Here is a 72,089-nt window from a genome sequence, read left to right on the forward strand (position 1 = left end):
CGAGCAAATTTTGGGAAGTAGAGGTATAACCAAAATATAAGTACGCAGTTTTGCAGCCATACGCGTCTTAATATCGATTTCAAATGTCTGACAACTCTAATTTTGTGCTTTATACGGTTTTCGGGGGGTTAAATAACTTAAGTTTTCCACTTAATGTGAATGGGCTAGATTTATACTTTTTGAAATTATAAATATACAAGCTGGTGCTTTATTATTTTTCCTAAATCTAGACACCCCAATCTTGAGGATGTGACCAATAGAACTCAAGATATAAGCCGTTGATGCGATTATGTTTTAGAGGCTTTTTTGTTTAGATTTTGTTTGTTTATTTGAATTGAAAAGCGTGATATGGTTAGTTAAAAAAGCTTATATCGTGAGTTCTATTAACCCGATCGCAGAGATTGAGGTGTCCAGATTTAGGAAAAATGATAGAGCATCAGCTTTTATATTTATAATTGGAAATAGTATAAATTTAGCCCATTCACATTAAGTGGAAAATTTAAGTTATTTAACCCCCCGAAAACCGTATAAAGCACAAAATTAGAGTTGTCAGACATTTGAAATCGATATTAAGACGCGTATGGCTGCAAAACTGCGTACTTATATTTTGGTTATACCTCTACTTCCCAAAATTTGCTCGGCCTACTACCAAAAAACTAGCTTTTTTCTCACTTTTGACTAGTACATGGAGAGTTTCGGAGTTAGATTACTTCTACAATATGATGGTTACAATAACGATTGTGGTCTCATTTTATAGATAATTATTAATACTATAATTCATTTTTGAAGAATTATCCAAACAAATCAAAAGTTCGTCAGATATATGAACAAATGTCATTTTGCCCCAACCTTGCGATACAAACACGCACTTTGACCAACTATAAAATTTTATTTAATCAACTCACGGAATTGTTTTGCATATGATTTTTTAGATAATTTTATTGTTAATAAGTCTTACCTTTGTCAGTTTTTGTTAAAATGAATAACAATGGAGCTATTCAATAAAAACGATACCAATCTCTTTTCCAAGATGGCGGCTGTTCCCAACCTCCAATTATCCCAACAAATTGACTTTTATGATAAGGACAACCATCCGAACACATTCCATGAAAAAAAATTTGTCCCGCGAAAAATGCGATTTCATGCCCATATTTTGACTAATTTCCCTGAGCTATAAGTTTTTTTTACAATATTTTAATTTTAAATTTTTTTAAAAGTATAAATATCGATAGGAAATTTAATCATTTACAAGAAATTACTTAATAAAAATTATCAAATTCGGCTTGCTTCTCAAGTTATAGGCAAAAACTCAAAAAGTAACAGAAAAATTCGAAAATATTGATCGTTACAAAAATGGTCATATCTTTATAATTTGTCCATAGATTTTGAAGAAAATTATCTTTTTAAGTTTGCCAAAAAATGTACTAAACATGAAAAATTTAAAACTACGAGGATTCGAAAGATTATGATTTTTTGATTTTTTCTTTTAGTAATAAAGTTTTTTTTTGCAAAAATTTCCTTTGAAAAATCGATTTTTTTTAAATGTATTAATACATTGCACTTAAACATCTGGAGTGACCCAGAAAAGTTGTTGAAGTGTTTTTTGCTTATTTATTCAGCTTTGAGGCGCCGGGTTTTCTCTTCAGATTAATCGTTTATTACTGAAGATATAGCCCGAAAACTAAGTATGTTAGAAAAAAAAACAACCACAAAAACTTTGAAAAATTATATCTCGAAAACCTATCCATAAATATTTTTTTATATAATATTTTCGAGTTTTCTAAGCTCAATTCTATACGAAAAGTATAACGGCACTTGGTCCAAAAAACTTAATTTTTTGTAAACTAGTGTTATTATCTTATTATATACTGTATTTCATTGAGACATCTATCAGAATAAGAAAGTAAAGTACTTATTAAAAAAAAGATTGAAAACGGTCAAAAAAATTGAGGCAAAAGAAATAGTTTTTCCCGTTATAATTATTTTTACACTCATGTGAATCAGGAATGCCTATAAATTCTGTTTTAGTTTGAGATTGTTTTCGATCTTTTACAAAATTCTTAAAAAAGTGAGTGGTTTTTCAAAAAATCATATTTCGAAATCTAGGGCCTTAAAATAATCCGTAAGGCACCCAATTTATTTTTCATTATCTTTCCAGTGATATCTTTCAAGTTGTCGAAAAAATGTTTCCTACTTAAAATGACAACTTTGTAGAAAGTCTTTTCATTTTTCGTTGTAGGAAACCGTTCATAACTCGGTTTTGAAATTTTATTATATTTTTTATTGCCTACATCTTTCTTGTATCAAATTTATCTGTAGTTTTAAAATTTAAAAAATATTCATCAGTCTACAACCTATCGTTGTCTCATTTTACCCTTATTTACCCTTTAAATGATTAATTAAAGTATCCTTTATTAGGACTTTTTTGCTGATGCAGCAGCGGTTCATCAATTAATAGGTAAGACTATATAAGGTCAAAAAATTACAAATTCATTTCTTGTAGATTTTCGAAAAATGCCCTGGCATTTGGTGGGGATCCCGGATTACCGACCGCACCGTCTCGTTTGCCCCAAGGGAATGTACAAACTTGTGCAGGTTTATATAACTAACAAATTGACAAAAAAGGAAACGGTGTTTCAAAAAAACATCAACTACATTATTAATGATCTTCTGAACTAGAATTTCGAACGAAAAAGTATTTTTTAAGGTTAAACCGATTTTTGAAGGTAAATTCTTGAAATAAATTCCAACAAAAATATCGTCTTTCCGTGTCAAATTTAAACTGAAGTTATTTTATTGTAGAATTTAAAAGTAACTTTCAGCTGAAACAATTTTGACGTTAAACAATAAAAATTATAGGGCTTCACACTGAAAAAATGTTTAAATACAAGTTTTTCCGGAAAAGGTTAAAAACTTGAATATTTTTTTTTACCTTTATTCGTTCCTTAAGAAGTATTTTTTGGTCATAATAGAAAAAAAAAAAAAATTTTAATGCTGTAAACAATTTTTTCAAAATAAAAAAAAATATGTTTAAATATTTGACCAAAAATTGGATTTTTTAGAGCAACGGTTCTCAACCTTTGAGGGTGTGCGGACCCCTAACAAAAAAACTATCAGTTTGCGGACCCCTTTCAAGAATAAATTTAATTTATTATTATGTAAAAGGAACTTTAAATTAACATCGTTATACCCTGTTGCAGACTGTGAATCCTGCCCATTAGGAAAGAGCGACATTAGGTGTGTTTTTTATTACCACTGGTCTTAGCTGGACAAAAAAAACGCAATCGGGGCTAAGCAATTTACATGTTAAATGCAACAACACTTTAGCCCCTTGGGCTTAGTTGTTTAGCCCGGAGAATTCTCTGGGCTTAACTTTTTCAACAGATTTAAATCTGTGCTACCAAATTAACTTGTTCGTAAATTGTTTAGAATTTGTTCAAAATTGATGTTTGGAATGACAATTATTATTTTAAATATTTATTTAATGGTTATTTAAACTTTTTTTCTTCAAAAACACACAAGAAACCCCAAAAGCGAAAAATATGACAACTTTATATTTTTTGTGTCAGCTGATTTCGGAACATTTAGTATGCAGTGCTGCCAATTTTTCTCGCTAAGCCCCGAGGCGTTTGTTTTAACCAGTTAAGACCGGTGGTAATAAAAAACACATCTATTGTATGGGAAACAAATAAAATTGAAAAATATAAACATACTCTGGCAAAAGTTGCATTGGGTTCAAGAAAAGGATAAAAAGAACTTTTTTAATTTTTTTAAAATGAACGGTAGGGGTCGCGGTCGTGCATTGGAATTGAAAAAAAAAACAAGGAACAAAAATTTTCTCAAAAACAATTTTTTTTAATTAACTTATGCATTTATTCAGTTAATTTTATACGTCTATCTCAAAATTTGATCGTTTTAGACGATTTTTCATTTTTCAGACTTTCCATAAAAAAAAAAGAATTTGCTCTAAAATTTTTTTGAAGGGTGGACAAACGAAAATTTTTGGTGGACAAACACGGACAAACGGTGGACAAACGAATTAGACAAATTTGGTTCAAAAATTTTGAGGTCGCAGTTCTGGCTTCACGGAGCTCATTTATTCTTCTTTAAAAAGCAATTGAAACCTGAAAAATTGAGCCTAGAAAAACAATAGATCAGGGCTTACGGAGTTGGAACAATTTTTTAATGATTTTTCAGTTTAAAACTTTAGTTTTGTTTAGTTTTTTTTTAATTTAGTTTTTTAATATATTTTAGGTACATAACTATATAATCCTTTTTAGAAAAAAAATTAAAAACGAGGAAACATACATTTTTTACCCCTAGCGGTGGAAAAAAAATAAAAAAAAATCTTTAAATTAGTTTTAGGACTATATGCAACAATGCAATATGAAAATTAAATTTCGCTCAGGCCTACTGCCCATCTCATTACATAGAAAAGTACTTCGTTGCCCTTTTGTAATTTAAATTAAATTCATGAGATGAGTAAAAAATGCAATAAATTGGAGTGAGGGAATTAGTAAAAAAGATAAAAAGAACAAAGTTTGTTGAGCGTCACATTAGAATAATTTTAAATACGTATTTCTGATGCTTTATGGAAAAGCTGTCGCGGCCCCTTTGAAATTTTACGCGGACCCCCAGGTTGAGAACCGATGCTTTAGAGGATTAATTAACAAAAACTTCCGATAAATAAAGATCAATAAAAAACTTTCAAATCAACTTTCATTCGAATCAAGAGCGGAAAAACGATGTTTGTTGGAATTTATATTGATGAGGAAATAAATTTTTACTTATTTAGTACCAAAAAGATAGTTGCCCGAAGAAAATTAGACAAATCCTGTGAAAAACAGTATAATAGTAAATAGTATAAATTAATTTAAGGATAGTCAGCTATTTTCAAAATACGTGTTTATGATGAATATAACCTAGCGCACGATAATTAATTTTATTTTAAAATTCAGAAAACAGTGAACCTTAAAATGCAGTTAACATTTTAGGTATACAACATTTTTTCTCCATTAAAAACCAAATAAATAAGTACATTCTGTTATTGCATTTTTTGTTTAAGTTTTATTTTCGAAAATTCTCAGTGTACGTAAAAAAATGTCAACTATTTATACTGATTTTGCTACAGTACTGAAATACTGCTTTATTTTCTCACAAACATACATTCCTTTAAATTTAATACCACTGCAAATGAAACGATGCCAAAATAATGTATACATCTGTTGATGGAACCTATTTTTTCATTACATTTACACATACATGCGCGGATTAAATTCTTAAAAGCAAAAGTGTCCACCTTCTGTAGGAATTTATAGCTTTTGTTTTATTGATTGACATTCGATTAATTTCTTTTCGCGGCCTATATGAAAACCAAGGCATACAATAATTTAAGAATAACATTCACTCTGTTTTTTTTTTGTTTATTATACGTTAATCTTTTTACATACAATTAATTTTTCAAGTGTCATTTTTATGGGGTTTTTAGGGTTTTCAATGTGGTGTGATAATTTTTCAATATCTCAGAGCATTAAAGTGCAAGAAGAATTTATGTGAAAACAATTTCATATAATTCACTCTGGCGTATACGTACTTTTTTCATTTTCTCAAGATTACGTTTCAGGAGTACAACTTTTAAAAAACTATTGATTCATAAATAACACTCACAAATGTTTCCAATAATAATCCTAAAATACCTGAAGTCTTTGGAATACAACTGTTTGACATTGGCTTGTGATTGGGGTCGTGGAAGAAATGATAGAGTTCCTTTAAAAATTTAAGTTTCTAATTAAAAAGGGCAATATTGTCTGTAACCAAAATATTCTTCCTTAACAGTTTTCCATCAATCTAAAATTCTCTATCATTAAGTTTGTCACTCTTCTCAATAGAAAAGGTATCTCATTCCATTATTTAAAATTGATTTTCCCTACCGATTTTTGTCAGCAAACAATGACGCCTTCGCTTCTCTCAAAACATTGAAAGGAGGACTTACTTCAATATTCACTCACTAACCAATTTTAATATTTAAAGAAGAACATTTCAAAAATCTGTTACTCCTTTAATTAATCCTTTATTGCCTTATTACTATGCTTAAAGAAATAGAACAACAGAACGCAGAAGCCTATATACCTACCTACCATTCATTAAAATCCGGTCGAAGAAAAGGGGAAATAATTATTGTTTGGTATTATAAAATGGTGGGCTGCAACATAAACATCAAGACAACAAAAAAGAAAAAGAATCTATTGGTTGTGGCATTTTAAAGAGGATTCACACTTTCAACCAAAAAACAAAAGGACACTCTAACAAAGCTGAAAGACTTACGTAGAAAAAAAAAAGCAAAACAAGATTCTAACCAGTGAATAAGACGAATGCAAAGTCGCACTTCTTCGCCTTGAAGGCTCTTGCTATGCGATGTAGATGGACGACACGAAGAAACGGTCGTCCCTGTCAGTCGGTTGGTCGTCGTTGGAATTTAATGTTGATAGTGAGTATTAAAGTTACTTAGAGTTGTGTAAGGATTACAAAGGATTAAAAGTGTTTAAACAACTAACGTAACTGGAACAAAAAGAAAAGACAGTCTTATACAGTTACTTCATCCTTTTCCTTTGAAAAACAACTAAAAGGACGATATTATAAAAGGTAAAAGCGGAAGGAATTTAATTATGTTGGCTCTGAGGGCAAATCTCTAAGAGATATTTCCTGTCTTACCTTTTTTTTTTTGTTTTGTTGTTTTCATTTATGTAACCATTTCTTTGAAACATTTTTCTTTTTTGTTTGTTGTTGTTGTAAGAGACTTTGTTCAATGTTATTTAGTCTTTAAGAAGGTTTAAAATTAAGTTTTTTTTTTTTTGTTGGTAGGCATTAGGGATTGCTAAATAATTTGCTTTTGCTTAAGCTTGGGTGAAAAGTCAATTGAAAGAGTTTTTTTCATTATTTTTTTCTATAGAAATTTTAAGAGATTAGGTAAGGACAAGTAAAAGGGTATGACATAAACTGTTAAGGTTGTATGTCAAATTTCATCAAAATATTCTTAAATTTGTTGAAGTTATTGAAATGTATCGATATTTATTGGACTAAGACTTAAAGGAAGACTTTTTAAGAAGGGATCAGATATCACATTTTCAGTTTACATCACTGCGAAGCTCGAACTACTGAATAAAAACGTTTGATATGGACTCTTTATTTTGGCACAAATAGGTCTATATCGAATTGTAAATGCAATCGCTTCATTTTTGAGTCACTAAAAGATCCAGCTATCTCCCCAGGTGGAGTCAATGATCCACAAAACATTTCTTTTACTTAATATACGCATAGGAAATTGTAGGTTTTGAGAATTGGTAAGAGAACAAATTGCTTTTGTGCTGCCGTGCGTCGAGGGTAGAAGCCCGATGCAATTTCAACATTTTGTAATAGTACGGGTAAAACAGTACAAAAAATCAATAAATAAAAAAAATTGTCACCCTGATTATACTTGGCAAAAAGTTTGTTTTTGGAATAAGAACCAAGGATCAAAAGAGTCTATAAAAAAATTTGGTTGGAATGTTATTTTTTTTTTTTTTTGCAGAAAAGAGGGAGGGGGTGAAGTTCAACGAATCAGTGGAAATTTTGGAATATGATCATATATGACACAGTTTTTAGGTTAAACATATAAAAATACCATACGATCGCTTAACGAAAAGTTATTCCCGACTAAACGCAAGGGTGCTACACCAACATCAATTTAACATTTTTTAAATATCAAATTAACATTTTTTAAATATCAGCCCAAAATGCTCTATAATATGTGTTTTATGATATTTAAAATGTTAAAACAATATTTTTATTATCAGGATGATATTTAAATGACACATTTTGGAAATTTTGTTTGATATTTCATTATCATTTTTTCATATCATTTCTCATTCCAAATTATTGAAAAATATTTAATAAAAAATTCTTAATGTGTACTAATTTAAAGGCGTTTTGTGGTTTTTCGAAGTAAAATGTATGATTTACTGAGAAAATTTGATCGGCAATAAGATTTTACTTCACATAGTTTGGGAGAAAATAATAAAACAATTATATCACTTATAATAGAAAAAATAATACCACCACTATTTTGTAAAGAATATTCACTTTCAGTAATGTTTTGAAAAAAGAAAGAAAATACTTAAAATAATAAAAATAATAAAAAAGAAAAAGAAAGAAATAGGTTTCATTACAATAAACTGAAACGTAAAATCTAGTCAACATTGATATTTTAATTGTCAAAGTGAAATTTTCACTATCCACCTAAAATTAAAAACTGTCAAAATGATATGATAAAATATCAAAATTGATATTTTAATTATATTGGACGATTTTTGTCACTCAAAAATTTTATTTTGATAGCTGTTATTATCAATTTTTTTTCCGTGTAGTTTTTGGACTTCAGTGTAAAATATAACCGAAATGTGAAAAACATGATACACTGATGAAATTCCAGATGAAGGCTTGAAATAAAGCAGGAAGACAGAACCCATAAAGTTCTTATCAATATTTTTTGGTGAAAGGGTGTTTTTTTGAGAAGTTGAATTTTTTTGTGAGAAAGGTACACAGAGAAAAATATGACCCGCTAAAAACTAACAGATTGCCATATTGTTTTACCTTCCATGCATTTCAAAAGGAAATCTTATTAAAATCAACGATTAATAAGGTTTTTTTAAGGAGATTTCTTATTATTTTTATAGAGAAAATCTTATTAAAATTTGACTGAAAAGTTGATTTTTCTTGCAACTTAGCACTAGAACAAAAATTGCGATCAATATTTTCATGGCAGGTTGGTTCAGGTGGTAAGGTGGGCGACTAATGATTTGAAGTCTCCAGTTCGATTCCCAGCCTGGTCATCGTTTTTTTTATTTTTTTGCAGATTTTAAAACAATAAGGAAAACCCGATTGTTTTAATAAGGTTTCCTTCTTGGATGAAAACCATAGAGAAATCTTATTGTTTTTGTTCTATTTTATGTGGTCTATTTTTCTCTGTGTATCATAATAGACATAATTTTGTCAATTTTTTAAACCTTATGAAAACTTTTCTTTTATTATAAGACCTAAGAATCTGAAGAGTCTACAAAATAATTATCTTGAATGAAAGGGTGTTTTTTAATTAAAAAAAAAAAATGATGAAATTCAGAATTATTAACACAAACACTAGGACAAAAAGTAAAAGTATTGTATTTATAACAGAATCCAGGAGTCTTAGCAGTCTATACAAATATTTTATGTGAAAGGGTGTTTTTTTTTTTTTGTAAAATAGGGAAAACCCGCGATAAGTCCCATAAAATCAATGATATAAAAGGTACCCTTACGAGATTTATTGAAAATGTTTTTTTTGCCATGGGAATTACGAATAAAATCAGTTTATAAAATTTTTTCATTTAAAAAGGTGTTTTTTTAGGTGTAGAAAAAATGTGGGTACATTAGAAAAATTAAATAATAATTTGGGTACCCTATTGAAATTCTGCAATTATGTTACCTTTAAGATTGGAAACAAGAATATTACGTGTCTATAAGAAGATCATGTTTGAAAGGGTGTTTTTTTAGTGAAAAAAAATTGATTAGCCATCCTAGTGAAATTTGGTAAGAACGTTGCATTTGGAATAGAAAGCAAGAATAAAGAGTTTTCTTTAAAAACTTTTTGGTGAAAGGGTGTCTTTTTCGAAAACACAGTAAAATCTGTAATTGGTCCCAAAAAGCCAAAGATTCATTTATTTATTGCTCCGATGGGAAATTAAGTTCGCCTTTATAATTAAGAGCGCCTTTGTTTTTCAAAAGTAGGGTTAAAAATAAGTGCGTCTCTATGAAAGCCAAAATAAATAGAACAACGATTGGGATGCTTTCGTTTTTCATATTACGTACAAACTTCGGCCACCATCGCATCGGCGGCGCCCCTAGATGACGGCCCCTGCTGCCCAAATTCCTAATACCGGCTGGCCCTGGCAACTAGCAGTCCATAAAGGCTATGAGTTTTTTTCGTACTGATCGTGCTATAATATGTAATGATTTTGGGGTTAGGTACTATTTAGGTGAACAAAAAAAATACTTCCCATCTTCTTAGAAAATTGAACGTGAGAAAAGAGCTTAGCTCATATTGCTTTGTAATTATGGAGAGATAAACTTGTTTCATTCTGTCAAAAATGTTGTTATCTTCGAAATAGAACCTTTTCTCTGATTCGTTCAACTAAGAATCATTTTCCACGCTAACTGGTTAGACCCTTCTATAAGTTGAAAATTTTTTTTTTTTAAATATATGAAAAGTAAGCAAGGTGAAGTTTTCAAAAATACTGATGTTTTGTTACTCTAACACATCTATTCTCCATATTACTCCTAAAAAAAATGTAAGTCCTAAACAAGTTGCAAGTTCCAATTCTAAGGAATTGACCAGCTTCATGTAGCTTAAAGTATACTATTTAGAAAATCGAAGGCTGTTGGAACTGATTTTGTTTAACATATTAATAGCTTTATTACTACTTGTGCTAGCTTGGATGGAAAAGAGCAAGAATTATACCAGGCCCTAAGAAATCAAGGGGAAAGGGCTTCCAGCCCGTATTTATACCCCCGCTACTATCGAAGATCTTCCTAAAACAAGCGTTTTCTGTGATTAACCCATGTGAATCAGTTAAGCAAGAGGGTTTTGGTACCGTGTGAGACCATGGCTATTCTGAACAAAGAAGTGTTTGTAATGCAATGATTTTTCTATCAAATTGCATTGTTTCCCAAAAAAAAAACGAACAATATTTTTGCAATTAGCCAAAAGTGCTTAAATTTGATGCCATCATTATCATAGTTCAAGAACAAACACAAACCCAGCCTTAATTTAAATTACAAATTGAACTCTAACTTCTACAATTCGCAGCCTTTTGCTCTGAATGAAAGTTTTTTTTTTTGTTTCTTCTTCTGTTAAAAGTTTGAACTTTTTAATTTTTTTTTCTTCTTTTCTTATACATTTTTTTTTGGAAATATACAAGAATGTTGAAGGCGAAATAAAACAGAAAATGTTATTCTTTATTATGACAAAAGTATATTTTTGCAACGCTACGTCAGAAACTTTTTAACGAGTATAATTCTTTCGTCATCTTTATACAGGTATAAGAAGTTCTCTCTCATGACCAACCAAGCATTCAACTACTATACCTCTACCCTCTCGAATGTTTCAACTCCAATTTCCATCATGATGGTCTGCTCTTAGTTACTTAATGTAAAAAGGAAAGGAATATAAACTTTTGGCGGAGGTGCTTTGTGGGGTTGGTCGCGGAATGGTGTGGTGGTGATGGTTGATGGTCAGCGAAAGTTTAAGAAATAACTCAAGAAGCCAATGAGGAAAAGCCAATTGGAGTAGAAGGACAAAGTGGCAGAACTGAGTAACTGAGCAACACAAAAAAAAAATGAGGAATGTGGAAAAAAAATTATACTTTTGTAACAATCCATAATGAAAAATTTTCACTGTTTACTTTGTAAGAATAAAACTGAAACTTTCAGTCAAGAAAGAATTCTTAAAATAAAAAGAGAGAGAAAAAAATTAGGTAAGAAACTGAAAATGATTTTTTTACGAATAATTATTCAGAAACGGATATCAATTTCTTTTGTGTTCAGAAAACTGTGGTAAAATACAAAAAAAAAAAACAGTCACAAAAAAGCTTTACTTTTCAATTAAAAAAAATACTCCAGTTCCTTCAAACAAAGATTTTGTATGCACATTTTAACTATTTAATTGCTTTTTATTACTTTAAGGTAGTCAAGTAAAAAAAAAATGGTCACTTACATGTCTGAAAACGATTTTTTTTAAAGTGATTGCACAAGCATTTATGCTGCCAGATATCCTCAGACCTCAGTTGGTGTTCATAAGATAAAACATGAAGACGCTTTGGTTTTCTTCAAGTAACGAGTAACTAAAGAGGGCAAACGAAAATATTCAGCCTTATTGCGATTTGCAACTATCAATCGATATTTGATAAAAATTAAATTTCGTTATCTTATCACTTTATTAAGAAAAGTTTTGAAAGCAGAGAATGCTCTTAACCGTTATTAAATGAAATCTAATTACAAAATTCCATTAAAAAGCTGGCTAGTTTTCGTATAAATTAGGTTTAAAAATCCCAAATTTCAGTATTTATCAACTATAGATTGATAATTGTAAATCACAATAAGCCTGATTCACTTGAAAAAAATCTTCAACTGAATAACGACTATGAATTCTGCTCTAAGACTTGGGATTTCATGCCTTGTGGAACGAAAGTTTGCATTCAAAAATCTTTTCTTAATTTTTCATGGCACTTTATGTATCAAAACAGCACATAACGACTTCTTCTACCAGTAAACTCAACCTCCCTCTTATATCTCAATTTGTTAGAGATCATTGCTACTTACCTACTTCGGTCCTCAGACTTTCGTGGGTGATCCTTATGGAGAAGTATCTACATGGACTCAACTTTCCCGGGGCGCCCCATCGTGTACGGTTTCTGAAGATTTACTTTAGCTCTTTCCAGCTCTTCCCAAGCTGTACTGAGTCTTCATCGACTGTTCTCCGTCAAGGACAGTATGCAGCCTTGTCTTTTTCCACTTTGAACTTCAAATTCAGCTTACAATCTTTTACTATGTAAAATCTGGCATTTTAAACCATCATAATGTTACTTCTATAACATCAATGAGCTTATAGATAATGCCCCTTTTCCACAAAATAGGTCAAATTAAGTACCTCTATTCTCCTCTACGGAAGCAAGATATGTATGTGCTGTTGCACTGGGTCAAGAAAAGTACCGCAAACAAATTGCACCAGTACCTATTCTCAGAGCCAGTATTTGACCATTCTCCGACAAGAAGCACCAAGAAAATTTGTTATATTTCAATTTATATTTTTTTCAAATGACATTTTATAAATTAAAACAAACACAAATTTCCTGTTTAAGGCTTGGCCACACCGGAGGGTATGCGGTAGAGGTACGGGTAGCTGTAACGATATTTGTATGAAAAAAATTCCACATCTGAACGTTGATATGTCAGTTTGGAATTTTTTTCATACAAGTACGTTACCTCTACCCGTACCGCTACCGCATACCCTCCGATGTGGCCAAGCCTTTACTGCGATTCAAATATTAAAATTAAAGGCCGACCTGACAGATAGGTTTCCGTTTTTTGACAAACAAATTTTGACAACGTCCGAAAGATATTACCTTATTATGTGTACTGCGGGAGCTAGCCATCCTTTTAATGGCAGGAGTTATGCCAATTGAACTTCTGGCAGGGTACAAAAGTACGTGTACGAAAATAGAACGGAAATCGAAACGGATGCGGGAACCAAACAAGCAAAGAGTGCAACAGAGGTGCAAGAAAAATTCGAGTTTTAGAATAGAAGGCAGTTGACTGTGAGGCTTATTGGAAATATAGGTGAATGGAGTAAGCAAAAATACGGTAAAGTGAACTATTATGTCATCTAGTTCTTTACCAGTCACGGGTATTCAACGCTTTTCGCCAGGATTTGCATATAGAAACATATCGGTGAAATCAGGCAGGATAACATTATTCAGAAGATTGAGAACGCCAAGCAATGGAAGAGTACCTCATAAAGATTCTAAAAACGAAAACAAGAGAAGGACCCGTTCAAGAAATGATCGAACCAACCTAGACCGGGGCCCCTTCGAAGTAATTATACCAGCAGTCCCGAGGGTGGAAAGCTGCGAACCATTTTTGAAGGTAAGCCAATTTTTACACGGGCAGGTATGCATATGAATACCTACCTCGTTATGGTGCGCAACGTACAATAGCGGTCTAATTTCTTCTGAGGGGTGCTGTATGTAACTAGAAGTTGTTACTTTGAGCAGATCAGCAGGTAACGGTTGCATATTGTTATCAAAAACCTTCCAACTGGTTAATGATCCGATTATTTAATTGCTTCCATGAGATCAGTCATTGTTAGTTACCAGCAGTTCAACTGCACCTTCTCGAGAACGTACAATGTTGTCACTGAGTCTTAAAATGTGGGAGACGGACACAATCCCGAAATTTTGAATCCAGAAAACCCAGAATCCCGAAAAAACAGAATCCAGAAAACCCAAAATCCCGAAAATCCACAATTCAGAAAGGCCAAAATCTCTAAAATAAAACAGAAAAAGTAAAAAACTCTTCAAAATTGTGTTTCACTGAAATAACTGAAACATAAAATAAAAATTAATTAAATAGCAATTTAAACATTTAATTTATTATAAGTTAAATATTAAAACTCATTCTATTGATTTTAGTTCAACGATCTTTCCAACTTAACTCAATCACAACAAAACACAGCTGAAAGAACAATAAGAACTTGAAATCATGTAAAATAAAATGCACGACTGGGTCGCACGTACTTGCTCTCGTAGTTCAAAGTATCCCTATCTTAAATATCTATTGGAAATTTAATATTTTGTTTAGTGTCAAGAAAAAAAAAAAAATAAAATAAAAAAAATTTAATGTTAAAAAAATTATTATTAAAATTTTTTTTTTCAAAAACCTTAAATTTTTTTGTTCTTATGTTTGAATTGACTGAAGTTGGTATATGAACTTAAAAAATATGTCATTTTTTGAAAAACGGCAACGCCATATTTCCGTTCTCCGAATTTTTTGAGAAAAACTAAACACGCAGTTTTTTTTAGAATCAATAATAGTATTACGTACACGAAATTTAATCGAAATCATTAGTGCCGGTTTCGAGAAAATCGCAATACCTCGAAAACGTTATATGGGAGATATGCGTTAAATAGGAGATATTAAAAAAATAATCTGTACCAAGATTCAAGCAAATCCATCCATCCGTTTAGGCCCTAGCTCGATGTACAGATGGACGCCGGTCTGTGCGTCCATCTGTACATCGAGCTAGGACGGCACGGCATGACGAAAACCACGAAACCAATACTTGAGATATTAACAGAATCAGACACTTATATTGTTTTTTACGTGTTAACACCTTACATAATTTCACACTTAGGATTGTTTTCGAAATCGAAATCTTGAAAAATTTGCGCAAATTTTGCATTTTATATAATTTTTCGGGACTTAGGGATCCCATTCGGGATTTTAGGTTTTCTGGATTCTTAGTTTTCGGGATCTTGGATTTTCGGGATTTTGGGCTTGTGAGATTTGGGTTTTCGGAATTTTGGATTTTGGTATTTCTTGGTTTTCGAAATTTTGGATTGCGGAATTTCGGGATTTTGGGTTTACGTGATTTCGATTTCGGGATTTTGGATTTACGGGATTTCGGTTTTCGGGATTTTGACCCCAGCCCTTAAAATGTTCATCTTGATAAGCATAAAATCATTTTCATCAACGTGTATTTGTTCCTTATCCACTACGTAGTTTTGGTTTGTTTTGTGACTACAACTTTCGTTACTGGGCTGAACATTTAAGGCAATCAACAAATACCCAATCAGACACAACAAGCCCCCTTTTCTTTGTCTTCTCAAAACAATAATTAAACTAATTCATGCTAAAAGTTGATCCTCTTATTAGAGTTGACCAAGACCACAAAGCTCAAAACTAGCACACTTATGATGTGTACAACAAAATCTAATTTGATCTACTTTCGTAAAAAAAACCGCATTAATTTAGTTTTACTTGTGTTCTTAACGTTTTCCAATCTAACAAACAATAATTTACTATAACCTAAACCAAATTCTGATCACAATTTACAGGAAGCTCATAAATTTATTGTGTTTTTCTAATAAATCATGCCACCAAAACAATAGTCTTATTTGACCACTAGCCATTCTATATACACAAGGGTGTACCAGTCCAGTACCAGCAAAACATCTACTCTTCCTTGCCCCTCTATAAGAACTTCTATCTATTCATTCATATGCAGAAGAGGTGTAAGGATGGATGTGACCGTCCCGTCCAGTCTGGCTTATTGAGTACGCCCACCGTAGTATCAATCAACCTTATACAAAGAGAGCGAGAGGAGAGTGGAGATAGGTACAATAAAGTGAGCATGTGTAAAGAAAATTCCTTGTGGAAAAAAATTGCGCTCACATGTCCGAAGGATTTTCTTTTCAACCTTTTTTTTTCGTGTTTTTTTTTTTGTTAGTAAATTCTGTAATTTACGGCAAAGCACCATGCATTCCAAGTTCGCATGCAAAAGGTTCTTCTTCGTTTTTATCTGCTGTCATCCCTTCTATCGAGTCCTCTCGAAGGGTATCTCTACACAGGATCAATTGTTCCAAAAATCTGGTTATATTTTGTGCGATTGGAAATTGTGTCCCCATGAAACCATAAATCAATTTTCAACAAAAGAACCCAACAGGACCAATTTCGATTTTAATACAAAAAAAAGATGAAAAAAAAAAAAAAGAAAGTTGAATGGCGTTGAGTTTTTGACTATATCCAATACCAATATAATACCTTTTTCTCTTCATCCTTCGCGGGTTTATCATCGAAAGCAGTGGAGCAGTAGGGTAAAGCGACATAAATTATAAGAAGATTCTACTATTGACTGGCTGAAGGCTAAATTAGAATATTTTTTTTCAGTTTGTGTTGTGTTTCGGTTTGTCTAGTCCTTTTACTGAACTTGTATATATGCGATGATGATTCAGGACGGGACAGTTTGTTTGCTTAAAGCTCTAATGATATATTATTTGAGTATTTTCTTTAGAGCGAAAAACTTTTTTCTACTACAATGGGTTGTTGGTGCGAAAATACAAAAAAAAAAAAGAAAACTTTTTTGACAAGTGTCAAAGAAAGATGTTGGTGTAGTCGCTGGCGTGTTGGATTCTTATTATTTATGGATGATGCTGTTCTGTTCTGTATATCGACTGTTTGGGTGTGTTTTATGTCCTTTCAATATGCGGAGCTCAGTTTCAAGAAAATTGTTAAATAATGAATTTCAATGTATTTTTGTATTTTTGTTTGTGTTGAGACATTGGTGGAACGTGTTGTAAACAAGGGATTTTAACATAATTGGAAAATATTTTCAATATAGGTACACAAAAGCCATCTGAAAAATGATGAAGGTTTGCACGATTGTGTAGAACATCTCACGTTTTACCTGCCTTGTAATAGTTAACAACATTTCAGAGTTTTTAAGAAATTCTAAAATGAATTAGTTATAAACAAAAAATATATCAGTCATTCTATTACCTACATAAAAAAAAAGACCAGATTTAATTAAAAATTAAATACTTATAACAATTAATTAAGTCTTTAAACAAGTTTTGGTTTACAGATATGAGATCACAGTGAATTTACCAATGAATTCAGCTAAAAAAATTACAAATTTATTTTTTTAAGATTTTCGAAAAATATTCAAAATTTTTCTCAAAATCCATCGAATGAGACTTCAAAAGAAAGGACTCTTTAGACTCTATAGGTAACGTTGATTTTTTCTCAAATCTGTTAACCAAAACTTGTTTGCAGACTTTGATTCGAAAATATCGGCTTCCGAATAAAACAAATAATATTTCGATTGCAAATAATTCAGCAACCAGACCTTCGAGAAACTTTTGGTTTTCGTGTATGAATAGAGCTTAAAGAGACCTTTCCTTTGATGTCTCACTCGATTGATTTGGACAACATTTTTGAAATTGTATTTTTTTCAGGCAAGGGGTTAACCTTGATTTTTTCTCGAAAATCGGAAAAAAATAAATTTGTTATTTTTTTACATAAATAGATAGGCCTGTTTATTGTGAACTCGAATCTGTTAACCAAAACTTGTTTAAAGACTTTGATTCGAAAATATCGGTTTCCGAATAAAAAAAAATAAAATTTCAATTGCAAATAATTCAGCAACCAGACCTTCGAGAAACTTTTGGTTTTCATGTATGAATAGAGCTTAAAGAGACCTTTCCTTTGATGTCTCACTCGATTGATTTGGACAACATTTTTGAAATTGTATTTTTTTTAGGCAAGGGGTTAACCTTGATTTTTTCTCGAAAATCCGAAAAAAATAAATTTGTAATTTTTTTAACATAAATAGATAGGCCTGTTTATTGTGAACTCGAATCTGTTAACCAAAACTTGTTTGAGGACTTTGATCCGAAAATATCGGCTCCCGGATGAAAAAATAATCATAATAATAATATTTCGATTGCAAATAATTCAGCAACCAGACCTTCGAGAAACTTTTGGTTTTCGTGTATGAATAGAACTTCCCTTACTTTGGCCGACACTTTGTGGCGGAATCAAAAAAAATTTATCTCATTAATTGTAGCTAATTAAATGCTAATTTGCTGCGCAAAAATTAATTTTGTAGCTCCTCCCAGTCATTTTCTATTTCAATTTGAAGTTTAAAAAGTGCACTTCCTGTTCGCTGCACCAATGCACGAAATTTAAAAAAAACTTTTTTTTTTAAATTTTGTTTTGTAAAGCTACAATTTCTAGAAAAGAAAAAAAATTAAAAAATTCAACTTTATTGAAAATTTTGACCGTTACATATGAAATTGAGTCTTATTTTAGCGGAATATTGAATAACAAAAAAACTAAACGAGCTACAAAATCGAGGTTTTTTGGATTTCGTCTTAATCTAGGTTACTTCAAATTTGTGCAAAAAAAATTTTTTAATTTCGCATTTTTTTGGATTTTGGAAGGTCACTTTTGAGCTATCTTAAATATTTCAAAAACGGTTTGAGCTACAAAATTGGGGTTTGTATCAAAAATAATGTATTCAAAAGCTACAATTATTGGCAAAAGAAAAAACTTAAAAAAGTGAATTTTTAAAAAAGTCTCCACTGGCCTCATAAAAAATGACTGGGTGGAGCTACAAAATTAATTTTTGTGCAACAAATTAGCATTTAATTAGCTACAATTTCGGGCATCACAAAAATATTAATTTTCATACTTTCGTCCGCTAAATTCAGTCTTATTTTACCGGGATTTTGAATAACAAAAAAACTGTTCAAGCTACAAAAACCAAGTTTATGTAATTGAAAAGCATTTAAAAAGCTACAAATTTGGAGGTCAACTAAACTCATTAATTTTCATCATTTCAGATTTTGTCCGCTAACTTCAGACTTATTTTAGCGGAAAATTCAATAATTCAAAAACTATGCGAGCTACAAATTTTTGGTTTGCGCAACAAATTAGCATTTAATTAGCTACAATTAATTAGATAAATTTTTTTTGATTCCGCCACAAAGTGTCCGCCAAAGTAAGGGACGTATGAATAGAGCTTAAAGAGACCTTTCCTTACTACAAATTTATTTTCTGAAGATTTTCGAAAATTATCCAAGGGGTACCTACCCCTGGTCTAAAAAATGGAATTTTCAAAAATGCTCTCAAAATCTATCCAATGAGACTACAAAAGAAAGGACTCTTAAGACTCTTTTCATAACTGAAAATAAAAAGTTTGTAGGAGTTCGGGTTGCTGAATTATTTGCTATCTATTTTTTTTTTCCTTCATTCGAAAACGAATATTTTCGGTTAACAGATATGAGATCACAGCTAAGGGGCCTGTCTATTCAGCTCAAAAATTACGAATTTATTTTTTTTCAAGATTTTCGAAAATTATCCGAGCTGTACTCCTTTTGGCCGCGTTTAAGAGAAAATTGTTTCTTAATTTTATAGTAAACATTGCATAAAAACGAAATTGATTAAAATACTTCAATTCAAATTGCAATTAGCATTAACTTTGTTTGCTTAAATTTTAAGTAAATGTCATTTACTCTACAACTTGCCTTGCTCTTGTGTTCAATTTAATGAGCTTTGAACTCATACAAAATTGGAACAATCAAGTAAAATTCGAAATTCAATTCGCTATAGCAAAAAAGGACTAAATAACATTTCAATTCCCGGTAAAATCTTGTCTTCCGTTTGCCTTTATGCAAAATCCTTTTCGGGCAAATTGCCAACTATCGAAATAATTTAAATATTACCCTCGTAGATAATATTGCATTTGCCACAAGGCATTAAAATTCTGCTGCATCCTTTTCATGATGCACATAAAATAAAATAAAATAAAATAAAATACCTCTAAAATATATAGAGAAAGAGAAACTTAACATGGATTAAGCTTTCTTGTATATAGTTATTCTGTCTACCTCTGGGCTGCAAGCAGGACACTGAATTCTTTGCAACATTCCTCTATAATACTCGTAGAGATACCAACCTGTAGGAAGATGGTGTTGGTTGCACTTAAGTTATTTAAGAACTAAAGGTAGAGAGTCGTCCTTTTCTATGGGCAAGGGCTGGGCTCTGATTGCATCATAAAGATATTGGGTATGGGGGGGGTATTGGCACTTCTTTTCTATATGAAGATAGCCAAGTAGGTAGGTATGCGAAAGAATGGTAATTCTCAAGCCCCCTTCTAGAACTCGAAGGAGGACAATATTGTTGGCTTTTGTGCAGCTAAATTAACTTATTTCTCTATGAGTTTATTATCTTTGATTATCTTTGAGTTTTTTTTTAGCAAACTATTTTCTATCATGGTCTAGAAGCGTATAGTGTGTTTCTAACTTTGTTATGGTTTCAGGACGAGAGGTTTGATGATACTGAAAATTACATATGTGTGTGGTGCAAGTTCATTCAGCTATCAATATTATGGACAAAATTGAATTGGGTCATTGAGAAATTTATTTCAATATGATGCCTGAGTGAAATTTATAAAAGCCTACTTTAGTGAATGTGTGGTAGGTATTTTAATAATTTGACTGTAATTTTACTTTGTCATGTGAAAGGAGACAAAATATTTATTCATATTAAATTTTTGAAATATTTTTTTATGTTCCATATTTACTCGTAAAATATAAATATAACTATAAATATAGCTATGTATGTATTTATAGAATGATCACAATTTGTATCTTATTATTTGCGAGTAACAAAATAAAGACGTTCATTTGGAAGGAATGCGTTCGAAATTAAGTAAATTAAAAAAAATTAATTTTGTGGCACATATGTACCTACATGTGACATCTCATGAAAGATGCATCAAGTGGGTCATTTCCAGATGCCCCACGTGGGTCATTTCCAAATGCCCCACGTGGGTCATTTCTAGATGCCCCATGTGGGTCATTTCCAAATGACCAAATGTGGGTCATGCCCCACGTGGGTCATGCCCCATGTAGGTCCTGCTCCACGTGGGTCATGCCCCATGTGCGTCAAGCCCCATGTAGGTCATGCCCCATGTGAGTCATGCCCCATGTGGGTCATGCCCCATGTGAGTCATGCCCCATGTGGGTCATGCCCCATGTGAGTCATGCCCCATGTGAGTCATGCCCCATGTGAGTCATGCCCCATGTGGTTCATGCCCCATGTGGGTCATGCCCCACGTGGGTCATGCCCCATGTGGGTCATGCCCCATGTAGGTCATGCCCCATGTGGGTCATGCCCTATGTGCGTCATGCCCCATGTGGGTCATGCCCCATGTGGGTCATGCGCCACGTGGGTCATGCCCCATGTAGGTCATGCCCCATGTGGGTCATGCTTCATGTGGGTCATGCCCCATGTGGGTCATGCCAGACGTGGGTCATGCCCCAAGTGGGTCATGCCCCATGTGGGTCATGCCCACGTGGGTCATGCCCCATGTGGGTCATGCCCCATGTGGGTCATGCCCCATGTGGGTCATGCCCCATGTGGGTCATGCCCCATGTGGGTCATGCCCCTTGTGGGTCATGCCCCATGTGGGTCATGCCCCTTGTGGGTCATGCCCCATGTGGGTCATGCCCCTTGTGGGTCATGCCCCATGTGGGTCATGCCCCTTGTGGGTCATGCCCCACGTGGGTCATTTACAGATGCCCCACGTTGGTCATTTCCAAATGCCCCTTTTAGGTCATTTCTAGATGCCCCATGTGGGGTATTTCCAAATGCCCCACGTGGGTAATTTTCACGTGTCCCTTTTTCAGATGCCCCACGTGGGTCAGACAATTTTTAAACTCTCATCAAGGCCTGGAGTTTAACCTGGAATAGTTTTTTTTTTTCAAGAAACACCTCTTACCACTGAACTACCGTGAAAAACTTGCTTTTAATTACCAACATTTTTAGACATCAAAAAAATATATAAATTTTTTTGAAAAGACTGATGTATTTCTAATATCTCCTGAGAGAGAGGGGCATCCACTTACTTGCTGCCCTGGGGCCTAAACATTTGTTAATCCGCCCCTAACACGAGACATACATATAGAAGGTCAACATATTAAAGGAAGGACTCCTAGAAAATTCCCGAAGCTTGCCTCCTACCAATCCCCGTATTATACGATAAAGGTCTCATAATAATGATAATAAAGAAAACAGCTTTTGTTGCTCATCTCATGGATATATCTCAAGAAAGGAGAGCCTCCTACCTAGGAGCCACTGAAGGTCGACCCTTATAGAAATAGAAAACAAACCCTCCACATATTTTCTTGAACAAACAAGAAGCAATCCCCATTCCCTTTATATCTGCGAAACATAAAATAATAAAAGAAAAACTGCGAACAGTCTCCTGCGGGTACTAGAATTTTATTTATTTTATGCAGTTGGAATTTTTATGAGTTAATTTAATTTATAGTTTTATTATGTCCCACATAATCCGGATGGCCTTTCTGGCGCTTAGCTCAACTGCCACCAGTGAGGGTACATTGAGTTGGGATTGTGTATCACCTATCATTTTTTTTGTTCTCCTTTGTTTGTTTGTATATGTGGTGACCCTCTCTTCGTTGTCGTTGTTTGTGTTGATTTATTCCATCTGACGGATGAATGAATAGCAAAAAATTACGCAGTGGGAGCTATTAACAGGCGAAGGCGAAAAGGAAGGCGGCACGGCATACGACAATGTTGATGAAGATGTTTACAGTGCGATGACGGCACGCGGCGTTAGGTGGAACTGAAGCTGAATTGGCTGATAAATAGACCTGAAAAACAACAAAGAGAGGTGTTTCATCTGCATTTGTGTGATTTTGTTTGGGGGTGTGGGAGTGATAATTTATTAATTGAATGTTTCAGATAAAATATTGAAAGGATCTCAATGAATGATATAGAAGCTCAATAATTTAATAGCTGTCCAGGTGAAACATGCGAATACTGGATACAGATGTGGATTTATCCTATATACTTATTCCCTTATTATATACTTACATAACATTGGTATCTAACTCAATGAAAGCCTATGTACGTTAAAGCCCATCCCCACCCACCCAACTTCATTTATTATGTTTGAACACTATTGAGTGTAAATAGTAACAGAAATTGTCAAAGAGAGATTAAATAGGATTATTTATCGATTCAATCATATCGTTTTGGGAAAAATATTTAAATTTGAGTAAAGCGAAGAATTTATTAAGAAAGAGGGGAGGGTGAGGTGGGGGTTAATGTTGATGAGTTCATTAAATCTCCATGTTCATTAAGGTTAGCATCAGAAATAATTAATAAGAAGAATCTGATGCAAAGCGATTGATTAATTGCTCCGTTTTGATATTTTATTTAAGTCTCGATGATAAATGGTATTAAAGATGACTTTATAAAACTCGGGCTAATGTATTGAAAATTAATATAATAACTTAATAATAGATAATTTATTAACAGGCAGATAATTCCTTCATTTTTTCTTCGGTAAAGAAATCAATCAACTGATTGAAATTTAACTTTCATTTGATTTTAAGAGACTTGAAAGAATGAAGTTTATGAGAAATTTAATTTTTAAATTTCACAAATTTCACCTTTTTGCCACAAAGATCAAAATATGTGCTGTGCTGAACTTGAGTATGAAGTCAGAAAATTTTTATTGGCCTCAGTATTTGAAATATTTTCGTTCGAAAATGCCAAAAAACGTCATTTTGGCTTTTTTCGGCGTTAGATGTCCCGAGCATATCTCGAAGATGTCCCGAAGATGTCCCGAAGATATCCCGAGCATGTCCCGAAGATGTCCCGAGCATGTCCCGAAGATGTCCCGAGCATGTCCCGAAGATGTCCCGAAGATGTCCCGAAGATGTCCCGAAGATGTCCCAAAGATGTCCCGAAGATGTCCCGAGCATGTCACGAAGATGTCCCGAAGATGTCCCGAAGATGTCCCGAGCATGTCCCGAAGATGTCCCGAGCATGTCCCGAAGGTGTCCCGAAGATGTCCCGAAGATGTCCCGAAGATATCCCGAAGATGTCCCGAAGATGTCCCGAAAATGTCGTGAAGATGTCCCGAAGATGTCCCGAAGATGTCCCGAAGATTTCCCGAAGATGTCCCGAAGATTTCCCGAAGATGTAACGAAGGTGTCCCGAAGATGTCGAGAGCATGTCCCGAGTATGTCCCGAAGATGTCCCGAAGATGTCCCGAAGATGTCCTGAAGATGTCCCGAAGATGTCCCGAAGATGTCCCGAAGATGTCCCGAAGATGTCCCGAAGATGTCCCGAGGATGTCCCGAAGATGTCCCGAAGATGTCCTGAAGATGTCCCGAAGATGTCCCGAAGATGTCCCGATAATGTCCCGAAGATGTCACGAAGATGTCCCGAGCTTGTCCAGAAGATGTCCCGAAGATGTTTCGAAGATGTCCTGAAGATGTCCCGATAATGTCCCGAAGATGTCACGAAGATGTCACGAAGATGTCCCGAGCTTGTCCAGAAGATGTCCCGAAGATGTCCCGAAGATGTCCCGAAGATGTCCCGAAGATGTCCCGAAGTTGTCCCGAAGATGTCCCGAAGATGTCCCGAAGATTTCCCGAAGATGTCCCAAAGATGTCCCAAAGATGTCCCGAAGATATCCCGAAGATGTCCCGAAGATGTCCCGAAGATGTCCCGAAGATGTCCCGAAGATGTCCCGAGTATGTCCCGAAGATGTCCCGAAGATGTCCCAAAGATGTCCCGAAGATATCCCGAAGATATCCCGAAGATATCCCGAAGATGTCTCGAAGATATCCCGAAGATATCCCGAAGATGTCCCGAAGATATCCCGAGCATGTCACGAAGATGTCCCGAGCATGTCCCGAAGATGTCCCGAAGATGTCCCGAGCATGTCCCGAAGATGTCCCGAGCATGTCCCGAAGATGTCCCGAAGATGTAACGAAGATGTCCCGAAGATGTCAAGAAGATGTCCCGAAGATGTCCCGAAGATGTCCCGAAGATGTCCCGAAGATGTCGCGAAGATGTCCCGAAGATGTCCCGAAGATATCCCGAGCATGTCACGAAGATGTCCCGAGCATGTCCCGAAGATGTCCCGAAGATGTCCCGAAGATGTCCCGAAGATGTCCCGAAGATGTCCCGAAGATTTCCCGAAGATGTCCCAAAGATGTCCCAAAGATGTCCCGAAGATATCCCGAAGATGTCCCGAAGATGTCCCGAAGATGTCCGAAGATGTCCCGAGCATGTCCCGAAGATGTACCGAAGATGTCCCGAAGATGTCCCGAAGATGTCCCGAAGATGTCCGGAAGATGTCCCGAAGATTTCCCGAAGATGTCCCGAAGATGTCCCGAAGATGTTCCGAAGATGTCGTGAAGATGTCCCGAAGATGTTCCGAAGATATCCCGAAGATGTCCCGAAGATATCCTGAGCATGTCCCGAAGATGTCCCGAGCATGTCCCGAAAATGTCCTGAAGATGTCCCGAAGATGTCCCGAAGATGTCCCGATGATGTAACGAAGATGTCCCGAGCATGTCCCGAGCATGTCCCGAAGCTGTCCCGAAGATGTCCCGAAAATGTCCGGAAGATGTCAAGAAGATGTCCCGAAGATGTCCCGAAGATGTCCGAAGATGTCCCGAGCATGTCCCGAAGATGTCCCGAAGATGTCCCGAAGATGTCCCGAAGATGTCCCGAAGATGTCCCGAAGATGTCCCGAAGATGTCCCGAGCATGTCCCGAACATGTCCCAAACATGTCCCGAAGATGTCCCGAAGATGTCCTGAAGATGTCCTGAAGATGTCCCGAAGATGTCCCGAAGATGTCCCGATGATGTCCCGAAGATGTCCCGAGCATGTCCCGAGCTTGTCCCGAAGATGTCCCGAAGATGTCCCGAAGATGTCCCGAAGATGTCCCGAAGATGTCCCGATGATGTCCCGATGATGTCCCGAGCATGTCCCGAGCATGTCCCGAGCATGTCCCGAGCATGTCCCGAAGATGTCCCAAAGATATCCCGAAAATGTCCGGAAGATGTCCCGAAGATGTCCTGAGCATGTTCCGAAGATGTCCCGAGCATGTCCCGAAGATGTCCCGAGCATGTCCCGAAGATGTCCTGAAGATGTCCCGAAGATGTCCCGATGATGTCCCGAAGATGTCCCGAGCATGTCCCGAGCATGTCCCGAGCATGTCCCGAAGATGTCCCGAAGATGTCCCGAAGATGTCCCGAAGATGTCCCGAGCATGTCCCGAGTATGTCCCGAAGATGTCCCGAAGATATCCCGAAGATGTCCCGAAGATGTCCCGAAGATGTCCCGAATATGTCCCGAAGATGTCCCGAAGATGTCCCGAGCATGTCCCGAAGATGTCCCGAGCATGTCCCGAAGGTGTCCCGAAGATGTCCCAAAGATGTCCCGAAGATATCCCGAAGATGTCCCGAAGATGTCCCGAAAATGTCGTGAAGATGTCCCGAAGATGTCCCGAAGATGTCCCGAAGATTTCCCGAAGATGTCCCGAAGATTTCCCGAAGATGTAACGAAGGTGTCCCGAAGATGTCGAGAGCATGTCCCGAGTATGTCCCGAAGATGTCCCGAAGATGTCCCGAAGATGTCCTGAAGATGTCCCGAAGATGTCCCGAAGATGTCCCGAAGATGTCCCGAAGATGTCCCGAAGATGTCCCGAAGATGTCCCGAGCATGTCACGAAGATGTCCCGAAGATGTCCCGAAGATGTCCCGAAGATGTCCCGAAGATGTCCCGAAGATGTAGCGAAGATGTCCCGAAGATGTCCCGAAGATGTCCCGAAGATGTCCCGAAGATGTCCCGAAGATGTCCCGAAGATGTCCCGAAGATGTCCCGAAGATGTCCCGAAGATGTCCCGAAGATGTCCCGAATATTTCCCGAAGATATCCCGAAGATGTCCCGAGCATGTCCCGAAGATGTCCCGAGTATGTCCCGAAAATGTCCCGAAGATGTCCCGAAGATATCCCGAAGATGTCCCGAAGATGTCCCGAGCATGTCCCGAGCATGTCCCGAGCATGTCCCGAGCATGTCCCGAGCATGTCCCGAGCATGTCCCGAGCTTGTCCCGAAGATGTCCCGAAGCTGTCCCGAGCATGTCCCGAAGATGTCCCGAGCATGTCCCGAAGATATCCCGAAGATGTCCCGAAGATGTCACGATGATGTCCCGAAGATGTCCCGAAGATATCCCGAAGATGTCCCGAAGATGTCCCGAAGATGTCCCGAAGATGTCCCGAAGATGTCCCGAAGATGTCCCGAAGATGTCCCGAAGATGTCCCGAAGATGTCCCGAAGATGTCCCGAAGATGTCCCGAAGATGTCCCGAAGATGTCCCGAAAATGTCCCGAAGATGTCCCGAAGATGTCCCGAGCATGTCCCGAAGATGTCCCGAGCATGTCCCGAAGATGTCCCGAAGATGTCCCGAAGATGTCCCGAAGATATCCCGAAGATGTCCCGAAGATGTCCCGAGCATGTCACGAAGATGTTCCGAGCTTGTCCCGAAGATGTCCCGAAGATGTCCCGATCATGTCCCGAGCATGTCCCGAAGCTGTCCCGAAGATGTCCCGAAGATGTCACGAAGATGTCCCGAGCATGTCCCGAAGATGTCCCGAAGATGTCCCGAAAATGTCGTGAAGATGTCCCGAAGATGTCCCGAAGATGTCCCGAAGATGTCCCGAAGATTTCCCGAAGATGTCCCGAAGATTTCCCGAAGATGTAACGAAGGTGTCCCGAAGATGTCGAGAGCATGTCCCGAGTATGTCCCGAAGATGTCCAGAAGATGTCGCGAAGATATCCTGAAGATGTCCCGAAGATGTCCCGAAGATGTCCCGAAGATGTCCCGAAGATGTCCCGAAGATGTCCCGAGCATGTCACGAAGATGTCCCGAAGATGTCCCGAAGATGTCCCGAAGATGTCCCGAAGATGTCGCGAAGATGTCCCGAAGATGTCCCGAATATGTCCCGATGATTTCCCGAAGATGTCCCGAAGATTTCCCGAAGATGTAACGAAGATGTCCTGAAGATGTCGAGAGCATGTCCCGAGTATGTCCCGAAGACGTCCCAAAGATGTCCCGAAAATGTCCTGAAGATGTCCCGAAGATGTCCCGAAGATGTCCCGAAGATGTCCCGAAGATGTCCCGAAGATGTCCCGAAGATGTCCCGAAGATGTCCCAAAGATGTCCCGAAAATGTCCTGAAGATGTCCCGAAGATGTCCCGAAGATGTCCCGAAGATGTCCCGAAGATGTCCCGAAGATGTCCCAAAGATGTCCCGAAAATGTCCTGAAGATGTCCCGAAGATGTCCCGAAGGTGTCCCGAAGATGTCCTGAAGATGTCCCGAAGATATCCCGAAGATGTCCCGAAGATGTCCCGAAGATGTCCCGAAGATGTCCCGAAGATGTCCCGAGTATGTCCCGAAGATGTCCCGAAGATGTCCCGAAGATATCCCGAAGATGTAACGAAGATGTCCTGAAGGTGTCGAGAGCATGTCCCGAGTATGTCCCGAAGACGTCCCAAAGATGTCCCGAAAATGTCCTGAAGATGTCCCGAAGATGTCCCGAAGATGTCCCGAAGATGTCCCGAAGATGTCTAGAAGATGTCCCGAAGATGTCCCGAAGATGTCCCAAAGATGTCCCGAAGATGTCCCGAGCATGTCCCGAGCATGTCCCGAGCATGTCCCGAGCTTGTCCCGAAGATGTCCCGAAGATGTCCCGAGCATGTCCCGAAGATGTCCCGAGCATGTTCCGAAGTTGTCCCGAAGATGTCCCGAGCATGTCCCGAAGATGTCCCGAAGATGTCCCGAGCATGTCCCGAGCATGTCCCGAGCATGTCCCGAGCATGTCCCGAAGATGTCCCGAGCATGTCCCGAAGATGTCCCGAGCATGTTCCGAAGTTGTCCCGAAGATGTCCCGAGCATGTCCTGAAGATGTCCCGAAGATGTCCGGAAGATTTAACGAAGATGTCCTGAAGGTGTCGAGAGCATGTCCCGAGTATGTCCCGAAGACGTCCCAAAGATGTCCCGAAAATGTCCTGAAGATGTCCCGAAGATGTCCCGAAGATGTCCCGAGCATGTCCCGAAGATGTCCCGAGCATGTTCCGAAGTTGTCCCGAAGATGTCCCGAGCATGTCCTGAAGATGTCCCGAAGATGTCCGGAAGATTTAACGAAGATGTCCTGAAGGTGTCGAGAGCATGTCCCGAGTATGTCCCGAAGACGTCCCAAAGATGTCCCGAAAATGTCCTGAAGATGTCCCGAAGATGTCCCGAAGATGTCCCGAAGATGTCCCGAAGATGTCCCGAAGATGTCCCGAAGATGTCCCAAAGATGTCCCGAAGATGTCCCGAGCATGTCCCGAGCATGTCCCGAGCATGTCCCGAGCATGTCCCGAGCATGTCCCGAGCATGTCCCGAGCTTGTCCCGAAGATGTCCCGAAGATGTCCCGAGCATGTCCCGAGCATGTCCCGAGCATGTCCCGAGCATGTCCCGAGCATGTCCCGAGCATGTCCCGAGCATGTCCCGAGCTTGTCCCGAAGATGTCCCGAAGCTGTCCCGAAGATGTCCCGAAGATGTCCCGAAGATGTCCCGAAGATGTCCCGAAGATGTCCCGAAGATTTCCCGAAGATGTAACGAAGATGTCCCGAAGATATCGAGAGCATGTCCCGAGTATGTCCCGAAGATGTCACGAAGATGTCAAGAAGATGTCCCGAAGGTGTCCCGAAGATGTCCTGAAGATATCCCGAAGATATCCCGAAGATGTCCCGAAGATGTCCCGAGCATGTCCCGAGCATGTCCCGAGCATGTCCCGAGCATGTCCCGAAGATGTCCTGAAGATGTCCTGAAGATGTCCCGAAGATGTCCCGAAGATGTCCCGAAGATGTCCCGAGCATGTCATGAAGATGTTCCGAGCTTGTCCCGAAGATGTCCCGAAGATGTCCCGAAGATGTCCCGAGCATGTCCCGAAGATGTCCCGAAGATGTCTCGAAGCTGTCCCGAAGATGTCCCGAAAATGTCCCGAAGCTGTCCCGAAGATGTCCCGAGCATGTCCCGAAGATGTCCCGAAGATGTCTAAAAGATGTCCCGAAGATGTCCGGAAGATGTCCCGAAGATATCCCGAAGATGTCCCGAAGATGTCCCGAAGATGTTCCGAAGATGTCCCGAAGATGTCCCGAAGATGTTCCGATGATATCCCGAAGATGTCCCGAAGATATCCTGAGCATGTAGCGAAGATGTCCCTAGCATGTCCCGAAGATGTCCTGAAGATGTCCCGAAGATGTCCCGATGATGTAACAAAGATGTCCCGAGCATGTCCCGAGCATGTCCCGAAGCTGTCCCGAAGATGTCCCGAAGATGTCCCGAGCATGTCCCGAAGATGTCCCGAAGATGTCTAAAAGATGTCCCGAAGATGTCCGGAAGATGTCCCGAAGATATCCCGAAGATGTCCCGAAGATGTCCCGAAGATGTTCCGAAGATGTCCCGAAGATGTCCCGAAGATGTTCCGATGATATCCCGAAGATGTCCCGAAGATATCCTGAGCATGTAGCGAAGATGTCCCGAGCATGTCCCGAAGATGTCCTGAAGATGTCCCGAAGATGTCCCGATGATGTAACAAAGATGTCCCGAGCATGTCCCGAGCATGTCCCGAAGCTGTCCCGAAGATGTCCCGAAAATGTCCGGAAGATGTCAAGAAGATGTCCCGAAGATGTCCCGAGCATGTCCCGAAGATGTCCCGAGCATGTCCCGAAGATGTCCCGAAGATGTCCCGAAGATGTCCCGAAGATGTCCCGAAGATGTCCCGAAGATATCCCGAAGATGTCCCGAAGATGTCCCGAGCATGTCCCGAACATGTCCCGAGCATGTCCCGAAGATGTCCCGAAGATGTCCTGAAGATGTCTTGAAGATGTCCCGAAGATGTCCCGATTATGTCCCGAAGATGTCCCGAGCATGTCCCGAGCTTGTCCCGAAGATGTCCTGAAGATGTCCCGAAGATGTCCCGAAGATGTCCCGATGATGTCCCGATGATGTCCCGAGCATGTCCCGAAGATGTCCCGAAGATATCCCGAAAATGTCCGGAAGATGTCCCGAAGATGTCCCGAGCATGTTCCGAAGATGTCCCGAGCATGCCCCGAAGATGTCCCGAGCATGTCCCGAAGATGTCCTGAAGATGTCCCGAAGATGTCCCGATGATGTCCCGAAGGTGTCCCGAAGATGTCCCGAAAATGTCCCGAAGATGTCCCGAAGATGTCCCGAGCATGTCCCGAGTATGTCCCGAAGATGTCCCGAGCATGTCCCGAAGATGTCCCGAAGATGTCCCGAAGATGTTTCGAAGATGTCCCGAATATGTCCCGAAGATGTCCCAGGGATGTCCCAGGGATGTCCCGATCATGTCCCGAAGATGTCCCGAGCATGTCCCGAAGATATCCCGAAGATGTCCCGAAGATGTCCCAAAAATGTCCTGAAGATGTCCCGAAGATGTTCCGAAGATGTCCCGAAGATGTCCCAAAAATGTCCCGAAGCTGTCCCGAAGATGTCCCAGGGATGTCCCGAGCATGTCCCGAAGATGTCCCGAGCATGTCCCGAAGATGTCCCGAGCATGTCCCGAGCTTGTCCCGAAGATGTCCCGAAGATGTCCCGAGCATGTCCCGAAGATGTCCCGAGCATGTCCCGAAGATGTCCCGAAGATGTCCCGAAGATGTCCCGAAGATGTCCCGAAGATGTCCCGAAGATGTCCCGAGCATGTCCCGAAGATGTCCCGAAGATGTCCCGAAGATGTCCCGAAGATGTCCCGAAGATGTCCCGAAGATTTCCCGAGCATGTCCCGAAGATGTCCCGAAGATGACCCGAGCATGTCCCGAAGATGTCCCGAAGATGTCCCGAAGATGTCCCGAAGATATCCCGAAGATGTCCTGAAGATGTCCCGAGCATGTCCCGAGCATGTCCCGAGCATGTCCCGAAGATGTCCCGAAGATGTCCCGAAGATGTCCCGAAGATATCCAGAAGATGTCCCGAAGATGTCCCGAGCATGTCCCGAAGATGTCCCGAGCATGTCCCGAGCATGTCCCGAAGATGTCCCGAAGATGTCCCAAGCATGTCCCGAAGATGTAACGAGCATGTCCCGAAGTTGTCCCGAAGATGTCCCGAAGATGTCCCGAAGATGTCCCGAAGATGTCCGGAAAATGTCCCGAAGCTGTCCCGAAGATGTCCCGAAGATGTCCCGATTATGTCCCGAAGATGTCCCGAAGATGTCCCGAAGATGTCTCGAAGATGTCCCGAATATGTCCGGAAGATGTCCCGAAGATATCCCGAAAATGTCCCGAAGATGTCCCGAAGATGTCCCGAAGATGTCAAGAAGATGTCCCGAAGATGTCCCGAAGATGTCCCGAAGATGTCCCGAGCATGTCCCGAAGATGTCCCGAGCATGTCCCGAAGATGTCCCGAAGATGTCCCGAAGATGTCCCGAAGATGTCAAGAAGATGTCCCGAAGATGTCCCGAAGATGTCCCGAAGATGTCCCGAAGATTTCCCGAAGATGTCGCGAAGATGTCCCGAAGATGTCCCGAAGATTTCCCGAAGATTTCCCGAAGATGTAACGAAGATGTCCCGAAGATGTCGAGAGTATGTCCCGAGTATGTCCCGAAGATGTCCCGAAGATGTCCCAAAGATGTCCCGAAGATGTCCCGAGCATGTCCCGAGCATGTCCCGAGCATGTCCCGAGCATGTCCCGAGCATGTCCCGAGCATGTCCCGAGCTTGTCCCGAAGATGTCCCGAGCATGTCCCGAGCATGTCCCGAGCATGTCCCGAGCATGTCCCGAGCATGTCCCGAGCATGTCCCGAGCATGTCCCGAGCATGTCCCGAGCTTGTCCCGAAGATGTCCCGAAGCTGTCCCGAAGATGTCCCGAAGATGTCCCGAAGATGTCCCGAAGATGTCCCGAAGATGTCCCGAAGATTTCCCGAAGATTTCCCGAAGATGTAACGAAGATGTCCCGAAGATATCGAGAGCATGTCCCGAGTATGTCCCGAAGATGTCACGAAGATGTCAAGAAGATGTCCCGAAGATGTCCCGAAGATGTCCCGAAGGTGTCCCGAAGATGTCCTGAAGATATCCCGAAGATATCCCGAAGATGTCCCGAAGATGTCCCGAGCATGTCCCGAGCATGTCCCGAGCATGTCCCGAAGATGTCCTGAAGATGTCCTGAAGATGTCCCGAAGATGTCCCGAAGATGTCCCGAAGATGTCCCGAAGATGTCCCGAAGATGTCCCGAGCATGTCATGAAGATGTTCCGAGCTTGTCCCGAAGATGTCCCGAAGATGTCCCGAAGATGTCCCGAAGATGTCCCGAGCATGTCCCGAAGATGTCCCGAAGATGTCTCGAAGATGTCCCGAAGATGTCCCGAAAATGTCCCGAAGCTGTCCCGAAGATGTCCCGAAGATGTCCCGAGCATGTCCCGAAGATGCCCCGAAGATGTCTAAAAGATGTCCCGAAGATGTCCGGAAGATGTCCCGAAGATATCCCGAAGATGTCCCGAGCATGTCCCGAAGATGTCCCGAAGATGTCCCGAAGATGTTTCGAAGATGTCCCGAAGATGTCCCGAAGATTCCCCGAAGATGTCCCGAAGATGTCCCGAAAATGTCCCGAAGATGTCCCGAAGATGTCCCGAGCATGTCCCGAGTATGTCCCGAAGATGTCCCGAGCATGTCCCGAAGATGTCCCGAAGATGTCCCGAAGATGTTTCGAAGATGTCCCGAAGATGTCCCGAAGATTCCCCGAAGATGTCCCGAAGATGTCCCGAATATGTCCCGAAGATGTCCCAGGGATGTCCCAGGGATGTCCCGATCATGTCCCGAAGATGTCCCGAGCATGTCCCGAAGATATCCCGAAGATGTCCCGAAGATGTCCCAAAAATGTCCTGAAGATGTCCCGAAGATGTTCCGAAGATGTCCCGAAGATGTCCCAAAAATGTCCCGAAGATGTCCCGAAGATGTCCCAGGGATGTCCCGAGCATGTCCCGAAGATGTCCCGAGCATGTCCCGAAGATGTCCCGAGCATGTCCCGAGCTTGTCCCGAAGATGTCCCGAAGATGTCCCGAGCATGTCCCGAAGATGTCCCGAGCATGTCCCGAAGATGTCCCGAAGATGTCCCGAAGATGTCCCGAAGATGTCCCGAAGATGTCCCGAAGATGTCCCGAGCATGTCCCGAAGATGTCCCGAAGATGTCCCGAAGATGTCCCGAAGATGTCCCGAAGATGTCCCGAAGATTTCCCGAGCATGTCCCGAAGATGTCCCGAAGATGACCCGAGCATGTCCCGAAGATGTCCCGAAGATGTCCCGAAGATGTCCCGAAGATATCCCGAAGATGTCCTGAAGATGTCCCGAGCATGTCCCGAGCATGTCCCGAGCATGTCCCGAAGATGTCCCGAAGATGTCCCGAAGATGTCCCGAAGATATCCAGAAGATGTCCCGAAGATGTCCCGAGCATGTCCCGAAGATGTCCCGAGCATGTCCCGAGCATGTCCCGAAGATGTCCCGAAGATGTCCCGAGCATGTCCCGAAGATGTAACGAGCATGTCCCGAAGTTGTCCCGAAGATGTCCCGAAGATGTCCCGAAGATGTCCCGAAGATGTCCGGAAAATGTCCCGAAGCTGTCCCGAAGATGTCCCGAAGATGTCCCGATTATGTCCCGAAGATGTCCCGAAGATGTCCCGAAGATGTCTCGAAGATGTCCCGAAGATGTCCGGAAGATGTCCCGAAGATATCCCGAAAATGTCCCGAAGATGTCCCGAAGATGTCCCGAAGATGTCCCGAAGATGTCAAGAAGATGTCCCGAAGATGTCCCGAAGATGTCCCGAAGATGTCCCGAAGATGTCCCGAGCATGTCCCGAAGATGTCCCGAGCATGTCCCGAAGATGTCCCGAAGATGTCCCGAAGATGTCCCGAAGATGTCCCGAAGATGTCAAGAAGATGTCCCGAAGATGTCCCGAAGATGTCCCGAAGATGTCCCGAAGATGTCCCGAAGATTTCCCGAAGATGTCGCGAAGATGTCCCGAAGATGTCCCGAAGATTTCCCGAAGATTTCCCGAAGATGTCACGAAGATGTCCCGAAGATGTCCCGAAGATGTCTAGAAGATGTCCCGAAGGTATCCCGAAGATGTCCTGAAGATGTTCCGAAGATATCCCGAAGATGTCCCGAAGATGTCTCGAGCATGTCCCGAGCATGTCCCGAGCATGTCCCGAGCATGTCCCGAGCATGTCCCGAAGATGTCCCGAAGATGTCCTGAAGATGTCCCGAAGATGTCCCGAAGATGTCACGAAGATGTCCCGAAGATGTCCCGAAGATGTCCCGAAGATGTCACGAAGATGTCCCGAAGATGTCTAGAAGATGTCCCGAAGGTATCCCGAAGATGTCCTGAAGATGTTCCGAAGATATCCCGAAGATGTCCCGAAGATGTCCCGAGCATGTCCTGAAGATGTCCCGAGCATGTCCCGAAGATGTCCTGAAGATGTCCCGAAGATGTCCCGAAGATGTCACGAAGATGTCCCGAAGATGTCCCGAAGATGTCCCGAAGATGTCCCGAAGGTATCCCGAAGATGTCCTGAAGATGTTCCGAAGATATCCCGAAGATGTCCCGAAGATGTCTCGAGCATGTCCCGAGCATGTCCCGAGCATGTCCCGAGCATGTCCCGAAGATGTCCCGAAGATGTCCCGAGCATGTCCCGAAGATGTCCCGAGCATGTCCCGAAGATGTCCCGAGCATGTCCCGAGCATGTCCCGAGCATGTCCCGAAGATGTCCCGAGCATGTCCCGAAGATGTCCCGAAGATGTCCCGAAGATGTCCCGAAGATGTCACGAAGATGTCCCGAAGATGTCCCGAAGATGTCCCGAAGATGTCCCGAAGATATCCCGAAGATATCCCGAAGATGTCCTGAAGATGTCCCGAGCATGTCCCGAGCATGTCCCGAGCATGTCCCGAAGATGTCCCGAGCATGTCCCGAAGATGTCCCGAAGATGTCCCGAAGATGTCCCGAAGATGTCACGAAGATGTCCCGAAGATGTCCCGAAGATGTCCCGAAGATGTCCCGAAGGTATCCCGAAGATGTCCTGAAGATGTTCCGAAGATATCCCGAAGATGTCCCGAAGATGTCTCGAGCATGTCCCGAGCATGTCCCGAAGATGTCCCGAAGATGTCCCGAGCATGTCCCGAAGATGTCCCAAAGATGTCCCGAAGATGTCCCGAAGATGTCCCGAGCATGTCCCGAAGATGTCCCGAGCATGTCCCGAAGATGTCCCGAGCATGTCCCGAAGATGTCCCGAAAATGTCCCGAGCATGTCCCGAAGATGTCCCGAAGATGTCCCGAAGATGTCCCGAAGATGTCCCGAGCATGTCCCGAAGATGTCCTGAAGATGTCCCGTAGATGTCCCGAGAACGTCCCGAAGATGTCCCGAAGATGTCCTGAAGATGTCCCGAAGATGTCCCGAAGATGTCCCGAAGATGTCCCGAAGATATCCCGAAGATGTCCCGAAGATGTCCCGAGCATGTCCCGAGCATGTCCCAAGCATGTCCCGAGCATGTCCCGAAGATGTCCCGAAGATGTCCTGAAGATGTCCTGAAGATGTCCCGAAGATGTTCCGAAGATGTCCCGAAGATGTCCCGAAGATGTCCAGAAGATGTCTCGAAGATGTCCCGAAGATGTCCCGAAGATGTCCCGAGTATGTCCCGAGCATGTCCCGAAGATGTCCCGAAGATGTCTCGAAGATGTCCCGAAGATGTCCCGAAGATGTCCCGAAGATGTCCCGAAGATGTCCCGAAGATGTCCCGAAGATGTCTCGAGCATGTCCCGAGCATGTCCCGAGCATGTCCCGAGCATGTCCCGAGCATGTCCCGAAGATGTCCCGAAGATGTCCCGAAGATGTCCCGAAGATGTCCCGAAGATGTCCCGAAGATGTCCCGAGCATGTCCCGAAGATTTCCCAAAGATGTCCCGAAGATGTCCCGAAGATGTCCCGAGCATGTCCCGAAGATGTCCCGAAGATGTCCCGAGCATGTCCCGAAGATGTCCCGAAGATGTCTCGAAGATGTCCCGAAGATGTCCCGAAGATGTCTCGAACATGTCCCGAAGATGTCCCGAAGATGTCTCGAGCATGTCCCGAGCATGTCCCGAGCATGTCCCGAGCATGTCCCGAAGATGTCTCGAAGATGTCCCGAAGATGTCCCGAAGATGTCCCGAAGATGTCCCGAAGATGTCCCGAAGATGTCCCGAAGATGTCCCGAAGATGTCCCGAGCATGTCCCGAAGATGTCCCAAAGATGTCCCGAAGTTGTCCCGAAGATGTCCCGAGCATGTCCCAAAGATGTCCCGAAGATGTCCCGAAGATGTCTCGAGCATGTCCCGAGCATGTCCCGAGCATGTCCCGAGCATGTCCCGAAGATGTCCCGAAGATGTCCCGAAGATGTCCCGAAGATGTCCCGAAGATGTCCCGAAGATGTCTCGAAGATGTCCCGAAGATGTCCCGAAGATGTCCCGAAGATGTCCCGAAGATGTCCCGAAGATGTCCCGAAGATGTCCCGAAGATATAACGAGCATGTCCCGAAGATGTCCTGAAGCTGTCCCGAAGATGTCCCGAGCATGTCTCGAGAATGTCCCGAGCATGTCCCGAGCATGTCCCGAGCATGTCCTGATGATATCCCGAAGATGTCACGAAGATGTCCCGAAGATGTCCCGAGCATGTCCCGAAGATGTCCCGAAGATGTCCCGAAGATGTCCCGAAGATTCCCCGAAGATGTCCCGAAGATGTCCCGAGCATGTTCCGAAGATGTCCCGAAGATATCCCGAAGATGTCCCGGAGATGTCCCGAGCATGTCCCGAAGATGTCCCGAAGATGTCCCGAAGATGTCCCAAAGATGTCCCGAAGATGTCCCGAGCATGTCCCGAAGTTGTCCCGAAGATGTCCCGAAGATGTCCCGAAGATGTCCCGAGCATGTCCCGAAGATGTCCCGAGCATGTCCCGAAGATGTCCCGAAGATGTCCCGAGCATGTCCCGAAGATGTCCCGAAGATGTCCCGAAGATATCCCGAAGATGTCCCGAAGATGTCCCGAGCATGTCCCGAAGATGTCCCGAAGATGTCCCGAAGATGTCCCAAAAATATCCCGAAGAAGTCCCGAGCATGTCCCGAAGATATCCCGAAGATGTCCCGAAGATATCCCGAGGATGTCCCGAAGATGTCCCGAGCATGTCCCGAGCATGTCCCAAGCATGTCCCGAGCATGTCCCGAAGATGTCCCGAAGATGTCCTGAAGATGTCCTGAAGATGTCCCGAAGATGTTCCGAAGATGTCCCGAAGATGTCCCGAAGATGTCCAGAAGATGTCTCGAAGATGTCCCGAAGATGTCCCGAAGATGTCCCGAGTATGTCCCGAGCATGTCCCGAAGATGTCCCGAAGATGTCTCGAAGATGTCCCGAAGATGTCCCGAAGATGTCCCGAAGATGTCCCGAAGATGTCCCGAAGATGTCCCGAAGATGTCTCGAGCATGTCCCGAGCATGTCCCGAGCATGTCCCGAGCATGTCCCGAGCATGTCCCGAAGATGTCCCGAAGATGTCCCGAAGATGTCCCGAAGATGTCCCGAAGATGTCCCGAAGATGTCCCGAGCATGTCCCGAAGATTTCCCAAAGATGTCCCGAAGATGTCCCGAAGATGTCCCGAGCATGTCCCGAAGATGTCCCGAAGATGTCCCGAGCATGTCCCGAAGATGTCCCGAAGATGTCTCGAAGATGTCCCGAAGATGTCCCGAAGATGTCTCGAACATGTCCCGAAGATGTCCCGAAGATGTCTCGAGCATGTCCCGAGCATGTCCCGAGCATGTCCCGAGCATGTCCCGAAGATGTCTCGAAGATGTCCCGAAGATGTCCCGAAGATGTCCCGAAGATGTCCCGAAGATGTCCCGAAGATGTCCCGAAGATGTCCCGAAGATGTCCCGAGCATGTCCCGAAGATGTCCCAAAGATGTCCCGAAGTTGTCCCGAAGATGTCCCGAGCATGTCCCAAAGATGTCCCGAAGATGTCCCGAAGATGTCTCGAGCATGTCCCGAGCATGTCCCGAGCATGTCCCGAGCATGTCCCGAAGATGTCCCGAAGATGTCCCGAAGATGTCCCGAAGATGTCCCGAAGATGTCCCGAAGATGTCTCGAAGATGTCCCGAAGATGTCCCGAAGATGTCCCGAAGATGTCCCGAAGATGTCCCGAAGATGTCCCGAAGATGTCCCGAAGATATAACGAGCATGTCCCGAAGATGTCCTGAAGCTGTCCCGAAGATGTCCCGAGCATGTCTCGAGAATGTCCCGAGCATGTCCCGAGCATGTCCCGAGCATGTCCTGATGATATCCCGAAGATGTCACGAAGATGTCCCGAAGATGTCCCGAGCATGTCCCGAAGATGTCCCGAAGATGTCCCGAAGATGTCCCGAAGATTCCCCGAAGATGTCCCGAAGATGTCCCGAGCATGTTCCGAAGATGTCCCGAAGATATCCCGAAGATGTCCCGGAGATGTCCCGAGCATGTCCCGAAGATGTCCCGAAGATGTCCCGAAGATGTCCCAAAGATGTCCCGAAGATGTCCCGAGCATGTCCCGAAGTTGTCCCGAAGATGTCCCGAAGATGTCCCGAAGATGTCCCGAGCATGTCCCGAAGATGTCCCGAGCATGTCCCGAAGATGTCCCGAAGATGTCCCGAGCATGTCCCGAAGATGTCCCGAAGATGTCCCGAAGATATCCCGAAGATGTCCCGAAGATGTCCCGAGCATGTCCCGAAGATGTCCCGAAGATGTCCCGAAGATGTCCCAAAAATATCCCGAAGAAGTCCCGAGCATGTCCCGAAGATATCCCGAAGATGTCCCGAAGATATCCCGAGGATGTCCCGAAGATGTTCCCAAGATGTCCCGAGCATGTCCCGAAGATGTCCCGAAGATATCCCGAGGATGTCCCGAAGATGTCCCGAAGATGTCCCGAGCATGTCCCGAAGATATCCCGAAGATGTCCCGAAGATGTCCCGAAGATGTCCCGAGCATGTCCCGAAGATGTCCTGAGCATGTCCCGAGCATGTCCCGAAGATGTCCCGAGCATGACCCGAAGATGTCCCGAAGATGTCCCGAAGATGTCCCGAAGATGTCCCGAAGATGTCCCGAAGATATCCCGAGCATGTCCCGAAGATGTCCCGAGCATGTCCCGAGCATGTCCCGAAGATGTCCCGAAGATGTCCCGAAGCTGTCCCGAAGCTGTCCCGAAGATGTCCTGAAGATGTCCCGAAGATGTCGCGAAGATGTCCCGAAGATGTCCCGAAGATGTCCCGAAGATGTCCCGAAGATGTCCCGAGCATGTCCCGAAGATGTCCCGAAGATGTCCGAAGATGTCCAGAAGATGTCCCGAAGATGTCCCGAGCATGTCCCGAAGGTGTCCCGAAGATGTCCCGAAGATGTCCAGAAGATGTCCCGAGCATGTCCCGAAGATGTCCCGAGCATGTCCCGAAGATGTCCCGAGCATGACCCGAAGCTGTCCCGAAGATGTCCCGAAGATGTCCCGAAGATGTCCCGAAGATGTCCCGAAGATGGCCCGAAGATGTCCCGAAGATGTCCCGAAGATATCCCGAGCATGTCCCGAAGATGTCCCGAGCATGTCCCGAGCATGTCCCGAGGATGTCCCGAAGATGTCCCGAAGCTGTCCCGAAGATGTCCCGAAGATGTCCTGAAGATGTCCCGAAGATGTCGCGAAGATGTCCCGAGCATGTCCCGAGCATGTCCTGAAGATGTCCCGAAGATGTCACGAAGATGTCCTGAAGATGTCCCGAAGATGTCCCGAGCATGTCCCGAGCATGTCCCGAGCATGTCCCGAAGATGTCCCGAAGATGTCCCGAGCATGTCCCGAAGATGTCCCGAGCATGTCCCGAAGATGTCCCGAGCATGTCCCGAGCATGTCCCGAAGATGTCCCGAGCATGTCCCGAAGATGTCCCGAAGATGTCCCGAAGATGTCCCGAAGATATCCCGAAGATGTCCCGAAGATGTCCCGCAGATGTCCCGAAGATGTCCCGAAGATATCCCGAGCATGTCCCGAAGATGTCCTGAAGCTGTCCCGAAGATGTCCCGAGCATGTCTCGAGAATGTCCCGAGCATGTCCCGAGCATGTCCCGAGCATGTCCTGAAGATGTCCCGAAGATGTCACGAAGATGTCCTGAAGATGTCCCGAAGATGTCCCGAGCATGTCCCGAAGATGTCCCGAAGATGTCCCGAGCATGTCCCGAAGATGTCCCGAGCATGTCCCGAAGATGTCCTGAGCATGTCCCGAGCATGTCCCGAAGATGTCCCGAGCATGTCCCGAAGATGTCCCGAGCATGTCCCGAAGATGTCCCGAGCATGTCCCGAAGATGTCCCGAGCATGTCCCGAAGATTTCCCGAAGATGTCCCGAGCATGTCCCGAAGATGTCCCGAAGATATCCCGAGCATGTCCCGAAGATGTCCCGAGCATGTCCCGAGCATGTCCCGAGCATGTCCCGAAGATGGCCCGAAGATGTCCCGAAGATATCCCGAAGATATCCCGAAGATGTTCCGAAGATGTCCCGAAGATGTCCCGAGCATGTCCCGAGCATGTCCCGAGCATGTCCCGAAGATGTCCCGAAGATGTCCTGAAGATGTCCCGAAGATGTCCCGAGCATGTCCCGAAGATGTCCCGAGCATGTCCCGAAGATGTCCCGAGCATGTCCCGACGATGTCCCGAGCATGTCCCGAAGATTTCCCGAAGATGTCCCGAGCATGTCCCGAAGATGTCCCGAAGATATCCCGAGCATGTCCCGAAGATGTCCCGAGCATGTCCCGAGCATGTCCCGAGCATGTCCCGAAGATGGCCCGAAGATGTCCCGAAGATATCCCGAAGATATCCCGAAGATGTTCCGAAGATGTCCCGAAGATGTCCCGAAGATGTCCCGAAGATGTCCCGAGCATGTCCCGAAGATGTCCCGAATATGTCCCGAAGATGTCCCGAAGATGTCCCGAGCATGTCCCGAAGATGTCCCGAGCATGTCCCGAAGATGTCCCGAGCATGTCCCGAAGATTTCCCGAAGATGTCCCGAGCATGTCCCGAAGATGTCCCGAAGATATCCCGAGCATGTCCCGAAGATGTCCCGAGCATGTCCCGAGCATGTCCCGAGCATGTCCCGAAGATGGCCCGAAGATGTCCCGAAGATGTCCCGAAGATGTCCTGAAGATGTCCCGAAGATGTCTCGAAGATGTCCCGAAGATGTCCCGAAGATGTCCCGAAGATGTCCCGAAGATGTCCCGAGCATGTCCCGAAGATGTCGCGAGCATGTCCCGAGCATGTCCTGAAGATATCCCGAAGATGTCCCGAAGATGTCACGAAGATGTCCTGAAGATGTCCCGAAGATGTCCCGAGCATGTCCCGAGCATGTCCCGAAGATGTCCTATAAATATCATTAATTTATAACAATTTGAACAGTATTGATTTACATAATGCATATATGCCAAGTCACCCAACTATACCTATAATGTTTTCAGCAAAATCTTATATGGAAATTTCATTTTTTACATGGTTAACAATAATATGCTCATAAATAATTTATTGTTCTTTTTTATCATTTTAATGTGTTATTCTTGGTTTTTAGTAAAATGTTGGTTTAATTAGGGTTGGCGTTAAACAAGCTATTCCTTTAATATGAGAGAGGACATTAAAACAATTAAGTTTAAAAAAGTGTGGCTTTTTTAAATGTTTGTTGGTAATTTGATCATTTACTGTTTCCAAGTTTTTCTTTCGTTTAATAATTCCAAAAACATTAACAATAAAACCATTTCATAAAGTTAATTAATTCTTGTTTGCACTTAAAAAGATTTTTTTCGGTTATGTTTATATATAATTAATAAATCCTTCTTTCAATTTATGTCACACATCCCGTTGAGACGCTTCTTGAATAATAATCAAGCATCAAATCGTTCAACGCACCAGGCACCGACACACAACACATTATCCGATACTACCTACTTAACTTCTATTCCATCAGGACTATATGACTCTATAGGTACCTACACGCACAATAGCACATCCATTTAAGTGTTGGTGAGTTTCTCCCATTTCTTCGACATATATGCTGCATCTCAATGCGGTTAAGATGTTTATTCACTTTGTCTTCATTGTCTTCGGTGAATGCTATCGCTAGAGGTACATGTTGTTGTATCTACATAAAATTAGAAGAAAACTCATCCATGCAGCATCGCGAGCATCATCAACAGAATTGCAATGAGCATCGTCGTATACGATACAGCGAAACGCAGTAAGAGAAGGAGACAGCAGCCAGCCAGCGTTGCCGACGACCGACGTCCTCATAATAAAGAAGAAGAATAGTAGTTGCAATTTGCAGCAAAACATTCATTTCACTATTGCAACCAACAACGCTCACAACCATCAACCCCATCTACTGACAAACAGAATAATCAACACCGCAGTTTAACATCATTATAATGCACAAAATACCAAAAGGATAAGATGAGAATTTTTGATGAGTTCGAGGGAAAATTTTACTTAGGGATAATCTGCAAGACGACTTGCAAATGTAATTTCTAACAATTGCTTTGCTCCACTACAACACTCTTTTCTACTTCCTCGTCCTGTTGTATAGTTGGAGCTAGAGCTGTTGTGTTGTTAAAAGAACTCGTACTCGTACTTGTACTCTTATTCGTACTCATATAGCGCCTGAACGAGGTCAGATACAAATGGAGAAGACATTTGCATTGCATTCTCTGATTCTTCCTTAGATTTTTGTTCGCTAATGCCAAAAGCGTTTATACGTTTTATGTTGGGAATGGGAGCATTCTTTACGAACACAACAAACAATTTAAATTTTTTAACCGTCTTGCAAGAGATACATTCGTTATACATATAGCGTACATTAGTAGGAATGCTATTTCGAGCAAAAGGGTTTTTGCAATTTGGCAACGTATGTTGATGTTTAAGTGCGTTTCGCCAAAGCAGTTAGAGTTGTACTTAAAATAAATGTTACGTTTTGTTTTTTGTTTCTTTTTTTGAGTTTGATGAGATATAATCGAACTGCAAAAGTTTAAAGAACTTAAAAGCTTAAAGATGCTTGGAAGCAGAAAATAACCTGGAAATTATTTGCAATTGTAATTGTAATTGTAATTGTAATTGTAATTGTAATTGTAATTGTAATTGTAATTGTAATTGTAATTGTAATTGTAATTGTAATTGTAATTGTAATTGTAATTGTAATTGTAATTGTAATTGTAATTGTAATTGTAATTGTAATTGTAATTGTAATTGTAATTGTAATTGTAATTGTAATTGTAATTGTAATTGTAATTGTAATTGTAATTGTAATTGTAATTGTAATTGTAATTGTAATTGTAATTGTAATTGTAATTGTAATTGTAATTGTAATTGTAATTGTAATTGTAATTGTAATTGTAATTGTAATTGTAATTGTAATTGTAATTGTAATTGTAATTGTAATTGTAATTGTAATTGTAATTGTAATTGTAATTGTAATTGTAATTGTAATTGTAATTGTAATTGTAATTGTAATTGTAATTGTAATTGTAATTGTAATTGTAATTGTAATTGTAATTGTAATTGTAATTGTAATTGTAATTGTAATTGTAATTGTAATTGTAATTGTAATTGTAATTGTAATTGTAATTGTAATTGTAATTGTAATTGTAATTGTAATTGTAATTGTAATTGTAATTGTAATTGTAATTGTAATTGTAATTGTAATTGTAATTGTAATTGTAATTGTAATTGTAATTGTAATTGTAATTGTAATTGTAATTGTAATTGTAATTGTAATTGTAATTGTAATTGTAATTGTAATTGTAATTGTAATTGTAATTGTAATTGTAATTGTAATTGTAATTGTAATTGTAATTGTAATTGTAATTGTAATTGTAATTGTAATTGTAATTGTAATTGTAATTGTAATTGTAATTGTAATTGTAATTGTAATTGTAATTGTAATTGTAATTACATCGAATGAAGTTAAAATAAAAATCGAACTTTCAAAATAAATTGCTTAATTTGTTTATAATATTCGGCTGTAAAAAAAAATAGAGTGGCAACCCTTGTTCACCAAATACATACATACATATATTTTCTGTAAAATTTTGATGAGAAAACTTGACATGTATTGCAATTGCAATCTAGTTAGGTACCTAGAAGATGAGTTTCCTAGAATCCTTTCAAAATAAAATTAAGCTTTTGAACTTAAAACCAATACCTATGTTTTTGTATACAACACTCAAAAAATGGTCAAAAAATTACAATACAAGTGTAGAACTCAATTGGCTCTTAAAATTTCTGTTATACATAAATATATATTTTATTTAAAGCCTGGTTCCACTTTATATCTTTCTTAATTTAGAACGATAACTACACAGGATGAAAACTTATATCGTCAGCTCAGAATCCTTGCAGTTGTTTGACTAATAAATTATAAAATAGATTTGTGTTCTTTTGAAAAAAAACGAATAACGAAAATTGAAAGAAGAAGAACAACAACAGCAACAATGAAGTACCCTAGAAGCATGGAGCAAATGAACGACGAAAGGATGCCTTCATCATCATGGTCCATTATCGACGAAAGGACAATGGAAACCAATTAACAAAAGCATTGTTCCACATCGCACCAACAGCTTTTGTCCTTATATTCTCTGTTAGCTAGCTACAACTACCTACATACATCTTCAGTCTACATATACATAGATACAGCTATACTGGACCTAAGTCCTTCTTTCTTTCTGGGTCTTCTTTAGGATTTATCTTTGCTATTCTTACCCATTGTCTGAATGCAGGACTACAGTGATCTGTAAGGATGAAAGGGTACCATAGGATTTGGGCAAGGATACCAAAATTGAAAAAGGATATATATATTTTTTTTGTTTTGTTTCTTTGTTAAGTCCTGATGTTTTTAGACTTCTTACGTTCAAAATACAAAAAGAATACAAAAAGAGTCAAACTCTTGTTTCTGCTACTTGGATGCAATGCATATCCTTGTACACGGTTACATTTTGCAATTGTTAATGAAAGCTCTAACCTCATCATTTATACATGTTGAACATAATGAGCAAAGTAAGTTGAACGTAGGGATACGGAAGATGCACTACGCTTAACAGATTCCACTATCAAGAGGATGAATGTGAATGGGATGTGGATGAAGAGATGAAGATGAAGGGTACAATCTGGAGAGGTGTGTAGGTGGAGGACTATTTTTTTTTTTTGTTGAAAGAAACTCCTGCACTTGAAAGTCGAGTGAAAGTAAATGTTTGCCATTAACTCGTTTCCTCTCAAAAAGGAAACGCGTTAAGATAGTGGGGATGTGGATCCCCGATGCAATATGTCTGAGTGAGCTGGTGCATATAGTTTTGACTTGGGTGCTTATTCTTCTTCTTCGCCATATAGAAATCTCCTTCTTAGCTCTCTCTTGCTTCTAGAAGCCACTTTTCTTTACCCAAAGTGTGTTGCAGTTTGAACACCCACTCGCCCCGATGCGATGGTGTTTTCCGTTTGAAGAGTGCATTTTTGATTCATCTGATGGATTAAAGTGATGAATCATCAATGCTGAAAGTTAAGGAAAAGTTAACTGTTTTTCTTTTTTTTTTTGTCTTCTTTTTCTGGATGCCAAGTAAAAATATATATTTATATATCTCGGATGAGTGATCGGGTGCATAGCATTGGAATCACAATGCTATCATCATCAGACTGTGTAAACTGACAGAAGTTGAATTTGAGTTTGGTGACGTTGAAATGATTGAATTTCATTGTTTTATTACTTATTCCCATCATGGAGAATTTTTTTACGATGCCCGATGTCTTCTCTGTTTGTTTTTGTTTTTCTTTTCCTTTTCCTTTTTTTTTTTTTTTTAATTTTTATTGGATTCACTTCAATTAAAATAAGTAAAATAGCTATCTTTGACAGAAAAAAAAAATTTTAAGATAAGATTTCTTCGGTTCTCAATTAACAAGATGGATTTGAAAGAGCAAACACATTTTTAAAAGAATAAAACTTTTCACGAAGAAAAATAAACCGAGAAGTTCAATTTTACAAAAAAGAGTACAACAAATGGTATAGTCACAACGTGATGAAGTAAAAAAAATCCGCAGATGCGTATTCTATTTTGAATTCTACAGCCGCACCATGATCAAAAACTTCTATTTCGCCGCACCACCACCGAACCACAGCCGCACCCTTTCATTTTGTTTGAAAATAATCACTGTTAATTCACCACAACCATCGCATCACGAAATTCCTCTAAAATGCCGCCGCACCAACGTTGCACGGCTTTTTGACCGCCACGCCACAGTCGCAACATGTTCAAAAATTTCTATTCCATCGCACCACCGCCGTACCATAGCCACACTTTTGCATTTTATATGGATGAATTAGATACAAAAGTTTAAATCGGCAAGAGTTCGGTGATGGTGCGGCGGAATAGAAGTTTTGGATCACGGAGCGGCTGTGGTGCGACAGTGAAGAGGCGGAATAGAGTTTTTTGATCATGGTGTGGCAATAAAGCGGCGGCGGTGGTGCGGCGGAATTACATTTTTACTCGGGAGGTTAGATTGTTGACTTGGGTCGATATTCAACCTTGACTATAACCTATTTACCTATTCGAAACAAAATCTTGCTTTTCATTCAAAAGGATGTTGTAACTGAAGACAAAAACATTCAACAATCTTTTATTACTTCTGATACCTTTAACAACAGAAAATTATTTTACATACATCTTACCCAAAGGATAAGTTTTTAGATAGACCTTTCCCCAGCAGTAACCTAAAGATATTCCTACACAATATTATAAGATCAAATCATCAAACACATACTTCTATAGAAAATCCAAAAAAAAAACCCTTTTCTAACATTTAACAGGAAAAAAAGGCACGAAAAGAGAATAGCAAACAAAAATCGTAATTTGCCAGAGAAAATTATGCAATTACTCTTGAATACCAAAAATGGTCCCTACAGGTAGCTTACCTTCTAATTTTTAAAATGCCCTACATTATCTACTTATTTATTTTTTTTTCTTTCTTTTTTTAAATTTATTTATTTTTTTTTTTTTTTTTTTTAAAAAAAAGGATTCATTATCCACCCAAAACTGTATTAATTTACTTGCCGCTAAGGTAGAAGAGAACTGTTCTTTTATCGCAGTCGTTCACCATTTTCGCGGTTCTTAAAAATTTGTCTTATTCGTCCTTTTGTTTCTTCGAATAAATAACAAAAAAAAAAAATATATATAATAAAAACTTTGTGAAACTTAAATAATAAAAAAGATTTCACGAAATTAATGCCTCGGAATTGACCGTGGTAATTTTTAAAAAGGACTATTTGTTTGGTTATTTTTTATTTTTTTTTTTTTTTCAATCAGCAGGACATTGGATACACACAAAAGGATGTAGATTTACATGAAAATCTAAAAACGAAAAACAAACTTTTTTTATATCGTTTTCTGTGTTTAGACAGCAGTGAATATGAAAGTTTTTTTCTTTTTTTGCTTGTTTTATTTTCTTTTTGTTTCCTTTCTTTTCGTATTGTTTTGAATAAAATACAGCCCCTTTGCGAATTTCAATTAACAATCGTATCAATAACAAATTCCATGAAATTTTGTTTGTTTTCCAAAAAAAAAAAGTTTTGTAAACGACACTAATTTATGTATTCAACGAATGTTGTTAAAATGTTTGATCTGAAAGAGGAAAACTAAAAAAAAATTCTTTGAAATTAAAAAAAAAATAGCAATTTACGGGTCAAATTTCGATTTGAAAATGAAATCAAATTTAATAAATTGATATTGCATGTGGCCACAGAGTGGAAGCGAGATTTCTAACAAAATTTGACATTTTGGATTTCAGACCTAAAAAGAATGGAATTCAGGGAGGTTTTTTATCTGAAATATGTGAAATATTGAATTTGGATTGATTTTTAAATAAAATGGTCAAAAAATACACCTGTACTATTTTTAATTTTTTTATTTCAAACCACAATTTTAGAGATTCCATCAGAAAAGAGAATTGACGTTTAAAAAGGGAAGCATTGCTCAGAAAATGCAAAAAAAAGCAAAATTATGATTTTTCATTCGATATCAGGTTTTAAAGATTTTCAGAGCCCGATTTGGGACATCAATTTTCTGTTTTCATTTATAACTTCGGTTGGTTAAATTTAACGCTGGAATAAGTTTCTCCTACATACATTTTGAAAAGTCTCTTGCATGTCTAGTGTCACCACTGTTCTTCGAATTTGTAAGTCCTTTTAGCACTTTTAAATGTCCTCTTTGTTAAAGTGAGTAGGTTTTCCTCAAAGTCAACATTATCAAAAGTTAAGTCAAATATTCTCGCAGTGGCATATTGAGCAGTCGCCATTCAAAAAGGGTTTCTTTTCAGTTTTTCTCCTTTGCAACTAAGTACAAAACAGCACTTTATACTCTTTCATTCCTGTATGTACAATCGATTCCATGCTAAAATAATTCCTAGAAATCGAATTTTTGGATAAAATCATTGCGGAAAACTATTCCTTGATTTCTGGAAAATAACAAAAATCCCTGTGAAAAAGTCACTGCATCCTCTTTTGCGTCGGATCTTACGTTGCCATTTCTAGGAAGCTATTTGCATCAGTGTGCTTTATAAGGCTAAAACCAGAGTGGTTTTATTTGAAGTGTGTTGCCATCTCCATACGAACAGAGTTGAGTTATTTTTTAACTACTTTTGATGCTTAATGTATACTACTCAGGATCCATTTAACATCCTAAATAGGCCTTAAAACTCAGATAACTGTATCTAGGTTAACTTTTTAAAACTCAGAAAATTGAAGTTGAAGACACTTCAAAAATCTGAAAACTGAAAGTTTACGTTTTTCAAAAATTGATTTTGAAAGAAACAAACATTTTTGTAGTGAAATATCTGCAATGCACAAAAACTTCATACAAAAAAAAAAAAATAAAGAATTTGAAATCTATTATCCTATTTCAACGGGAAATCCTGCGTTTTGTTATGTTCCCTTCAACATTATGTCATGCATCATCATGTATTCATGTTATTTACAATCAATCTACTTTAGATATAATATCTCAATATTTAATAAATTGATATTGCATGTGGCCACAGAGTGGAAGCGAGATTTCTAACAAAATTTGACATTTTGGATTTCAGACCTAAAAAGAATGGAATTCAGGGAGGTTTTTTATCTGAAATATGTGAAATATTGAATTTGGATTGATTTTTAAATAAAATGGTCAAAAAATACACCTGTACTATTTTTAATTTTTTTATTTCAAACCACAATTTTAGAGATTCCATCAGAAAAGAGAATTGACGTTTAAAAAGGGAAGCATTGCTCAGAAAATGCAAAAAAAAGCAAAATTATGATTTTTCATTCGATATCAGGTTTTAAAGATTTTCAGAGCCCGATTTGGGACATCAATTTTCTGTTTTCATTTATAACTTCGGTTGGTTAAATTTAACGCTGGAATAAGTTTCTCCTACATACATTTTGAAAAGTCTCTTGCATGTCTAGTGTCACCACTGTTCTTCGAATTTGTAAGTCCTTTTAGCACTTTTAAATGTCCTCTTTGTTAAAGTGAGTAGGTTTTCCTCAAAGTCAACATTATCAAAAGTTAAGTCAAATATTCTCGCAGTGGCATATTGAGCAGTCGCCATTCAAAAAGGGTTTCTTTTCAGTTTTTCTCCTTTGCAACTAAGTACAAAACAGCACTTTATACTCTTTCATTCCTGTATGTACAATCGATTCCATGCTAAAATAATTCCTAGAAATCGAATTTTTGGATAAAATCATTGCGGAAAACTATTCCTTGATTTCTGGAAAATAAAAAAAATCCCTGTGAAAAAGTCACTACATCCTCTTTTGCGTCGGATCTTACGTTGCCATTTCTAGGAAGCTATTTGCATCAGTGTGCTTTATAAGGCTAAAACCAGAGTGGTTTTATTTGAAGTGTGTTGCCATCTCCATCCGAACAGAGTTGAGTTATTTTTTAACTACTTTTGATGCTTAATGTATACTACTCAGGATCCATTTAACATCCTAAATAGGCCTTAAAACTCAGATAACTGTATCTAGGTTAACTTTTTAAAACTCAGAAAATTGAAGTTGAAGACACTTCAAAAATCTGAAAACTGAAAGTTTACGTTTTTCAAAAATTGGTTTTGAAAGAAACAAACATTTTTGTAGTGAAATATCTGCAATGCACAAAAACTTCATAAAAAAAAAAAAAATAATAAAGAATTTGAAATCTATTATCCTATTTCAACGGGAAATCCTGCGTTTTGTTATGTTCCCTTCAACATTATGTCATGCATCATCATGTATTCATGTTATTTACAATCAATCTACTTTAGATATAATATCTCAAGGGCTACTATGTTGAAGTAGACAGACTTGCGTGTCCAAACAACAAGACAATTAAATAAAAATCCTTTTACAATCAAGCTAATACACTCTGGCATCTCATTGTGTGATAACCTCTCACAGTTTTCTGACAACAAAAATTTCTTTCATGTCAGTTATGGAGCCTATACTATACCTTTTACACCAGAAACCCAAGTCGAGAATTGTGTGCACCACATTCGTTACCAGTAGTCAGGAGATATTATGTCGGACATTTATTTTAAAATGTGAAAATAGACTTACAGGGTGAGTCAAAGTAATGGTGATTTTAAGCAAAATAAAAATTACATGCTAATATGAATTTTCAATTATTATAAATTTTAATTGTAAGCATACCTAATAAAAATGTTGTGCCAGTTTTTCTAATTCTGATAAGAGATAAGTAAGAACTAGGTAAAATAATAATTGATATTTTACTTCAAATGCCAGAAAAGGAAAGGACACAAGCTCCCATATGAAATTCTCTCCAAAATTTCATTTCAATTATTTTTTGTAGATTTATTTGGCTCGATCGAAAAAAAAGTTACACATACACCACAGTGACCCATAATTTATTAATAAGGTTACTCATGTAACGATAAAAAAAATACGGCATAAAACAGAAATAATATTATCTCCACACAATCAAAAATTTGTATGGGAATTTTTTTTCTGGAAGACTGATAAAGTTTGATGGGCTAGTTTGTGTAGGATCTGGGCATATATCAACAACAATAAAATATACCTATCTCAAATAAAAAAAATATTAATATTAACTTATTTCATACTAATGCAAAAAATCCAATAGAACATTGATAGAGGCCATGCAATATACGAATGCCCCTGTCAGGGGCGTACACTCCCTTGGGGCAAGCGGGGCGACGCCCCGGGGCCCCCGACCGACCTCAGGGCCGCCACTGAAGACAATGCAGAGAAGGAAACTGTTAGCATAAATTGAGTTACGAAGTAAATTAAAATGAGTTTGAATCACTTCGGATACAAGGGAGACAAATTATGTCATTCAGTGTAATGTATAATGTAGCCACATAATATAGGTATATTGATTTGATAAAAAGGTCACCCCAGGGGCTCCAAAATTAAATAAACTGCTTTTTTTAAAAGAAAAATTATAATTTTATCTTAGGGCCCCAAAAAATATTACTTGAAAAATCTTTGCAACCACAAATAATACATTAGGGGCCCCAAAAAAGCAAAAAACCAACTTCAAGTCAGGGCCCTGCAGCGGCCCCAAATGCCTATACTTCAGTACTTAAAAAAAAAATTGAGTTAAAAAAAATTATTTTTTTTTGCCCCAACATAAATACATCAGGGCACAAACTAAAAACATTACGTTATTGGTGGCATTCCGAATATTACATCAGAACAGAGGCTTCAATACCTATTAATTCTTGGCTCCAAAAAAATTATATTATATTTTAGGGGCCTCTAAGCACTTAATTTTGATCATTTTGAGGCCCCAAAAATTATTTTTCAGGGGCCCCAAAAGAAATAAACTATGTTTGATGATGGAAAATCAAATGTGTACACATTACTTTAGAACAGAGACCCCATAAGAACTATCAATTCTAAGCTAAAAAAATTTTATTTTAGGGGTCTCTTAATATTTAATTTTAGTTTTTCAGGGGCCCCAAAATAAAAAAAATATGTCTGATGATGGAAACTCAAATATGTATTTATTACTTCAGAACAGAGGCCCCAAGAACTATCAATTCTAAGCTTCAAAAATTTTTATTTTAGGAACCGCTAAATATTTAATTTTGAGGGCCCCAAAATTAATTTTTCAGGGGCCCAACAATAAAAAAAAATTATGTTTGATGATGGAAAATCAAATATGTACATGTACATATTACTTCAGAACAGAGGCCCCAAGAACTATCAATTCTAAGCTAAAAAAAAATTATTATAGGGGTCTCTAATCTAAATATATCATTTTAGGCAAAGTGAATTACGAACATATTAAAACATTAAAATAAACCTAAAAATATATAAGCCATACAAAAAAAATGTATGGCGTATACGTGGGCCCCCAAATATGAAAGGGGCCCCAAAATTTAGTCTTGCCCCGGGGCCCCGACGACTCAACGTACGCCACTGGCCCCTGAAGCATTTAGTAAACAAGAATATCATTTTATCGTTGTTCTTAGAAAAACCAAACTCATGTTTATTCTATTTCTCATAAGAAGACTGTTAAATGATAGAAATACCTGATCTGTTTTAGCATTTACGTTCCGAAGATCCCATTGAGGCCTATCCGACAGTGGAGACTGTAGCAAAAGAATTCACTAGATAAGCGTCACTTATTTTTTTTAATGTGAAATATAAATATAAGAGTTATTAACCTAAACGCTAAACTCAACTTCAATACATCATTCCACGACAGCCCCTGCGATTTTTCAAAGGCTGACTTTGGCTAGATTCTTTGATTCTTTCACATTCGAACTTGTTATGAACTCCAAAAGCAAAAATTCTCCTTTAAAATAATATTATTTTAACAAAGTTTAATCGATCATTTTAAAGTGATCGAAAAAGATAAATAAGCACGCAAGTCCTTTTCATCTATAACATATCAGTTATATTAATCAGAGAAGTATGCGGTTGGAAAATGTTTTGAAGGGATCTAAAATACAAATTTCAAAAATTCATCATAGGTATCAGCTACATTTTTTTGGTTTAGAAAGAAAACCTTCTAACTGTTATCTGCTATTGAATAGAGTTAAAAGAATTTTAATTTGTTTTGGATTATTCAAATATATAGTTTAAGAAACTAACAATACACTTTTATCACGCACTAAAACTATAAAATAATTCAATTGACTTACTGGAAATGGATTTGTTTAAACTTTATAAAAGTACAAACAACAAAAATGCGCTCTAAGCTTTTTGATCAAACCATTTCCAATAAGTCAGTTAAATTATTTTATAGTTTTTAAGCGTGATAAAAACGTATTTTAAGTTTTTTAAACTATATATTTTACTTGTTACTTTTTAGTCTTATCATTTATGTTTCGAGCCCCCAGTGTTCCTCTCTAGAGCCCGGATTACCAAAATATTGCAAAGTCATCTGAGCTACATATATTTATAAGGTTTCATTTCGATACGATAAAATTGATTTGGGGTGTTATGACTTTCCAATGCCCCTCCGTAGGGTTTGGTAAAATGTTGTGTTGTCAACCGAACTACATATATGTACAAAGTTTCAGTTCGATACGATAAATGGAAGTGGATCAAAATTTAGATTTTAATACATTGTTAGTTAGTTAGTTACAAGTGAAGCTAATAAAAGTGTATTAAAAACTACGAAACTTTTTTTAAGTTGATTTTAGAAGAGTTTGCGTAGAGTGTGCGTAGCTTTTTTTTCTAATGAACTATTTAAAGGTTTACGGAAAATTGCAATTCATTGAAATTATCGGTCATTTCATCGAATCAAGCCAAATTGTATAATTATTTTTTAATGTGTCACTGTAGTATATTCGTAACATTTTTTCCCTCTGAACTATTTGGAAGGCTTACAAAAAATGTCCTTTCGGTAATTAATTCAGCCAAATTATTGGTGATATACTCATTTAAGCCAATTTGTATATATTTTTTTATGTAATGGGTCACTGTGGTGTATGTGTAACATTTTTTACCTACCGAACTATTTTAAAGGTTTAAAGAATATTTTAAATTGTGGTTTTAAAATGTATGAATATAGTGAAATTATCACCTTTAATTTGAAGGTACAATGATAAGACTGAGCATGAATGTTTTATTGGACATTAGAATTAGGAACTTAAACAACAAAAAATAAAAAGTTTTCAATACTTTGAACCGGAACTATGCCTAACTTTAAGTTTTTTGACGCACTGATTCCGAATCTTATGTCAGTTTTGCCCCAAACTATAAACATTTTAAGTACATTGCAAAAAAACATCAACATCATTATAAAAATCGGCGTTTTTTGCAATTTACTCTTGATTTGGATTTGGCGCGTCATATAAATGTATCACTTAAAGTTTTTCTGAAGAAAACAAATTCCAATTGATTGTAGATTAAATACAATTTCTTCAAAATTATTACGAAATTAGGTGTTTCCACTTCTGGTAAATAGCAATTAATGATCCAACTTTTGTTACATCCGTGATAGACTTCTAATATCAATACCATAGAATTCAACCATTCGTTTTGGGCAATACTATAGAACTCACCATATCAAAATAGTATTAAATTCTAGAGATTTTACCATCGTCAGTGAATTTACCATGATATTCCCCGAACACTTTGATAAAAAATCCAATATCAATACCAGAATTGTCATCACAGGTATTTGATGATTAAAAAGAAATCTTTTTCGGTATAAATTTCTACTGCCTTTTTTGGGCATGGATCATTGATAACTCCTATGAATATCACAGTTCCATAAATTTCCGCTAACTTTGTTTGCATATACCACTGCTAACTAATTTCAATTCTATAGTTCCTCCTTACTAGGTTGTAGAGTTTTTTGAAAATACTCTTCAATTTCATCTAAAAACTATGTTTTTAAAAGCAGGCTGGGTGTGAAGTTCCCTTGAAAGTACCTATCAAATTTATTGATAAATTGAACAAAAAAAAAATATCTTTCTTTGAAAGGAAGCATTTTGAAATATGTTCTGAAGAATAATATGAAAAAGGACTATTACATCGAATTTCGATGAGTTCTCTCAATATTACTTACGAAAACAATAAATTCAGCAGAAATTTCGGTAGAATTCAAAAGGATTTACATATATCTTATTCTTCAGTAAACACTTCATTTTTCTATCCCACCCTGTTTTCCAATCAATTGTACAAAAAATTCCAATGCCTTTCATAAAAAAAAAAAAACAATTTTTTTTTTAATTCAGTCACGAAACCAAAATTTCCAAGTATGGATATTATTTTTTCATTTCGAAGAACTGATGTAGCGCACACGTTCGTTCTTTCGTTTGGCTCTGGAAAGTGGACAGGCAACATGACAGCTTGTTGTGGGTGAATTTCAATATAGTCGAATTATGTATGTATACGATTCCAGTGTGGTAACACAGAAGGGTATTTAAAAATGTCTAAAAGTGATTTCTTCACTCATGCGAATGCCTTGATAGACAGTATAAGATTGTGTTATGGTGTGGTTTCTGGATAGTCCTGATGAAGTGGGTCCATATTATACATATACATATTTGCATTGAACAATTTATTTTGAATTTATCCCTTTTTTTTTTTTGGTTTTGAAGTATAAAACAAATAAATTAAATTTATTCAAAAAACTTTGTTTTTGAAAAATATTTTCTCATCAAAAAATCCATCATGAAGGGTTGCTCATTGTATAATGTGATGGAAATATCAAGTTTATGTCAGGAACTTCTGCTGCATTATAATCACAGAATTTACCACAACAGTTGATGGGGAAGGAAAAAAAAAAAAAACATAGGCCACTATATCACCACAACATCTAAAACTGACCGTGTATTGCCTGCCTATTTATAGGTTAGGTATAGTAACAAGTCCATCATCTCGGAAATTTTGAATTAGGATCAGACTTGTGAGAATGTATTAGTCTCTCACATGCATCACTTTCAAAATGAAATTTGTACGTCAAGTCCAGACATATTATTATTTCGTACTTATGCTGCCAGTGTCACCTCTAGGCAAGAACCGTGTTCAAAACACATATAGCCCCATCAGACTTTAGACTTTAGACATCACCATTCACCATCACCAGCCACCAAGGAAAATGAAGGACCTTAAACATAATCTAAAGCGGTTTGTTGTGTAGACTTCACCGATATCCTTGTTAGATTGTAAATTTGTATGTTACAACATACACTAAACGTCACAATGTATGTAAAATTCATTTGTCCTTATATGTGTGATGTCCTTTGGAATAAAACCAAAAGATGTGTGCAGAGGGAAAGACAACTTGACAACGGCACCGATGATGATGACGATGATGATGATGCTGATGCTGTTACTGCCCTGATGGTGTTGGTGTTTTCTATGAATATTATGCTTCGTGCAATAACGCCAGTATAGTTGATTCCTTGCCTTAGTTTTCAAATAACAACCACAGACTTTGTATATCGTGTATAGAGTATGACTATAAGCTTCTTCTGTCTGTAGGTATCCTTGCTTGTGATTATACGAAGGGCAAAATCTGTTGTTGAAAAGTAGAAGGAGAAAGTAGTGTAAGAGCAAAGGACGAAGAATTTGGCGATGCGGTTTCATGTACAGACAACAAATTTTGACATTTATTGTCTTGGGTTAAATTGAAATTTATAGTAAAAGTGCCTGTCGGTCTTGGCTTGTGAGAAAGTTGTATATACATATGTATTCAGGGTGTACAGTACATATTGCTTGAAAATTCAGCACCTACAAAAGAAAAAGGCAGTAATGACGTTTTGCACCAATGTTGCATGATGGTGTTGGTTAAATTATAAATGTCTGTCTGGTGGAAAGAACTCATATTATGTGACAGCTATTTACTTGATGTTTATGAGTTTTCTGTCGGCTGTGTAGAGAGAGTTTTCATTAAGTACAAACGATTGGATTATTGTTACGTGTTGTTTTGGACCTGTGTGTAGGTTTATGTTCATACTATTTGTTACCAAGTAGCATTTTGAGATTTTTTTTTGGTGACATAAATCCAAATAAAGTAAAGTGGGTTTTGATAAATATGATTTTTATTTTGTATTCTTTAAAAATTTCATAGTCTTTAAATGTAAAATTTAGATGTAAAAAATTATTCACGACACCAAGTAATTTAATTTTAAATTTTGATAGACATGATAGTTGAAAAAAAAAATTATGGTAAATTTGAATTTTTTGTTCCACATTAAAAAAAAAAAAAAAAAAACAAACAAACAAAAGTAAGAACCGTAGTTATTTTTCCTTAATTTCCTATATTTAATAGAATTAATGCTAAAACAATAAATTAATTCAAATAAAATTTCCTTTCGAAAATTCAAAAAAAATTGCCAAAGATTCCTTCCATCTTAACTATTTTATGGATGTGGGTCCCTATGGTGTATGAGTGATTTTTTTTTTCGTTAAGAAACATTTTTTGGTTTGTTGACTAGATTAATTGAATCATTTATTTTCAAAACATGATAAGTCCATGATTTCAAATTTTTCAGGAGAAGAAAAAAACGTTCTATTTTCTTTTGTTAAGTGTAGCAAAATGTATAAAAAATATATTTTGTAGAACTTTTACCTAGCTACAGAATATCGTTTGGTATTTACTTTTTGGACCGATTGTTTAAAAGATAAAAAATAAAAACGATTTTGGACTTATCATACTTTGAAAATAAACGAATGTGAAATTAGTTTTAAAATTAATATACAATTTTTTTAAAGCCTCAGTCTATCAAACAATTGCATTTGGGAATAAAATATAATGTTTCGAGTAGTTATTTTACTTGAAAGACGCTTTCAACTTAAGATTTTGAGTCAGTAGTCAGCTTCTCTATGTGTAGTCAATTACTCATAAAAAAGTTGCTGTTTATTTTCAAAAGATGATAAGTCCGGGACTTTTATGATGTTTTGACAATAAAAAATTTGTTCGCTTAGCTGTAAAATCGAATATAGACTGAGTAGATGCTTCATATTTTGAAGGCAGGTATGGCTATCCCCCAAGAACATATTCAGTTAAAAAAACGAATTTTGAAAAAAACGTGGACTTATCATGTTTTGAAAATAAACGATTCAATTAAACTAGTAGATTTTACTTATAAAAGATCAAAATAAAAGCTGAAATATGGAACAACATATGAATTTAGTATAATGTCCATGTACTGGGTATTTCGCCACATTTTAATTTTCCATTTTCATGTTTTACATTGTACTTATTTGGCATTATCATTAAAATCGTAATGGATTATGTAACTAATAGATTTTTTGATTATTTTGGGCTTAGCTTGTTTTGTCTTCAGTTTTATAATTTGCATTCGGTTTGGCAAACGAATAATTGAAATTCAAAAAATCTGTCACAAATGTTGCACATATTTCATCATGTACATGTTCTGAGTGAAATATTAATAAAATAAACGGAATTTCAAAATTAATAGGTAAAGTGTAAAACCGAAAATTAAAGATTTTGTCGCTGCGTTGAAAAAAATTGTTGATAACCGAAAAATGGAAAATAGAATATTTTTTTTCCGCGGGTAGTACCTACAAATTTCTGCGTTCTATATAGTTTTTTTTTTTTTGTGACTAGTAATACTAATGACGGTAATACTAATTTACCGAAGAATTTAGTGTTAACACGGTATAGCAAAGTAAGCATTTTCTTAAATCATTGAAAAATGATACCAAACTTGAAGATGGGGGCTTACTGTAAATACAACAATAACTTAGAATAAACCCAAGACCCACCCCTTAAATTTTTCCTGCCTTATTACCTGACACAATGTATGTTCTAAAGAAAGAGAACATAGACCAAAATGTTCAAATATTATCGACTTATCGTCATCGTTAACAAAAAGAAGATACTATGTTTTTGGAGACAAGTTTTCGAAAGTGATTCGTAGAACATATCAAACTCTATCCCGATTGCCCCAAGGCAATCCAACCTCTTAAACAAATCCGGACTCTCAACTTTCAAAACAATTTCGATTCTTAAATAATATTAATGCATGATTAAAACTAATCTATTTTTATTCCCATTTAATTAACTATAATTTTAGTAAAAAAACAAAAACAAAAGTTTTGTGAACCTCTTTAAGAAATTAAATAGATTCACGCCCCTAAGAATCAAAATAGATTAACATAATAATGAATGTTTTCGAAGGCATTGTATTACTCTAATTAAATTTCACAGACTCAGGAAACCATGACAATAATTAGAGAGGAAAGTTGTAGGTTATATCTCTAATTTGAATGCAGCTTAAGGCAAAACTTTATCCATGAAAATAAATAAATGAATTGTAACAGCATCTATTTCTAATTCACTATAGCTCCATTATCGATAGGCTTATTTGCCCAAAGTAAAAATTGTTGTTCAACGAAAAACATTTACAAAAGCAAATCACCTTCAATAAAAAAAAAAAAAATAAATAAAAACAAATGGGTAGTGAATTATTTTAATTACAAAATATTTACGCTCAAAGAAAGATTTTCAGAGTAAAAATCCAAATCAATGTTTGAACAAGAACATAACCTATTAGAAAAAAATCAAACGAGTTTTTCCTCCCCATTTGAAGCAGGACAATACCAAGAAATTTCTTAACGAAATACGATGCAATGTCAAACCATTAATGATTTCTTCAGGTGGTGTTTTTCTAGCTTCAAACATTTAATGAGCTCTCATAAAAATTACGATGGTAAAAGCGGGAACACTTGTAAAAATACTCCATCATCATTAAAATCGTCGTCTTCCTTGTCGAATTGGTCGCAGTCAAAGTCACTTTTAACCCAGTGCTATGAATAGCAGTGCTTTAGGTTATTTCATCGAATTTAATTGAGTACTAAGGTGAAATTCAAATCGTGAACTTGGGTGCTTTTTAATAAAATCAATAAAAATCATAGAAAGAACTACCCTTCCTAAGAAAAAAGGTGTCCTCAGATGCCAAAGAAGTACTCAAAAATGTTTTTTAAATCTACCCCCTTTGTAAACAAAAACATACCAATAGGTTGACGTTTACACAACTCGCAGCCATAGCTATATTATTTAAAGTATGAATCTGTGTGAAGTGAATAAGTGACTTTTTGAAAGCATTTCTTGGAGAAAATAGATTGCACTAGATTGTGAACCTCTTATCCTTCCAAATTCATATCGTTCTTTATTTTAGAGAAAACTTTTCCACTACACCGTGTTTAGGTTGGTGAGGAACATTGATATGGAGGGGTTAAATTATAATTGACTTATTTTCAAAGTTCCTTCTCGTATTTTGGATTGAATTTGGAAGGCAAGGTTGAGGCAAGTAGTGAAAGTGTTGTGAATGCTTTTGTGTTTTACACATATCGTTGAAAAGTTGTTCTGCTAGTTTTGAGAAGGATTTTGAACAAATCTAACCTAAGGTTATTTATCTTCATCCTAGTGGAATGTTAATAATTTGGATTTAGTGAATCAAAAAATGATTAACAATTTTGAGCTTTGCCAAACTCGCAAAAATGGTCATTTAAGTGTTCTGACAAGTTAGTTTAAAGCACCACCATATTCCAAATACAAAATACCTAATACCAAATACAAAATTCTAAATTAGTAGGTAGGTACAGGTAAAATAGGCATTTAAAAAAAAATTTTTACACTCATGAAACTTGGCAAAAAGTTTCCTTTTGGGATAAGAACCATGTACAAAAAAAGTTTATAAAAAAAGTTGGGTGGAAGGCTGTTTTTTTGTGGAAAAGAGGGAGGGGGTGAAGGTGAAAAATATACTGAAAAAAATAGTTTGTCGAAGATCATCACATGACACATGTTTTCAAACATGTTTTTGATGCTGAATCAAATGATATAAAAATAAAGTCAATACGATTGCTCTAAGAAAAGTTATTGCCGATTAAAAACAAGGGTGCTTGGTTTTTTTTACTTCAACAGGTAAAATATATCCGAAACCCATGTGATAAACACATGATACACTGATAAAATTCGGCATGAAGGTTTTAGATAAAGCAGGGACAAAGGATTCATAAAGTTCTTAAAATTATTTTTGGTGAAAGGGTGTTTTTTTGATGGGTTAAGTTGTGTGTGAAAAAGGTATCATAACAGCTGACTAACAGTTTATTAATTTTTAAAACTTGGTGAAAAAGTTTTGGTTGGTATAAGAATTAAGAATCTTCAAAGTGCACAAAATTATCTTGAGACAAAGGGTGTTTTTTTTTTAAGAAATGACGAAATTCGGAACTAGTACCACAAAAACTGGAAAAAAATTGTTACACCAATGAAAATTGGTAAAAATATTTCGTTTATAACAGAAACCAAGAATCCAAACAGTCTATACAAATGTTTTAGGTCAAAGAGTGTTTTTTTTTTTTGGAAATATTGAAAATCCGCGATAAGTCCCACAAAATCAATGGTATAAAAAGTACCCTCACGAAATTCATTAAATATGTTCTCCTTCCCATAAGAATTACGAATAAAACAAATTTATAAATTTTTTTCATGTGAAATGGTGTTTTTTTAGGTGTAGAGAAAATATGGGTATATTTGAAAAAGTGTGTAATATCTACTAGAGTTATATTAGTGGTACCCTATTGAAAATCAGTTATTGTATTACTTTTAAGATAAGAAACAAGAATCAAAAGGGTCTATAAAAATATCATGGTCAAAAGGGTGTTTTTTTTTTTAGTGGAAACAAAAATGATGGGTCACCCTACTGAAATTTAGTAAAAACATTGAATTTAGGATAGAAAGCAAGAATAAAGAGTTTTCATAAAAAAAATTTAGGTGAAAGGGTGTTTTTTTTTTGAAGAGACAGTAAAATCTGTAAATGGTCCCAAAAAGCTAATGATTCATTTTATTTTTGGTTTTGATGTCAAATTAAACGTTTATACTTAAATTCTTAGACGTTTTACACGAATCATTGGCTTTTTGGGACCAATTACAGATTTTACTGTCTCTTCGAAAAAAAAAGAGTGTGTGTACACATGTACACGCGACTGAAGTTATACTTCTCATTCAGTATATGTAAATGAATTTCATTTGATATTTTTAACTTCTATTATTAAATTAATTAATCCACAATTCGTTTTTTTACATTTTTATCAAGTGAACAATAAATTAATTCTTTCATCCTCCTTGCGTCCATGTAGTTTTCAATTTATTCTGTGAAATTTACTCATGTTGTGCTGTTCAGAACGTACGGTATATGGTTAACGAAAGTAAATGAATTGCTCATAAAATGTGCGATATGGTAATTTTATGAGAATTGTGTGTGCTTCAGCACTAGTAGTAGCAATATGGAACTTGCAGGGTTGCTACAAAGCTCAAAAGTGAGCTCAGCTCAGCTCACAGCTCAGCTCAAATTTTGAGCTAGCTCACTTTTGAGCTATGTACCACAGCTCAGCTCATTTGAGCTGAGCTGTTGGGTGAGCTGAACTGTCGGTGAGCTGAGCTGAGCTGAGCTGTTGGGTGAGCTAAGGTAAAGTGAGCTGAGCTGAGCTGTGATGGGTTAGAGGATACATTGATTTTTATTTGGAAAGTATAATGAAATATGAAGATATTTTAAACTTTTATAAAACACCATAGCTTAAGATGTTGGGTTCTAGTTATTAATGGAATTATTTTAACACATGGATATTTTTATAAATAAGACAGATAATTTTTCGTGATCTTTTCTCTTGGTTTTTTTAATAGTAAATATATTTCTATTTTTTTTAGTAAAATATTTCTTTTTTTATCATAAAAAAAAAAATTCCGGTACAATCCGGTTTTTCGATTTTTTTCAAAATTCCGAGAAAATCGCGTTTGAAAGTTGGGGTAAAAATTTTTTTCGAAAAATCCCCGTATCTTTGAACGCTCCTGGAAGCTAAACCGCTTCAGAGAAATTTTTAGGAGTGATGCTAAATGATAGCTTGTGTCATGGGCCTACGCTTTGCACATTGTCAGATTTTTAAAAAATCGCCTTCCATGTTAAACCGCCACATCATGCCTATTTTTTCAGAATCGTGCCTATTTTTTTTTTACTTTTAAGTTCTCCCGGTTTGAGAACGCGTGGACATACAGGGATCGGAGTTGTACCCAAATGTAGGTTAGAGTCCCCGCTACCTTTTGGCGTCAAAAATTTTTTTTTCATTTTCACATGCAACTTGCCACAGGCAACTTGCCACATGCAACTTGCCACAGGCAACTTGCCACATGCAACTTGCCACATGCAACTTGCCACATGCAACTTGCCACATACAACTTGCCACATGCAACTTGCCACATGAAACATGTTACTTGCAACGTGTTGTGTGTTTTATGTTTGCCGTACTGCGGCGTACTGCATTTTTAAATACTAAAGTACTGCCTACTCTAAAGGTGAAACGACAGCCCTGCTACCCAGGGTGATCGCGTCATAATCCCTTTGACGTTCTTGTCAAAAAGTAAATTTTCATACCCACCCTCCCATAAGAAGTATAACTTCAAAAACACCCTTCCACCCAACTTTTTTTTATAGACTTTTTTTGTACTTGGTTCTTATCCCAAAAGGAAACTTTTTGCCAAGTTTCATGAGTGTAACAATTTTTTTTTTATTTCTTGATTTTATGTACTATTTTACCTGTACTAAAACCAAATACAAAATACCAAATACCCAAAAACCATATACCAAATACCAATAACCAAAATGATAACATTCTGATACTGGCATTTATGGAAGGTAAATGAACAGCTGCTCAGTTTTTATCTCTAGCAATATCAGTTGAACTTAACACCCAATCTTGAATATTTTTTTCTATTGAGATTGATTAAAAAAAGACTAAGTCATCCCAATTACCAAAAGGGAAATATATACACATCTTTTCATTCCCAAACAACATCACTAAACTTGTAAATAACTAACTACCCTTTTAACTCTTTTTCAAAAAAAAACCAAATAGCAATCAATCATATCGTTGTCAATACTTTGTCAAATAAAAGATCCCACATCATCACTAAATTTCTCCGAAGGACATCCGATTGTTTTCACCAATCCACTTGAAAAAATGAACTGGCACTGAATGTTTGTTGGCAAAAAAAAAACGAACACACAAAAAAAGCAACGCACATGGAGTCGAGTGTCCCTTGGTGTCAAATGAATTCACAAGAATTTAAAATCAATCGCAGAACCAAGCAAAAGAAAAATATCCTTATTCAGAGGAGCAGAGCAAAAATCCTTTGATGCGAAGCAAGCATTCACATCAAGATATCGACCAGTGTGTGACGGTGTTAGCCATTCCGTCTCCTATGGTCGTAAAAGAGAGTCCATTGATTCAATGGTTGAATGAAGTAAACCCATCGTTTACTGACCGGACACTGACACATCAGCCATCAAGTAGTAGTAGTGGCAGGGGCTGTTAGTCAGAATTTCTATTGCTACCTTTGGTATAACATCCTACACCTCTTCTGCCTTTCTACCTTTGGTCACTGGAATTATAAACGTGTTGTCCACACATCCTGTACTCGACATCAATACATCATTCATCTGTATATGCTGCATCCAAAGGGCAGCAGTTTCACCCATTCAAGTGCATGTCTGTCAATTGTGCCATAGGCTGCATGCGGGCTCTAATTGAAATGATGTGATTGTCTGCCCCCAAAAACCTAATCAGCAAGTGTTGACCATTTTACGCAACTAAACTACCTTTCACATGCATATATATTGGTCATTTTCGATCAATTTGACTATTTCCAAACCACGTGGTGTCACGGTGATTTGAGGTTATGTGCATTTCTGGAACCCTAATATCCTAACACCTGCCACATCCTGTGACAAAAATCTGAATAATATTTCGCCAAAAGGATTATGCATTTAGATGGATTTTCCAATCGATAAGTAAACTTCAGGAAACTTCATATACATATATATCTCCTCTTGTACGTCGTCGTCGTCATCGTATATACCAAACTATTCGTCACAGTGAATTCATTTTGTGAATTGTGTGGTGTCCCTTTAGCATCCGAATTTTCGAAATCCGAAGGCACTGGAGGAAATTTCGAACTCTTGCTTTTGAAAAGGACTTTTCAAAATTCTATTGATTTATGCACGTACCGGAAGATGGATAAAGTTTCTCACCCTCAAAATATTATTTGAAAAGGACATGTGTGTGAGGGAACTTGGAAGATGGTATGATATAAGGACATTTGGCAATATATGCAGAATGAACGCTTAGAACTACATATAAAAGGAGCTTGCTTAATAGCTCATGATATTATATTACCATGGTGTGAGCGGCAGCGGCGGCGTATTGAAAGTTGGTTGGTTAGGTTATACAATTGGGAATAATCGCATATAGACTACATTTCGAGAGAGAGCAATAAGTTTTTCTTGTGAAAGAGTTTATATTATGCAAGTATGAGCTCCCTATGGAACTTCATTCAAGTGGAAACTTCTAGTGTAGTTTATGAAATGCATTTAAAAACCAAGTGTTCTTTAAAGTTGCATCTCGGTGACTGTTAGAAACTCATATTATATAATATATGATGTGTGTGCAAGGATAAAGTTTTTTTGCTTGTTTTTTTTTTGTGTATGGCAATGCTGTAACAGATGGTGTTTTTATGTTTGATTTTTTCTTTTCAAAAAGTTGACAAGGTGCTCATCTAATTTTCTTTACTTATAGGAGAGAAAAGTTTAAAAAGAAGTCACTTTCGAGGATGTGTTTAGATAAATGACAGCGCGTGGTTGTAGTTTTTTTTTAATATTTGACCTTGTCCGTTTGATTTGTTACCAGCCTACTTTTCCCATATCCAAAGTACACTCGATTGATACTTTTTGTTTTAATTGGCTGACGAAGTTAAAGAAAGGCTATATAAAAAAGTTAGTTTAGTGAAAAGATGCCAGAAAATATTTGCTAGCTCTTAGTTTTTAATAATCAAAGATGCTTGTTCCTTTGGGAGTAAAAATGATGAGAGCAGGGCTATGTGAAATTGGCAACTCCAAATGCTATATTTTTTTTGATTCCGCAATGTTAGCCCAAGGTTTTTTTCGCTAGCCCACACTTAGTTCTAAAATTGTAACGGAATTATTTTTTTTTTTCACCTTAAATAGGTATTATAAAAAATAATTTTTTGTATTCAGTGTAAAAATTGTTGGTTTTGCACTATGGTTCGTTTGCCCAACCTTAGCCCAGGATAGCCCAACTTTTTTTTTCTAATCCACTATTTTTTTAAAAGATACACCAAAAACTTTTTTTCATATCAGAAAAATTGAGATTTTTTTCTTGTGAAAAAAATTGTTAGTTTAAAACCTTGGTTTGTTTGCCCAAAGGTTAGCCCAGGATAGCTCAATTTTTATTTTCGCTATCCTACGCTTAGTTTAAAAATTAGAGAAGCATTCGTTTTTTTTTTTTCACCTCACAAAAAAATTTAAAAAAAATAGTACGCATACACCACAGTGACCCTGTTAACTTATAATTCTATGGAGTTTTGGTATTAACAGCATAAGTCCATTTTTTTCGAAAATGAGGTAAGTATGCAGAGCTATTTAAAAAAAAAATCTATTTTCGTTTGGTCTTAACAACATAGGTAACTCTAAGTAAACTAGTTCCAAAGATATTCAATGGCCCTAATCACACTTAACTGCTTTTTTTTACTTGCGATATAGGTACTATAGGGCAAGTTTAGGATTCGTAAAAAAAATCGAACTCGAGATAACAATTTTACATGACATTACGATGATGGAGAATGCCAAAAAAGTGGGTCCGGCAATTCTGTCTGTCTGTCTGTCTGTAAGAACCTCGAGCTACAGCCTAAACTATTGAAGCGATTTTCTTCAAACTTGGTAGTTAACAGTTTTGGGTGATTCCCTAGAGGAGAAATTGAAGTTTTTTTTTAGGACCAAAACTAACGGTACCTGTCATATAACGGAAAAAGAAAAGTTGATTTATTTCAAAAACGGCTCTAACGATTTTGATTCAAATTTTTCTGCTTACTGTTACAGATAAGAGCCTCCTTTGATAATAAAAAAAATATTTTTTGTACCGTTATTAACGGTTCCTGCCATAGAACGGTTTTTTGGATTTATGAATTTCTCAAAAACGACGAAACAGATTAAGACCAAATTTTTTATTACAGAAACGTTTAAACAATCATTATTTAAAAAAAATTTTAATTTTTCAAAAAACACATTTTTGGATTTTTAAAAAATATTTCAAATTTTTTTTTTTGAAAAATCAATTTTTTGGAAACGAGTTGGTGAAAAATTTTGAAATTTTGTTTTTATGTGTAAATTAATTATTTATGCAAAATTGCATATCAACTTTTTTTTTGAAAAATGTTAGAAAATTTGTATATAGAAAAATTTATTTTTTAAAAAAACGTTAGAAAATTTTTATATAGAAAAAATTATTTTTTTAAAAAACGGCTCTAACGATTTTCGAAAATTTTTTTTCTAAAAATTCCTTTTTATACTAGAAATAAAATGGCACTACTTAGTTTTTTGTAAAAGATCATTTAAACGGCATTTAATTATGTATTTATAAAAACAGATTTTATTTTTTTTGCACCACTAACGAAATTCCGTGAAAATATCAAATTTTAAATCTTCCCTTATTTTATTCAATGAAAAACTTTAACATTAGAGTAACTTTTACCATAAGAGCAAGTACGTGCGACCCCAGTCGTGCAATTTATTTTAAATTGTGTTTGATTATAATGGCATATCTTCAACTTGTGCTGTTTTGACCAAGCAAAAATTCTTAAACTTTTAAATAAGTGGTTGGTCAAAACAGCACAACTCAGTTCCTTTGCTTTTTGATCAATGACGGAAATGACGGGAAATATTTTAATCGATTGATTCGTTAAAAAAAAAAAAAAACAAAAATAAAAAACAAAAGTAAATAGCGGTAAGTCCGAAAAATTTAAATTCTTAAAAAATTCCAATATTGGCACTAAGGTCATAACTCGAAATAATCTAGTTCTTATTTGGTCAAAACAACATGTGTAAATATTATTATTTAAAAAAAAATGCTTTCCAATATATTTGTATTAAATAGAACTGGATTTGGAGGAATTTTTCTAACTTTAGAATGCATTTATCTCAAAACGACGATTTTGGACTTATGTATGTCGTTAATACAAAACTCCGCATAGAATTTAAATAAAGTAAATCCACTGGTAAGGGCATATTGCGCCTCAAATGTTGTTTATATGACTTAGAATGCTTACTTGATTGAAGATAGGCCATATAACATTCCTGTTTCATTTTAAAACAAAATACAGTTATTTTTTCAATAGTAAAAATCTTTGATTTTTTTGGTTAGCCTGGAAAAGCTAAATGCTTAGTAAAATATATCAAAACATTTTTCAAAAGTTACTACAAATATAAAATATGGTGTGTGTTTTTTTTGTCATAATTTTTGAACTAAGGGTAAGCTAACGAAAAAAGTGATGTAATTTGTTGGAATTGCCGCAGCAAAGTCCCTCTAGGTTGGAAAAATCAATTTTTTTAAATTGAATCAATGAATTTTCATATTTTATTTTATGTTTAATCACGCCCAAAATGGTTGCTTTACGAGAAAAAAGTATAAATTTGGGTGTGCATTTCGTATTTTTGTTATAGTTCCGGGCAAGGTGGGCTAAAAATTGTATGTGAGAATTAAAACACATTTTTCACATCTTTTCAAAAAAAAAAAACATTGATTAAAGTTCTTACTAACTTAGTAAAGAATTGCTGTAATATTTCTATTTCCATTGATTGAAGAAGAGTCCGATAGATATCTGAATTTTTCTGTCAAAGAATTGAAGCTCCAGTCAAAAAGCCTTGAGCAACTCTTGCTAGTGTATCAGTGATACACTTCACTGATAGCTCCTTAAATGAGCAAACAAATTCTGTAGAAATAAAATATTATTTTAGGAAAAAGGTGTAAAGTTGGGTTTATAAGAAAGGGCTTTTACCCAAACGCTGTCAAATGTTTTCTTGACTTTGACTAAAAATTCCACGGTATAACTTGATAATTGTTGAGGGGAAAATAATCATGCCTATTACCGAAGACGCAGCGATGCACTCCCCGGGAATCTACTCGATCCGCAACCGCATCAAATTTCAATTCGTTAACTCCCCGGAATAAACTGTATTACCGATCCACGAAACCACCCTAAACTGCTTACTGACATATGTCAAATGTCATTCTATCACTTCCGCACCGGCGTGAGTTCAGTAATATAAAATCTGACGAAAGTGACTCTCATTCCCGCCGCAGTGCTTCTGCGTCTTCGGTAATAGGCATGAATATCTTACAAGGCTTCAGCAGTGCATGCATAAGAATGCCAAAATGCATATATCTGGGATATTATTATCGATGCAAAACTTCTTAGAAATGTTTTGTTAGCCAGTGCCGCGATACCGTACAGTTTGAAACGTACTCTTAAAGGTGGTAGCTATCTGTCTTTTGTAGTCTTGGAATAAGTAAATACTTTAAAATAAACACTGTGCAACTTTAGTTGTTTTGCTTTACAGATTGTATTTGACTGAATACCCCAAAGTACTTTAATATACAAAAGCGTCTATATCCTTTCAATTTAAACATTATTTCCATTTATATTGTCTTTCAAAATGTATATACTAATACCCTTTTGTGTAAGCTTTCAGTTACATAATGTCAAAAGGAAACTGAAGTCATAATTTCACGTCAAAGAATTCATTTTGTCTGAAAACCAATTTCATACTCGCTGTAATCTTATCAGATCGTCTCATTCGCAACACACAACAATACCCCCAGAGTGGCAGAGAGAGTGCCACCAAGCCCAAGCCCAAACAAAATGTACTCTTTCCTTTTGTAATTGTACAACAACAAGGCACCAAAAAACACAAACTCAAAACCTACACATAATATATAATGAAAACCGCAAGCATCTTAAGCTGTAATTTTATTTAATTTTGAAAATAGTAACTTTCGTTATTTACCATCTCCAAACCACAACTATACTGTATACTCTGCTGTTTTCTGCTGCAAGAGACTCTTTTTCCACGAAGTGACTCAAAAGGGCGGAACCGGAAGCAAGAAGTTTATTAAATTCCATACACACAACACAAAGGAAAATGGAAGCTGTTTGTGCGACGCGGAGGTCCTTCCATATCCTTGATCTTGATAATGCGCGCTACAAAATAACTATATAACAAGTTTTTGTAGATGTACGATACCGATGTATACCATCAACTGCGTGTTTTGTTTTTTAAAACACTCACTGATGGCAATGGCACTGGCACAGTTCGAGAATATGTGTTGACATATAAATTTACTGATATTTTTATATGTTTTGTTTAATTCATTTAATATGTTTTAGGTCATATGTAGGATTTTAATAAATTTCTATACTTTTATGTTGAACCCTTCTTGTGTACATTTTTGGGGATATATTTATAGCTTTTGGTTAAGGGACTCACAATAATACTACCTACACCTTTTGTTTAGGTTCTAAAAATTGTTTAAAAGCGGCACCATAGAGCAATAAAATTGAGAACAAATGCAAACTAGTCCCACCTCAAATTCAAATAAAATTAATTTATTTAGCAATTAATATAACCTAGAGGCGAGTGTTTTTGGGGCAAAACAAAAGGGAAACATTTACCAAGAATTTAGCTCTCTATTTTTCTTCTCTCCATTTTAAGTGGTAACATTAAATTTGTTTTAGGGTAACCTCAAAAACCCTATAGAAAACTGAAGCTGCAGCAAGAGTTCTCATCTGGCCAGTTGATTTGTTAGTTTTCAGTTAATGTTGCATTGTTGGTTTGTGCTTTTTTTTTTGAAGGTGATGATTATTTAATTGGTGTAGGGGTTTTTTAATTCAAAACTTGTTGGTTCTAAGATTTCAACGCACGCAAGGAGTAAGACAAGATTTTGAAAATAATTTTGATACCAAAATCCATATCCATCGAATAGGATACAAAACCAGGCAAAATATTTAAGGTTTTGGAAAATCTCCTTACGCTTCTGGATAAAAACAAAAAAAAAAAAAAATAATAATAATACTTCGATTGCATATAATTCAGCAACCAGACCTTCGAGAAACTTTTGGTTTTCAGCTATGAATAGAGCTTAA

The 72,089-nt window shown here is 37.7% G+C and overlaps 2 long non-coding RNA genes across 2 annotated transcripts; one reads left to right on the forward strand and one right to left on the reverse strand.

The window, feature by feature from the left end:
- The first annotated feature begins 2,354 nt into the window (after nt 1–2,354).
- LOC129914656 (uncharacterized) lies at nt 2,355–11,439 on the forward strand. Its single transcript, XR_008772223.1, has 3 exons — nt 2,355–2,458; nt 6,097–6,487; nt 11,107–11,439. It is a non-coding gene; the product is annotated as an uncharacterized LOC129914656 (long non-coding RNA).
- Nucleotides 11,440–69,539: 58,100 nt separating this feature from the next.
- Nucleotides 69,540–69,987, reverse strand: LOC129914657 (uncharacterized). Its single transcript, XR_008772224.1, has 3 exons — nt 69,945–69,987; nt 69,707–69,878; nt 69,540–69,625 (listed from the first exon to the last, which is right to left on the reverse strand). It is a non-coding gene; the product is annotated as an uncharacterized LOC129914657 (long non-coding RNA).
- Between the last annotated feature and the right edge of the window lie 2,102 nt (nt 69,988–72,089).

This window comes from Episyrphus balteatus, chromosome 3 (assembly GCF_945859705.1).
Source record: "Episyrphus balteatus chromosome 3, idEpiBalt1.1, whole genome shotgun sequence".
NCBI lineage: Eukaryota > Metazoa > Arthropoda > Insecta > Diptera > Syrphidae > Episyrphus > Episyrphus balteatus.